Below are 63,807 nucleotides of genomic sequence, written 5' to 3'. Positions count from 1 at the left end.
CAAAATCCTTAATATTTTAAGTAAGACAATTTTCCGCGGCGCTATTGATAGAAATATGCTGCGCAGGTAAATGATACAAAAATAGCCTTATATCTGCTTAGAGAACGGTGGTTAATTTGGTTATAATATAAGATTTCTGAATTAAATTGAAACTATTCAGAAAGGCGTTTCCCAAAATAAATATGAAATAAGTAGGCCTAAATGTTGACATATTGATCATTATCCTTACATACAATACAGATACGGCGTCTCGCTGGTATTTTGTAAGATATTATATAAAAGATGTAACAATCACAAGCAGTGGAGTTGACTCAATTGATGATGAAATTAAGCCTCTTTCCAAAATCAAATAACTGTTAGAAAACAAAGTTAGAAAATGGAAATGATAGCCTATATTATATAATTGTAATCGAAAAAATATTGTAGACCTACTTGCGAATTGGGCCTAATGTTTTATTCAATTGACAATAACGTGAGAAAATCTTGACTTGGACTATACTATAAACAAACATAGCCATGCTCAAAATCATACAAAATCACATTTAATGAAAAGAAAGTTTTGTTGTATTTCCTTATAAAACATAGTAGTAATCCCAAAAATATCCAACAGACTGTAAAACCATGTAAAATATAACGTTGCAGCTCAACAAAGTGATAGTTGAAACAACATAAATCAAGGCTAACGCCACCGTGACTATAAGACAACAAATTAATGTGATTTACGATCTAAGAGACAAAATGAAAAGTTCCTCTACTACTTCTTCCTCTGAGTCAGTCTTCATCGAAATGCAACCGAAAATCCATTGCCAGTACAGACCGATTCTGTCCGTAATATTTGAAAGTCCAAATTATAAATCTGCTTTACAAATTGCATCCCAACGTCCATACCCACACAATTGCCGACCATAGAGCGACATTAATAAGGATCGCCTTCTATGAATCGAATAAATCACATTTATTTCCTTGCATTATATTACCCCATGGTTAAAGGTTGCATTTTGCCATGCAATTGCTTACCTGTGAATCAATTCATCATATACAGTGCCTCTCAGTCTCAATTCCTTTCCATGTAGTCTCCAGAATAAATCCTTCACCCTTTGTCTGTAGACAATGCTGTCCTAAACCTGATCTTGCTGTTTTTCAGACATTTCCATATACCAATGCAGACAGTATTCCCGATAGAATGGAAGGACTCGCATTCAGCTACCAATAAAAAGCGAACAAGGTATCCTTATTCCAGAAAAAAATCCCTGGCAATCAATCACCCAATGAAATATACAGGAATTCAGAAACGGATAGGCCTATACATTTGCAGCTAACATTAGGATTTTTGGTGTTTCGGAACCTTTATGATGACAAATAAAGGCACTGCCTTAAGATACAAGCATATTTGTTCACGTGATCTACTGGCAGATTGTTCCTTTCAGGCTGCTTCTTCAACCAAGCCTTACCTCACGAATCCATTTTGATAAAGGGTGGCGTTTATTTCCTCATCTGAACTGTGTGAAAATGTTCTATTGCCCATGATTCCCTTTTCCCCTCTTTCCATTGCAGGGATTGTAACTACACTTAAGACATAGCAAATGATACATGGCTGTGGAATTATGAATGGTTTATGGATTTTGATAATCTTTTAGAGGAAGAGTTTGGGTTTATTGTACACTTTATTTTCCTATATGTTATTGCGTTGCTCTTGAGTCATTGTTGCAGTCATGCTATTCACAATTCTTAATATATTTCATATATCTACATTTTAATATAATAGACAAAATTGTGTGCAGATAAGTCACGTTGCTTTAATATTTTATAATAAAAACAGATACATAGACATACACCACAAACAGTATGCCAGTGTTGAACAATTTAAGCTACTGTAGATTTATACTAATAGTTCTAGTTTCTGTGTATATAGTCACTAATCATCTTATAGGCCCAAAATATCAATTTCTAGTGATTTATGACACAATTGGTTGAAATCTGAGAGTGGGAATTGTATTCTAATAAACCACGTAACCCCCCCTTTGTCTGCTGTCTTCCTTCTACCCACTATATTGAAGCATGTGGGATGCTTTCTAGGAAATAAACACAAATAAAGAAAGTACAGTTTTTGTTCAATGAAAACGCAGAGTGGTATGGGTTTGAAGGGGGAAATGGAGTGCAAAGAATGGATGAGAAGACGGAGGATTTGGAGACACAAGGATCGGTGGGATGCTGAGAGGTAGGTTAAGTTGCACTGAGGAGGGTTTCGGGACTAGCGTCGCAGCATATGTTCGGAGGGTAATAAAAGTGAAAGATTTACAGTTTTCGCCCGGCCCCCCAACAGTCTCACACCCTTTCAGGAATTACTGCGAATGATTTACAACGAGGCGCAACTGTCAACCTGCCCAAACACAACTTCCACGACTCTCCGAAATAAAAATCAAACCATCCCGGCACTTAGAAATAAAAGCAGACTAATGTTAGAAACTGACTGTTCCCCCTCAAATATAAATATTCTGAGATATATTATAATTTGCACAGGCGCTTGTCAAACCATACGTTTTTTTGCCCGAGCACAGAGAGTTGTCGATTAATAATCCCAGCATATATTTCTCCCATTTTTCACTTTTGTCCTTTAAAATACATTTTGCTGTCTGAATGACCAATCAGGGGGCCCAGTGCAAAAGGACATAGCCGGCTATGTCACACAAAGCTGCAGCCCATATCTCCAGTACCAGTATCATTGGACCATAAAACAGTAAGAAAAGAAAAAATAGAAGAAAAAAATCGTATTCTGTGCGGCATCTGAGCTGCAAGTCAAAATCTTGTATCAGGCTACATGCATTTCACAAAAAAGCACAGCATTGGTACAACACAACCACAGACTGTTTACAGCGCGCCCATCAAAGGGTGCAATCTATCAAATATCTGACAGATATCGTCATTTACCAGCTCAGTCAGAAAGAAATGCTGAAATATTTACCTACCAAGCATCCATTGGTTCGGATGTTGTGCTATAAAGTGCCGGCTAACAGTTGCGCCGAGTATCGCACCGTTTGGATATTATTTTCTTGGGATCTGTTCAGTTTTCAAGTCTGATAGAGTCCTTGCGATTAATGACGACGCCGTGTTTCTAGGGGGACGTGCTGCATTAATTATTTAGACAATCACGTGGTCAAGAATAGAGAGCGGAGTGGTATAGTCTCCGAATTATATCTCCGAATGCAGACAGCGCAGTTTAATACATCTTAGGGGCTGTCTAGCTTGGCGAAGCTCCTGCGTACAGCTGGAAATCAAATATGGCCGTGTGAGAGCCATTGTGAGCGCGGCGACGGTGTATTCCTACATTCGGTGCAATGTCATTGAAAATGGCTCTGCCTTTGGCTCCCATTTATTGCTTTCAGACATGTAGGTCAATGTAGCTACACTGCACGTTTGAGGGTTGCTCTGACCTGATTGCATTCTCAACCTGTTATAAATAATATGTTCAATACAAGTTATGACAGGAGATGGGGGCGGGGGGTGTTATAAATGATAATTTGAATATGAAATTAGATTGACTATGTAATAGTTACATTATAAATGTGATGTAAATAGGTATGTGTTATAATATGCTACACCTCTCTCTTTTACATATAGCCTAGCTACTGTGTGTGTGTGTGTGTGTGTGTGTGTGTGTGTGTGTGTGTGTGTGTGTGTGTGTGTGTGTGTGTGTGTGTGTGTGTGTGTGTGTGTGTGTGTTTCCCTTTTTTTCTTTTCTTCCTCCACTTTATTTCTGACATCCAAATAGAGAATGAGTGTAGAATTATTGCTAAATCTGGGCTGGTAAGTATCACTTTACATATAGGCTGCTTTCTCTGAATCGTGTTTGCACGTGTGCACACAAATGGAGAGGCTTGCCTTCTCCCTTCACTCTTCTTCACATACACAAACACGAACTGCTTGTGCAATACTATCCCTATACCATTTGCAAGCCTAGGCCTGTGTTCAAAGGCCATGGAGATGGAAACAATGCTGAACAATTGCAACAGATTGCCTTTTGGTATGTGTCACATGTCCACTGACTCCAACTTTTGGAGAATGTGTATCAATTCGGATTTTAAAAAGAAAAGTCGATTATGGTGCATTTTACGTGCTGATAATGATTTAAACGTAACTTCTCAACAAAGAAGATACTTTTAAAGCTTAGCCAAAACAGCTCGTGCCCCTTATTAGTAAGCCTCATATGCTTAATCACCTCTTGCCAAATTTGGGGTAGGACTATTTAGTTTCAGTATAAGAAGGCTAGCTCTTCCAATGATGTAATGCAACAAAACCATTTCAAAAATAATTTGGATGACACTTTTAAAAATATCAGGGGCGCCGATGAGGTTAAGGCGAACACCCAAGGCTCTAACGCAGCCTGAGAGCGAGACGTGGGTTCGATTCCCAAGCCCAGCGACATTGCTGCGTGTCACTCCCCGTCTCTCTCTCCCTGTTTCTCTCCAGTATACTACAATCTAACAAATAAAGGCAGACAAGCCTAAAAAAAAATCCCAATATTAAATATATATATATATATATATATATATATATATATATATATATATATATATATATATATATATATATATATATGTGTGTGTATATGCACACACACACTTTGCTAACCTTCAAACGATGCCAAATACCAATGGTTTTATGGGGACCCAAAATATACCCACAAAAATCACCACAACCTTCAATCGCTCTTACGGAACATTTTTCTTGAAGGTTGTGAGGTTTTGCGCATGCCACGCGCTTGTGATAGCTTGTCAGTTTGAAATTGTGACAGGCTTGAGCAAAACATAATTTTTGACATAATTTTTGGAAGACACGCATAACTAGTAAATTAGTCACATATTTTCCCTTCATCTGAACTTTTGGTGCCCTTGTGCAGACAGACAGCAAAATGTATAAGTGATAGTCTGGAATAAAAATGATCTACCAAAGTTATAGATTTTTTTTTTCTTTTTTCACAGAACAAATTCTTATTTATTTATTTATTGTGCAAAAATTAGACAAATATTTGTATATATTTGTTTTGAATTGGCTTTTTTCTTTCTTTTTTTCTTTTTTGGGGGGCGGGGGGTACTCAAAAAGTATCGTGCGAAAAAAGACAGGCTATATTTACAGTCATTTAAATGCATAATTGGTAGAAATCTTTATTTTTCAATAAACTTTTTCACATCTGGATGCACAATACAAGGTAAAAAGCATGTACAAAAATAAAACCAAACAGATTGCATATTGACAAATGCATAATCAGAACCGTTTGGGGCTTCAACCTGATAGGTTATAATAAATACTGTTTAAACGAGTTTTAAAACTATGACATTTATGCGGTGAACATTCTTCACAATGTTTTTAGTTTGGTTTGAGGGGGGAAAGAATCCTTTAAAACCAAATGCGCCAGCGAGAGAAAATGCTGTAGGTCCGGGCGGGTCAGAGCAGAAGGGCTTGGAGGTCAGTCCTTGCGGCTGAAATGTGTCTAAGGCGAAAGAAGCGCGGTGTCCCCTGGATGAACCTGCCACTGCTGCTGCTTTGTCGAACTTCAACCGAAATACCTTTTCAACTGCTCGTCGTGAAGACTTCACAGAGAGAAGAAGACCCCTCTCTTCGCATTGGAAGAGCTCCTGGCCTTTTTGTGTCTTAAGACAATGATGGTATAATACAAGAATATCTGTCTTGAAAACGTGACATGAAAAGCCCCTGGTTAGTTTGGTGTAAATGAATGCCTATATTTCAACATTAACTAAGAAGAACACTGACTAAACCTTGCATAAAAGCCATGCTAATAATGCACAAGAGTTCAAACTCATTTTAGAATAATAATAAAACAAAGGTTAATTGAATATTTTAAACTCGTATGTGTGCTATACGAAAATGTACAAATTCTTGATCAAATAAATAATTACGAAAAACAATCCATATGAAGAAGGAAAAAAAAACATTTCTATTTCTAAATATTCTGGATTAGATTTTTCTGATGAGGAACATCTAACCAACATCAATTTGATGCCATGCAAGAACAATTGATCTTCCATAAGAGTTTCAAATGGCATGAGCGAGCCTCTGAAAATATACACTGTTTACAAAGATGTCAAGAGAGATTTATAACCGAATAAGGGCACTCAGAATAGCATATGCACACAGGAATGTTTTGCTTTTGAGAATAATATTTAGCAATTATTCAAAGCTTTATTGTACAAAATAAGTTAAAACATATTATGAATCACAAAGACATGTGAGAGAATATTTCGCCGGGATAATTGCAACTCGAGTAGGTTACCGAGTTGTAGGCTCACAATGCAAACAATGCTTGTTTTTTTCTTCTTTTTTTTCAAGTATATTTTGTGCATGTGATGTCTAATTAGAATTTTAACAAATAAAACAAAACTAAAATACGGTGTGGACCCATTTTAGGTGTGTAATTTGGACGAATGATTTCCCCCATTTTAAATAAAACATCTATCGAAAGCATTTACCTGCTTGAATACACATGTGAAGAACATTAGTGAATACATTCTCCATAAAATCAGCTGTGGTCATACAATGTCCTCGGTGGTTTGTTATGCAAAAATAAAAGTGTTTCGGTATATACTGTGCCTCTTTGAGGAATTAAATTACGAGAGATTCAAACGTGCCTCTCAGTTTCAGAGTTATTTTTTCTGACTCAGTTCTGAGCCAGTCAACACTTCTTGGGTCGATCGTTTGTTAAATATAAATGGATAGAAATGAGATAAAGTCCATGCAAAAGTTAGATACAACCTTTGTCTCTTTATATACAGTTTATTCGCATGGCGTGAAAGGCGCCCCTCCTTTATAAAGTTGTAATATCAGTCTGGTTATCCTTCTGAAGACTTTGCAGATGGTTCGAGCCCGGTGCCGACCTGCCCTTGGTGTTCGGCAATTTGTGGTCCTTTTTCCATTTCATCCTGCGGTTCTGAAACCAGATTTTTATTTGCCTCTCGCTGAGAACCAAGGTGTGGGCGATTTCGATGCGCCTCCGTCGAGTTAAATATCGGTTATAGTGGAATTCCTTCTCCAATTCTAAGACCTGCTGTCGAGTGTATGCTGTCCTAGAGCGCTTGGGTTCAGGTCCTGTGTAATCCGGGTTCACTGTGAGAAAACAAAACAAAAAGTGACCAAATGTTGACCATTGCAGCAGGCTAAACAAAACAAGCACAACAGAGCACCCCTCTCAACACGGGACGCTCAAACTTTTGAGACAACCCACAGGAAAAAAAAAGAAAAAAAAAAACTAGCTCGGTGAAATACGTGACTGAACGGCACACTCCGTTTTAGAATTTAGTTAAATGTTTACTCCAATATCGTCCCCAATGTAAGCACCACTATCATCAGATGATAATAAGTGTTTTTCAAGAGCTTTGAGACGTTCACCTTGCGGCCTATTTCCTGAGCAATAAAAATTTATGACTTGTGTAATTGGCGAGGCCTTCAAAGCCACCCATAAATATTACACTGAATGCTTTCGTTGAAGCTAAAATAGAAAGACTTCAGCTGATCCCAAATGAGACGTGGGGGGGAATCTTACCAGTAGTTACGTGGACTTTCTTCATCCAGGGATAAACTACTGCAGGCTGCTTGGCTTGTATCCCATTTTGGCTCTTTGTGTTTTGCTGCTGTCCACAAGTCCGAGGACCAGCCATTTGGACCGGTGGGCACTGCTCAGTCTGTGCGGTAAAAGGGCTAGGGTGGCTGGCTCTCTCGTGGACATGACCCCGTGGCTGCACCGTGGAGTCCTGCACAGTGTTGCAGCTGAAGGGCTCCGTGTAGTTTGGCCGAGGAAAGACTCCTGGATGCTGAAACTCTGGGTCCTGCTGCGATGGACCGTAGAAGTCCGAGCCCTGGTCAGGTATATAGTTATTCTGTGAATATTCCTCGCAAGGAGGAAATTTTGGATCCACATACTTAGAGTTCACCAAATACGAACTCATGGCCATTAATTTCTGAAGGTAGAAAATACTAATTTTTCTCGAGTTGTCTTTTTTTCCTCCCTCCATAAAGCCCTCCTACTTGGTGTCAACTGAATAAAGTTAGGGAACCATGTGACCGGATTGGCCAATAGAGGTGATGCTGCTCCATAAACGGGTAAACATATACCTAAAAGCAATTTAATCTAACTTCAGATACACCCAAATTAAACCCACATTTAGAAAGAAGGAAAAAAAGTTTACAACAAAGCATTACCTTGTACATTTGGAAAATAAGAAAGTTAGAAAATAAAAAGTCATTTGAAAAAAAGAAAAAAAAGGGAGCAGTATCCCAATGACTTGTGTTAATACAAATGTATCAATAAAAACTGCATACTATAAATCATCATAGCATTTTGATCCCTTTATGTAAGACATTCTAGTATACGTTTAATGTTCTACAACACCAAGCCAGAGAAACAAACAAAAGATACAAAAAGGCCTGTGGCATAAAAGAGGGGAATAAAGACTGATGACAATTGATGGGCACTGTCTTTGTCAAGAAGGGGTCATCCAAAAGTTACACGAATCTCATCACTTCATGAGCCCCTGTCCCTTTCAAAAAGTGTCTAAGAAGCCTATTGGCTAGTAGCCAGTCTGGGGATCAATAATGTATGGATAGAAACGACTCAAGTAAAGACCCTGGGAGTAAAAATGCGATATCCTGCTGTTTTATTTGCTTGTTTTTTGGTAAATGCATTTGGATATTTCATCCCCACATGCATCTATAGTCCGATATAGGCTTTATATACTTTCCACTGATATAGTTTACATGACGTCTTAAACATGTTATTAAACTCCTCCACATTTGGTGATGTTTAATCATTTGATGTGGAGGCCTAATTAAAAATAAGAATAAATAAAATACATCTTGTCAAATTCTCATTCTCATTCATTCAGTCCTGCATTATTCCATGACAAGCTAACAGCATCCCAGCATAGCGTTTGAAAGCTATGCCACATCAAACAAGACATGCATATAAAAAGAAGCAGCGTCAATAAATCGAAGTTTTTTCATCGACCATATACTCCCCTAGAATCGAATCTGTGACTGTGATTTTATCACACAAATTCGGTTCTACAGGGTATATATAGACGACGGAATACAAGTCCCAACGGAACATTAAGGGTAGCATCAGTTTCTCACAAAATCCTGCATCCATTCGCTGTCCAATACAGCAGAAAATAACAAATGCATAAACCACACTAAAGACCCTTTCTAAGATCAACATCGAATACAAGTATGAGCCGAAGTCAAATGGGATAAACTCGGGTCAATGCAAGGTTCTAGAGAATCTAGACGATTTAATCATAGTTCAAGTTCACGAGACAGATTCTCTTTTAGTCTTTCAAAGAATACAAACCATTTTGCAAGTTCTTGGCCCAAAATCAAGGATATTCCGAACTGGAAGAACATGCAGCAACAGATACCCAGCAGAATCACTATTTTACTGACTGTGTGCAATGCCTGACTATATTGCCATCATCGCAAAGGATGAGGCTAAGGGCCACTGGGGTCAAACTGAATCATTTGCAAACATATCAAAAAGTTCAATTATTTTCTGCTCCGCTGACAGCTCAAAGAGTGCAAAAGTTTACCAATTCCTCATGATTCATTGACTGACCACCTCTGCTGGTATTGTATACCCGCCAGACTCGTCAGAAAACGACTAATGTTTTAAAAGGGGTTGTATTATTCTAGGTTGTTGACTAGTATTTATTATTATTCTTTATTTCCCATGTAGATGTGACGTATTAAGAAAAAGTAACAGAGAAAGGGGTGATCAACATTTAAAATAAGGTACCGTCCTGCAAACTTTCAGAATTGAGAGTAAATATTTATTTACATTTGTTTCAAGAGCAAACCAGACAAGCCTATAACGGTACTTAACTCATAACTGTCGTTTAGAGCAAAATTACTGAGTTTATAGACCTATATTGGTTAATTTAGTTAGAATCTTATATATTATTTTATATTGTAAAGGGTCTCTCATGACACGTGACGCAATACATTTTGAACGGCGTTTAAGGTGTCAAGTTTATGCTATAGGCCTGAAGGCCACATGTCCATTCCTTCATAAATTGAATTAAATGGATAAATAAAGCCCACGTTCATTTGATATGGAGCCGTGAAATTGATTTGCCAGTTCTGCTATGGTTATAATACATTTTCAGTTTGATACATATAGTGTAACTTTCTTATCTAGCATTGTGTAGCCTATTGTCAGCCATTACGAAGAACTGTGACGTGAGGCCTATTTGTCGCAAGTGATTTTCAAAATAATTTAAACTACATATTCGATGAATAAGGTACTATACTCATGTAGATTTCATGTTTTTCATGTTGTTAATGTTGCTGTTGTTTTTGTGGGCCTCTTTGCTGGGGGCCTCAAAACATAGACATAATTTTGAATAAAATAAAACGGTTGAAAAATTCGTTATTTAGGATATCTATCAATCTATCAAGTATTAGTAAAACATAAATACAAATCTGTTATTAAGTATTTTCTCCACATCATGACATTTAAATATTTATTAGACAGCATGACCTGTGTTTCACCCTGCCCTGCATCTCGTTCAGACGGGTCAAAGCCAAGATGCGCAGGCTAGGCTACTTGAGAACAAAAGAAGGATAAAGTCAGCGTTTCCTTGTTTGTTTGTATTAACTAAGGGGATGACTTTCTTACTTTCTGTCTTCGTCAAAAACCAATTACACCAAAATGACATTGGGTTAGTCTCAATTGAATAGCCATAGATTTACACCGCTATAGCAATATTTTCCGCCCATGTTTGCATTACAGGTGCAGTGTATTTAACTAACAATTTGTTTTGTTTTTGTTCACTCCCAGCAAGGATATTTCTATCCTATTTCTGATGGAATACATTTGGCCCTATATTAAACAAAATAAGTAAATGCATCAGGCTTGAATAGGCCTATAGAGGAAATTAAAACGGTTGCACATTAAAACGGCATATAGGCCTATATTTGGCGGGCACCCTAACAGAAGATATGCTATAACATGCCCCTCTTTAGTAAATCAGCCAACTGTAAATGGGACTTGTGCTAACTTTGATTAGCGTATACTCAATAAAATATAGCATGTATCCATTTCCATCATATTACAAATAATTGTTATTCAAGGGAGTGATGATAACTGTTACAAATAGGCATTTGTAGCTACTATGAATATTAGCTGGCTACTGTAAGCCTTTGAACACAGAAAGAAATGTTACTTCCACTGGTAGCATGTTATATAATATTGTCCCATTCCAAGCAGATTATACGCATTATACCTCCGAAGTCTAAGTCGAGTGTCCCTATAGGCTACATGAGGGGAAGTTAATTCCAGCGATTCAACGAGCATCAATCAAACCAACAAAACTTGATAACATCAATAGGTGCAAACGTATCAATATCAATCAACCAATAACGCAGCCGATTGGGCATCTGGTCCAAACCTCAGCTAGAAAACTATGCTTTTAGCCTATATGTCCTCCAGTAGGCTATAGCCTGCGATGGGGTGTCACTTCTGTCCTCGTGCACTCTCTATAGCCCTGTGTTCCAAGGCAGGCGAACAATATATGCTATACTGCACGAAGCCTGATGACATCACTAGCGCATGCCTGTGGCAAATGATAAAACACAGCTTACCACCGAGACCGGCGCCACACGTATGATACTGGCGAAGAAATGGATCCATATCCAGCCTCTGTAAGTTCCTACCAAATCTGAGCTCTATTCCAAACCATCTGGACGGTCTTTCTAATACACAATGAGAATTATATTTTGGCTTGTCAAGTCCCGGGCCATAAAACAAACTTTAATGGCATCACGTGCTCCCCCACAGCCATTCACGACGCCGCAGCGGAACATAAATAACCCTCAAAGTTGCACTTATTCAATAACGCCGATTACACCGATGTCACCGAGGAAGAAAGGCAACCTATAGAAATGCAGAAACTGATAGGGGGGATTGTAACTTTGTCATGCTGCAAACAGACACGGAAGTGATTTCGCGGAGAAATAAAGCAAAAAAAAAAAAAAAAAAAAAACGTTTGTAGACTATCATAGTCGACTCCTGCATCGCGAATTCATTCCTTATGCATTGAGTGCCTTTCATCTTCCCTTTGCCAGAAACCATAAATCCTATAAAACTTTATCTTGCAATATGAAAGCCCATGCAGTGAACTTTTTATTGTGCATATAGGCTATGCATAAGGTCTGAGTCTGACTGTGTTCGATTTGCTCATTCCTGCCTGTCTATAAATAAATAAAAGAAATAAAAAAAGATCAAAACCAAACATGGCGATTGCCTCATTCAGTAGACCAGCTCAATGAGAAGTCTGGATGCTCCACCTTTCTTTCTGTAAAATTGACCTTGGTTTTCAGGCTAACAAAACATTGATAATAATAACATTAACTAAAAGTTGTTTGCTTAGGTTCTTTGAGGGCAAATAACTTGATGATGCTTACTTGACATAGAAATCACTATTTGAACACCCATCATCTTTTTTTTTCTCCTCTGCTAATCAAAGAGCCATCAATTAGCACATTGTGTGCATTTTTGTGGGTCTCGTGAGTTATAATGCCTCTTGGTTGGGTGTGGAGTGTGGTTACATGCAAGACAGTTATTACACCCCCCTCCCCCTGCCCAGCCCCAACATGCTTCCAGTGACATCAGTCCCAATGAAATTCATTCATATACTGTACAGTATCTGAGCTCTTAAACTCAAATAATAGAAGCTAATCTAGGTTAAAGACTAGTCTTGCCTCTCTGTCTGTAGTCAAAACATATAGTGTCAGTTAAAGTATTGTTTGCACCCAGAATGTTTTCGTTTGGTTTGTTATGTGGATAATGTGGCTATGGGCCCCTACCGATACAGGATGGTTCTCTGTGGTAGGTAGCTCCAGATAAATCAATTTGAGACTTTATTTTTTATCACTTATGACTGACAGCACATCCCATAATTACATGACAACCCCTTATTATTCAATTGTCGTTCAAACCTGCAGCCAGCATGGCTGCATTATTTCATCAAAAACCTATAAGGCGACCTTTAGGCTTTAGCTTGAGCATAGCTTTATTTTATTTACAGCGTGTATAAAACATAGACCCTCACGTGTAAAACATTCACTGGAACCACTTCAAAATATGTAGCTATTCTCTTGTCATGTATTTCAGCCAATCATGGTTCGAAACCCCCCAAGTTAAATGCTGCCGAAGGCAAGCCTGGAGCAGACTGTTGGGCAATAGCGCCTTCTGCTGGCATTTTCAGTAGCCTTTTATTTTAGATGTTGGTCACAGAGGTGTTTGAGCAAACCATACTTGTTGCTATGCTGACATTTAACGAAAAATCAGTCAGTGGTTGCTATTGGACGTATTTCACACTGTAAAAAAACAAGCAAACAAACACAAATTGTTGTTATGATGTAGACTCAGGGACGAAATGGGTGTTATTACTAAAAACCTTGACAAATTCCTATGTAAGATCATCCCCAATAACCGGCTGTTGGTTGTTATTAGATGTAGACTAAACAAAGCAAATAGAGACTGCAGATATAGACTACGAGTATAAAGTATAGAGTAGGCCTAAGTAAGCTAATCGTAAAAAGCAAAAGTGATGTTTAATATATTTAGATAAACTAAACACACGATAAGATAAAAAAGATAAGATAAAAAATAACTTATAGTTTTAAAGTGAACTACAAGGCTGGCACAGGCCTAGTTCCCTTTGTGATTTTCTCAGGCTCCCACTTCAGCCCCTCATCCTCTCGGTTCCATTTTGCCGCATTGCAGTAAGGCTGTAAATACTTTCGCAGCTGCCTGTCAGGCAACAGTGAAATACTGTCTTTGTTCGCTTGGCCTCGTCTCCAAGCAGCTGAAAGCTAGCTGCAGTGAACCCAGGGCTTCAAATGGAAAACTTCACATATCATTCCAAAAATAGTGAAACATTGTTATTTTTGTTTCGTTAATTTAGACTATTAATCGAATAAATGCATTCAGGGCTAGCCAGGTCTATACTGCATTGGGACTTTAAGCTGGTAGTTGTAGGCTATATGTTAGGTTTGATCTTTTATGAACTGAACGTTCTTATGTGTTAGAAATATAACAGAATACCCACATTTATGATTGTAAGCATACAGCCTATTAAATTCTGATCACTTAATGGTCATGATAAACACAATCTCAACAAACTTTGCAATGCAGAAATTGTTTGCCTGCTGACGAACTGTAAAAAGGATAATTTAATAAAACGATTGGGCTTAATTTCACAGTGAGAAGGAAACGAGTGAACACATTAATCTATGTGCCAATATGACGTCATGCAATGTACAGGTTGCAGAACACCATATACGTTAAGCTTGATGTGCTTAATGCATATAGTAGCTTAAATACATTTACACAACACAGCATCATTTCAACAGGGTTGTGACAACACACTGGTAAAGATTATTGCTAAATAACTATAGCACAATATTGTACTAACTTCTTAAGCATAATTGCTGTCAAATCAATTGTCTGTACCCCCCTCCCCCTCCGACCTTTAACATATTTGCTTAGCATGTAAACAGACAACCTCAATATATCCTGTAACAGAATTGATGCTCACTACACCTGAACGTTATTAGCCTGGTACTCATTTACATAGCTAATGAGAAGCTGTCGATCAAACTCCACAATCATATAGCCTTCTCGACACACATACTAGAACATACAAAATCTGCATACCAAATCCAAAGTTACACCGAATGCTTACCTATAAATGGTAGGTAATCCATCTTTATTCTTTTGGGTTTACCTATGGCATAGGTCCTATGCCACAACACATGTTGATTTGAGTTGTGCATAAAAGCCGGTGTTCTTTTCAGGGAGAGGCCAGATATGGAGAAAGTTGAAATGCTCCAACCGACGATCCGATTCGAGCCGAATGAGCAGCGTTCCTGTTGCAGATTTGTGCTGCTCAGACTTTCATGAAACGAATGACAGTCAATTTCTTTTTAGCTAAAGAAGGAGACAGGGGCGTATTGGTTGGAGCGCCATAGAAGCAGAATGCAGTGGGAAAAAGAATCGCCTGGGAAATCAGGAAAAGGGCCATGAAGACGTTTGCCTCTCACACATGACCAGTGGCATCCAATGACAGGCGATGGAGCCACATAAAAAGGTCTATTACCAAGTTGTAAATTGTCCCCTCACAAAAAGGAATTTAGACTGCAGCAATTCTTCTCATCTTTGCTGCATAATAGCAGAAGCCTTTCCTTGTCCCTCTGCAGAGGGAAAAACAAGAAACCCCCTTTTTTCTCCACCTTTTTGCCTTCTTCCAAAAACAGTGAGATCCTGACGAGAATCTATAGGATTTAATTTCTCACTGCGTGACCATAAGATCACAAATGTTGTTTGTTATAAATGACAAAAAAACAAAAAAAACAATAAAAATAAATGCCTTGTTGTATAGAGATTTTGTAGCTGGTCAAAACACCAAAGTAGGCTAGCTATAGCTCTTTGTAGGCCGAATCATCAAGAAAATAGGATAACATTTTGCAATTGTCTATCTTGTAGATTTTGGACTCATATTTCTGTTACATATATGTATAGGCTATATATATTTTAAATACAATCTCAATTAAACGTATATGTATTTCAGTTCAGTAAATCAATTTAACACTTTAAATTAGCCTGTCACTCAGATGCACTGTATTTTTTATGCAACATACACTGCAGGCAGTCAGAACAATATACAATTCTGAAGGAGTTTGTTAGATGTTTGTTTTTGTTTTAAGATTACCCGTGGGCCAAAAAATAAGTTGAATCATAAATGGTATAGGTCTATAGGCTAGGCCTACTTTCTCTATTCTTTAGACAAGACATGTTAGCTTAGCTACATCATCTGTTTGTATTTGTGTGCGTTGAACAGGCTATAACATCATGCATTTCTTGATACACGTGTGAAACTGAAATGTCTATATCTGCGGTGGTTACGTGGTTATGCCTCTCTCCCTTGGGCCTAATATGGTAGCACTGTTTATACAAAAACAACATGCATGAAAAACACAGCATGAATTGTCCTCGTGCCCTGTGTGATAAATAAAGAAGTTGTATTTTATCGTATCTCACCAAAAATAGGAGCATATACATACAGGATGAAAAAATGATTTTTTATTGTTACCACGCCAGCAAGTGCACTGTAGGCTATCTCATTGTTTCCCAAACACTGGGTCGGGAACCCTTTGTGGGTCACAGAAACATTTTATGGATCCCATAAGTTTTTTATTTTTTATTTTTTTAAGTTTTTTGTTTCCTATACATTTTGTCAAAACATTTTCAAAAAATATTCCCCCAAATCCCACAAAAAGATTTCCGTCAATCCAATTCCAATTTCTAATTTCTAAAATCTAATTTAATTCATAAATAAAATAAAAATCTAAGAAATTCCATAAATTAGAAAACAAAATAGCCGATCTTCAAGCTCATAATGCGGCGCGAAGCAATGCGTTTTGAGCTTGTAGATCAGCTATTTTCACTATAGTTTGGGTCCCAGGGCAAACGTCTAATTTCTCTTTCGGGTCACGGGCAAAAAGTTTGGGAACCACAGGGCTATATCACTCATTTAGGCCTAGGTAATTCATATTTATTATCACATCTGTGACACAGGCTTCTGGGAAGAAAAAAATAATAAAATCAGTACCATAAGACAATTTCTCAATATGTGTCAATGATCAATTCTCGATGTCTTTGCTTATAGCCTATTAAGCAAAGATATTGTTATCGAGAGAGACCTATATTAAAGTTATAGGTCTGATTCTCTGCAGCAAACCGCAATGAAGGGCCTGATATCGCTGCATTTGATGTCGAATAAAGGAAATTAAGTCACATAGACTGCATAGAAAACGGGAATCTAGTTGGCCTAATCCCATTGTATTGTATAGTTTTGGAACGGCACTGAACTCGATGGCGCGCCGTGGCTAAGACACTTAAGCTACCTATTAGCTATTTCCTTTGAGCACGGAAATACAAAGCGCCGATGGATGCCTTCATTTGCTAGAAGGCTATGATCCCTATAGGCAAGCTGATATTAAAATCTAGTGCCCTAGACCAAGTGTTGTAAAATGCGTTATATAGTAATGTTATATATTGTATAATTATCACTATTATGTTTTTCTTTCGAGCCCTTTCTTTCGAGCACTTTCCCATTTTAGCACATGCATTGGGAATAGGCCTGCTCGTTGAAGTCCATTTTTTTTAATTAATGATCAATTATTAAAGTAGTACTAGTTTAATACATGGGTGTTAGTGACAGTAGGAAAAAAAAACTAATGATGCAACAATGAATACAAGTGCTCGTTTTTCTTAGCTTTTATTCTGTGTAACATTACAGACATGAAACGCGCACGCGTCTGTCTGTCTGTCTGTCTGTCTGTCTGTCTGTCTGTCTGTCTGTCTGTGCGTGCGTGCGTGTGTGTGCGTGTGAGAGAGAGTGAGTGAGTGAGTGAGTGAGTGAGAGAGAGCAAGAGAGAGTGAGTGAGTGAGTGAGTGAAGTATTTATGTGTGTGTGTGTGTGTGTGTGTGTGTGTGTGTGTGTGTGTGTGTGTGTGTGTGTGAGTGTGAGTGTGAGAGAGAGAGAGAGAGAGAGAGAGAGAGAGAGAGAGAGAGAGAGATGAACATGGTGCCATGTTTAACCTTTTGAGGTTCGGAACTTTTTTTCCCCACCACAAACACATTGTACATTTAACAGCCTAGTTTAAATGATTGGGAAATGTCTGCATTTTGTGTCTATTTCTTCAATAGGCTACATTTAGGCGAATTCCTTAACCCAGAAACGCTGACAAGACGGTTGTACTTTTTTTTAAAGGAAAAGAAAGAAAAAAACAACATTGTGTCATGTGAATCATGCAGCAAGCACTGACATGTTGATTCCAAACCTTGACACAATAATCAAACGGTTTATTAACATATCTTTACAGAGAGCTTTTATAGCCATTGCAGATACGATCTGAATGATTATACTTTTCTAACGCTTCAAGGACATGGCAACATATTGATTGCAGCATGTTGAGAACGTATTATTCCCATTTGAGCTCATTATTATGACATTCCTCCGCAAATGTTTGGCCACTAATACTATAATGGTTTAATTTAACTCATTCTCAGAATATTGAGAACAATCGTCTGTGTGTGAGCGCGCATGCACACAATACATTCTGTCTATCGAGTATCGAGGTCAATGTGAGAGGTGTCAGGCAAATTCGCCTAAAACATATTCGCCTAAACGGATTTGGTCCTTTTGCCTTTTCGCTGTGGAGGAGAATCTTTTCACCTAATTGTCATTTCGCCTAACCTCAGATTCTGCTGTCAGACTGTCGATGTTTGCATATTATGCCTTTATCATTTAAAAATTATAGTGACTGTGACAGTGATGTTACCTGTCAAACGGTGACCATTACACACGTCTATCCTATGCACTCCATAGTAATCACATCAATACAGATTAGAGCTATTGGTATCAGGTGCGTCCAAATAATTAATGAATTAATGTCCCGATATTCTTTGGTGCAGCATTGAACAGTATTGTATATCGTTTTAACATTAGGCTATACAAAATATAGACCTATATGCATTTGCCTATAGGCTATAAGATACAGTATATGCTACACCAAAATAGACAAGCACTAGGAGCACTGATCCCGGTCGTGATGATGACTGGTCGTTATTTAAATTCCATTCCAAATTTAAATGACAAAGATAATATGCAAACACGGACAGTCTGACAGCAGAATAGAGGGTGGGCGAAATGGCTCAGACAGCTATAGGTGAAAAGACTCTCCTCCATGGCGAAAATGCCAGGCGAAAGGACCAAAAGCGTTTAGGCGAATATGTTTTAGACGAAAGTGTTGGTGACCGGTCTAGAGAGTATAGGCATACACATTGATTTTCATGTATATTTCCTGCAGTGACAGTGCTAAACTATTTTCATGACTGATGGGGTGGATCAACAACATTCAAACTTCCAGCAGTATAATGTTACTAAGTTATGTGCAGAACAATATTTGTCACCTGAAGAAGTGCTTGAAAAATCTTTAATGTGTTCACTCTCAAGTGCATTAAAGTTGAATTGGAACTAAAGAAATACCATGAGAGCAATATGACTGCAGTGAGTGAAATTGCTAATTTCACATATAGCCGTATATGAAGTCTGAATGCAGTAATTGCATGGAACGTGGACTGTAACAGAACATTATTCTGCATGGCAGATCATATCAACTTATAATAATCAAAGAACTAATGACACATCACATGCATTTAACAGGGGAGACATTCATAACCTCATGTCCTACTTTTCCATAAAAATAGAACGAGAAAAACATTGCTAGGATGTGGTCATCATCATCATTGATTGGTCTAGTTCTCAACCTTAAATGTATTCTCACTGTTGTCGCAGTTTGCTATATAGGCCTATAACAGCACACCCGTTATTACTATGGTGTTTTCCATTGTCCGTTGGTGCTGATTGAGCTCTGCCGTTGATCTGCCATTGAGCCGTGCATCATCGAAAACAAGAACAGTCTACTTGACGAATAAATCCATGGACCATGGCTCGACTTGGCATTAGTCTACGGGACGAGCCTTCTCTTTCACCTGGAAAGAAAATGGTTTAACGCACAGCCAACACTTGTAGAAACACAACACAAACCGAGGTTAGAAGACATCTAGCCTAAGAGTCTGTGAAAACTTGTGGCTTTTGGATTGTTTTTATTTAATTCTGAGTTGTAGGCCTACTAAAACTATTGCCGGAAAGACTTCTCAACTACTCTAAAATAAATTACACAATTTTAAATGAACAGTGACATAATATGCCCGCCATTTAAGCGCAACACAGAAGTAGAATGCCTATCTTGCTAGTTAGGCTAGTGTTATTGTTTTTCTTAATTGGCCTAGCTATGCACACACAGATAATCACATTTTGTGTTTTGTGACTTTGCAAAGAGTACACACACACACACACACACACACACACACACACACACACACACACACACACACACACACACACACACACACACACACACACACACACACACACTTTATTTAATTTAAGCCACGAATTAAGCGATGTAACTATATGATAATAATACCATGTCGAAGAACCAAACCAATATCATGCCATTTTATATAAGATTAACCCTTAAAATACAAATTAAGGGGGAGAAGTTATTTATTACATATATTTTTATTGTACAATTAAAGCTATAAATGTTTATGAGTCAGTACTTTTTTCATTTGTATGAGGCACTGACCTGATATAACGCATATGTTATGGTCATATCGATCAGTGTGCTGCAAAATGTGCAGTTGCAAACTGAGTCTTGAAGAACAATGTCGCCCCCTAGCGCCCCTATGACCCTCAATAATGACGACCGCTTTTAATAGATAGCCTGTGCTATTTACTGGTTACTTCCAGAATCCAGATACTTAAATGAATAGTTCTTGTTACATTACTTTAGTGTTTCTCTAGCCTAGGCTACTGCTAAGTGGTGACTAATTCCATCATTGATTGATTCTGCAGAAGGCCTTAAAAAAAGTTTGCAAAGGCTTTTCCTCCTTGAACGCATCATTGCATTTATGGCCAGGCCAGGGTGAAAGTATAGGTGGAGTAAGCTTTATGACATTTCAATACAATTTAAATTCATTTACTGTTTAAAAACTATAACAACTGGAACCAACCGTCAGACAACAGTCAAAGTTAAGTTGTGGGAACTGGAGTTGATGAATAAACGTGACCATTAAGGTGGGGGTGATTTCCTCTCGGTCACGAGGGCAATTTATCGACCAGACACTCTGTAGAAAAGTGTCTACATTTCTGTTTGTCAGCAAGAGACACAATCACCAAGAAAAGAGAGTTTCAAAGGAGAGTGTAATTGCTGGCCTGGCCAATAAACTAATTTAGGCCAGACGTCTAGCCATTTCTATAGCTTTATTGGACCACGTTTCTTCCTGCTTTAAAGCAATTGTACGTACAAGTTGAACAATAAATGTGAAATCCCGTGCAGCACCTCTCTCAAATCGTAAACACGTTATTAGTTCGGCTGCTAACAATGAAAATCCACAATTTTAACCCATAGGAACGATGAAATTCAAAATGTCACCTATTCCACAGAGCTTACATATTAGCCTTCTGTTATATATAAATTTTAATTGCTCTCCAAGTATCTCAGGTTGACCATGCGTCTTGCAGAACAAAGGTGTAGTCACATATGAGTTGAAAATCCCACTGGAGTTGAAGGGCTATACATTTGGCAACACTATAAGCTACTACTTTTTTTTTCTAAGCAAGGCGCGCATATATATATATACACACACACACACACACACACACACACACACACACACACACACACACACACACACACACACACACACACACACACACACACACTCATATATTGTATGGTTATTAGTGTATAGCTAAAATAAATAAAACAATAAGAAACCGTTGAAATAAACTAAATATTAATATCTTATGTATTTATTGACACTGGTAGGATAGGGACATTTCCCCCTGATCTAGGACGGTCATATGAACAACACCCCCAGACCAAAAGCGCAAATATTGACTCAATTGCATACAAACATCCTTTGGGAAGCAGTTTCTTAAGACACTGGCAAAACAGACAAATGCATAAGTTACTGATATATAGGCCAGCATATCGTTCTCATGAGATGACCAAAAACAGTCAAACTATAGCTCATGTGGACATTTTATATACATGGGTATTTTTCCCAAATCTAAACTAAGGGAGGAAAAAAGAAAAAAATATTATTGACCCCCTGTATTTGGGGTGCTGCTTAATCAACTGGCGTAAACGGGTTCACCCAACTTGGTTAAACGGGTTCCTGGAAACCGCTCAATGTAGCCTATAATTAAGAAATAGTTGTTCAGAGATAACTTCCCATCAATGCGTCATGTTTCTCCGTCTTTGTAATGTGTCCAAGGCAACAAAAGGCTGGTGTTCTGTTGTTGTAGTAGAATAATTTGATTCTATCTAAAAAATAAAATAAACTGTAGGCCTATAGTCTACTTAAACGCCTGCCTAATGTGTACTACTTATTTTCCTGGCAAACCCCGCAAATGAGACATGGCATCAAGCGGGCAGTTCATAGCTGGTCCTTGCTGATGTTCCTCTCTCGGTTCATCTTCTTCATTTTCATCCTCCTATTTTGGAACCATATCTTTACTTGTCTCTCTGTTAAACTGAGAATGCGGGCAACTTCAAAACGTCGATCCCTCGTCAAGTACATGTTGAAGAGAAATTCCTTTTCTAGCTCTAAAGTCTGATATTTTGTGTACGGGCATCGCTTCTTTCTCGTGGAACGTGCATGAATCCAGTTCGCTGCTGGGTTGTCTGAAAAGGGAAAGATACAAACATGAAGTAGAACATGAGCGTGATTGCAATATATGTTTTTGAACTAGCACGTTTGTAATCAGGGGCCAATCTGGAGTCGGTTTTTTTTCCCCGGACCGTGGTATAGCGCTAGACACTTTTATAGGTTAGTAAAACCTCCGGTTTTACACACCCAGCTCGTACAGTTCTGTGGGTTGTAAATCAGGGGGCTATTTCGTTTACTTACTTGGGTCAAGTTGTTGTTTCTCCTCTTTGGGCTCGCTGTGACTCGAAAGATCACTTCCAATGTTCTCTTTGGGCACTTTTTCGGCGCTTTCGGATACTCCACGCGCAAAATCGCTGGCGGCCGTCCGCGTTTCATCCGCTTCAAAAGTATCACACTCAGCGGTGCTCTTCGAGGGCAAACTTTCGGGCTTTGTTCCATACAGTCGATTGTTGGCGGCGTGAAAGCCGGAAAAGGAGACGTGGCTGGAAATGGGGTCTATCCAGGAGCGAACGTATCTGCTGTCTGCGGCGGACAGATGCGGCTGGTGGTGCACGTATGGATGATAGATCCCTGGCAGCGCGGCGCTGGGCTGCGGCGGGTGAACCGAGGACCACGACGACGGGAAAACGGCTGACTTGCTCGCAAAATTGCAAGAGGCGAAATCTGCTGCGCTGTTCCCCACACCTGATGGCCTCGGGGTCACCGTGTGGGGACCCTGCATAAAGCGCGCCCCGTACACATCCTCCGCTTCGTGCCCCATCATAGAGTCCACATAACAGTTACTAAGGGTGCTACTGGTAGACATTTTTGATCTCTTCCTACTCATATAAAATGTTACACTGTTACGGGAAGCGTCCCCCTGAACAATCATAGTATTTTTGCTGGCCTCTTCCACGGGGATTGGTTACATAGATCACGTGATCATATTTACCAATACAGCGAGTAAATCAGTCCGCTGATAGCGGCATGTTTCGCTTTATCTTTTCATTTTAGGAATAAAAGAAAGCTGATCACATTATGGACTTAAGTGTGGAAATCCCTTACTGGAATGCGCACTCTTTGTTACGGTCTGCAGTGGGATATATGTCATATGTGCCCGTGTGGCACGGGGAGGATGCAGGACTTGTATTATGCTTATGTTTCTTTAACAACCGATCAACATTGATGCTCTATATCTTTATGTTCGAGAAACTCTTACTGTGTTGTCATGATACCCCCTAGTGCTTGTAAAATGTTTTATAGACTTCGGAGTCCTCGTAAAATAAATGTAATAACATGCTGTAAAATAACAGACGCCATTTCCGTTCACACTGTGGTGTTTCCATTGTTAATTTCTATTCAACGAAGAAGCTTTTTTTCTGGATGTGTTCCCTTTCCATAATAATAATAATAATACACCAGGAAGCAGCGTTTTGTGAAGTGATTGTATTCATTCAGGGAGACCCCATAATGGCTTTATGTATCAATAAATGTTTTATGAGGTGCGTGTGATTAAACATATAACGTGCCCTAATAAAAACGGCACTCTCGGAGAAACAAAGTGTATCTACTGTCTGAAAGGTCGGACATAAGAGTAATAATGCAGAGCATGTTATTTTTATTAAACCGAAAACTAAATAGCTATTTTTAGTCTAGGTTAGGCCTATAGCACTTGGTGACCTTCAATAAGCTAAAATATTTTCCAGATGAACTTCATAATAACCTGTAGGCTAGGCCACGTCGGACTGATTATTGTATAGTATATTATAGCCTTATAGAAATGCCTACTCAGAACATTATATGCCATCATACAGTAGCCTAGATGAAACGAATGGGAGAAAGCCATGCGTGACCATCGTGGCTATGGCCTATTGCGCGGAATGAAGGAAAAGCTTAATTTGCGAAATGCCAATGAATTTGTGCGTGAACGTCTCGCAGATGATCAGCCATCAAGCCATCGGCTACTCATAAATAAATAGACTCATAATAGCAAGTGGCCTATATATATAGGCCTATATGTTTGGTATACTCGAAGGCCTGAAGGAGCAACCCCACGTGTATTAACGGCGGATTACTATTTCTTTCTCGGTAGACTATATTACAATACGCGCAATAGGCCACTAACAATCGCTGGCAAGTGCGTAGGCCACATAGGTGTGTAGTTTGGAAAAATCGTCGTGAACTTCTCAGTTCACCGCGGACGGTAACAAATACGTCCCATTAGCCTAAAAGATTACGGTATATTAGGCTATATTATGAAGGTTTAATGTCGTTTAATAGGAAAGGGTACTAATGATTTGATCAATTATACAATGATAATAACCTTTTCGGCTAAAACTCAGGTCCAACATTTTACAAATTGAATAGTTCTAAACTGAACCAAGGAAACACATTATTGAACATTCTTCAACGAGATTAAACGTTGAAGAATACGTGATTACGTGATTAAAGGAAACAATTATTTTTTGCAGTTACTTTGTGGAGAGTCCTTTTTGTTTCCCACACACACACACACACACACACACACACACACACACACACACACACACACACACACACACACACACACACACACACACACACACACACACGACAAAATGGTCTTTCAAAAGTAGGATATATAGCTATACCTAGGACGTGAAACTTTGAAAACAAAACGCATCAAGTATCCCAAGCCTGCTATCACCTATATGTTTATTAATGGAAAACACATTTAAAGATAGCAGACACACTTTGACAATTTTATTGCAGGATACATGCCACAAACATGCAATAGATTCACAATAGATTAACATTGCGCGCTGCCACTTAGAGGCTTAAAAACATGTTCACTATATTGAGCAACAGGCTTGCGTTCAGATACAAATGTTGCATTATTATCACACTAAGTAGGCCTAAATGTGCTTTCATGTCTGAAATCAAGCATTACTGAAAGAGATTATTTACTGAAAGAGATTATTTACAAATACCGTATAGGTCGCCATTGCAACATCTTCTTCAAACACAATGTAATTGACAGAGAAAAAACCAAACAAAAATATCAACTATCTTAATAACAATACAATAACAATAATTTAAGACCAAAGTGTTACCCTGTGATAAAACAAAAACACAATAACAAAGCAATAAATGCATACAATCACAGCTTCGTTGAAATTGATCGAGAATAGTCCAATGCTGCAGTATCATCATCAATATGTAATAGGGACGATGACATATAGACATCAAAACACCGATGCATGCAAGCTCACGAAAAGGTGAGATTTGAGGTAAGTTCCCGAATGCGATTTTCCCTGCTCATTTTCTTCAGTTTCATCCTGCGGTTCTGGAACCAGATCTTAACCTGTCTATCTGTTAAGTTGACCCCCTTGGCTATCTCTAATCGCCGCTCCCGTGTTAGATACATGTTGAATAGAAACTCTTTCTCCAATTCCAACGTCTGGTGTTTTGTGTAGGGACATCTTTTCTTTCTTCCACTTTTTGCAGTTAACCAATTGCTTGTTGGCGGGTCAGTCTTGCAGTCTGAAATGGAAACAGAAGACATGTCAGGATGCCGCAATGATGGAAGGACATAGTTTCATCAAACAGTGGTTGTAAATGTAATGTGGATTTCACTTTTACACAAAGCTTCTCCCCAATAAAAGATGTCCAGGTAGCCTAAGGTTATGTCAAGTGCAATTGGTAGGTCGTGTGCATATATATACATTTAAGTGGATTTAGGCCCCAACAAGACAAACAGCATCTTTCATCAGGGTTATTACAGGTTAACAACCTCTTTCTATATCAGAAAAACTACAATAATTGAAAGAAATGTTTTGAATTAACTGCATACTTTGTCTACTGCTGCACAAACATACAAATACCAAACACACGCATGTTCGCACACATAAACTTGTGAAATAACGGATCAATACTCAGCGTTATGCTTTGATCAAGTAGTCTATTAAGTTTAAACGAAATTAAGCATATAAAATGCATTACCGCAGTTGACTCCTCTGTAACTATAGCCTATATTAGAGATAACAAAATGTATGAGAGCCTACAACTCCAGGCATTAACTTGTAAAAAAGTATACAATTCTATATTCAAATAGCAAAACAAATATCAATATAGGCTATATTTATATTTTTAAAATTAGAGGGGGAAAACAAAACGTCATATTCACTGTTGCCATCCCTGCAACCTGAGAAAGGCTCTCATTAAACATTACGACTTTAGGGGTTGTTTGTGTTTTATACTGGGGTTTTATGATGCTGGAGTGTTCGTATTACAGCGCCACACGATCAAACCTTTTTATTATAAGCTACCCACCTTTCGCTTCCTTCTGTGGCAACTCAGGGCTGGAGGCAGAGCCTTCTGTGGAGCAATGCCTCTCCTCTGCGCTCGACTTCGGCTCCGGACTTTCTGCGGGAATGGGCGTTCTGGAGGTCTCACGGTTTTGCGGCGATTCCTCCGTTTTCTTGTCCACCTCGGCAAACGAAGACAACTGCGGTTTGGGAGTGACTCGGTTCAGTTGCATCAGTGTGGCGCTTGGGCTCGTCGTCTCGTGGCAGTAGTCCTGGTGTTTCCCACTTGCGTAAGTTTGACTCAGTCTGAAATAGCCTGGAACTGGGATCTCAGGACCATCAACTGAACACGACTCGGGAATAATGTTAGAATATGCAGGGACATCTGACGTGCTGACTTTTGCTCTCTTATCCGAATACATGCAGCAGTTACTCTCTTCCTTTATGTTGTGTGAATATGTACAATTTGTCATCTGGCTGCTGGGTTCTATTCTGCAAGATCTGTTCGGATCAGTCCAATTGTCTATTTGAGGTATGTAAGAGTGGACGTTCATGCCCAAATTGTGGTGGTTGACCTCCCCTCTTTTGCCGAAAGACGGCAGGAGTCCACAGGTTTGCATTCCGTAAGTTCCCATTTCTGAACCAGACGGCATGTACATGTTGCTGTTGGAGTAGAAGCTGTCCGCCCTGCAAGCACCTATTAAAGAATCCACTAAAAATGTGTTTGCCGCAGGAGAGCTACCGGGGAAGGACATTTTGTTATAGGTTCTATGGAGGAGGATGTCCTTTGTAAGCTGACATATCTAGGAAAACAATCTCCGTGGAACTCAGGATGCCTCTCTACCACATGACAAGCCCACCAATGAAATTTGAAAATGGCCTTGAGACGCAGCCTTCTTCCCCTCGACGCATTGACTCATGCCTCATGCAGATGCAGACGTGGTCAACAGCGACCTCTACGACACGGACTTGAAATTGATTTTTTATGTTGCTCACAAAGGACTATCACGAATGTTTAGGTTAATCGTTCTTAATAGGAAATGAAAAAAATAATGAAAACAATTCTGGAAACCAAAAACCCCATCCACGTCATCCGCAGAAGCAGCAACATTTGTGAAATACATCCGTGTGTGTGTGTGTGTGTGTGTATGTGTATGTGTATGTGTATGTGTGTGTGTGTGTGTGTGTGTGTGTGTGTGTGTGTGTGTGTGTGTGTGTGTGTGTGTGTGTGTGTGTGTGTGTGTGTTGGTGCATAACTATGATCTAAACAATGTAATGTATGTGACATTCTTTTAATTTCTTTACTATCACTGATTACAAATAGCTGTATGAGCCTACGACTATAGGCCTACGAGAAGTCTAGACCATCATTTCTATACTTGCATCATGGTGATCCACTCTCTCAAATAAATAGAAATAGACTAAGCGTCGATGTAATTGTTTGGGATGGAGGAGAATATTAATTATTACCTTTTTTACTTTTAAAAAAAAAAAGTTTTCAAGCTTTTTAATTTGCATATTCTCATGAACCACGTTTCAACGTTATATAGCCTACGTATACAAGACATAACAGGTAGGCCTACACGAAAATAGCATTTTAGCTAATTTTAATTTAGTTTCGTACATGCAGCATATTTATACAGGATTAGTTGCCATTAAAATGTTCACCTTAACGATATAGGTAATGAAAATATGAAATCCACCTTTATTAGCTTGTTGTTACATTATTTTTACACAATATGTGATGTTTTGTGATGTATTCGAACAGCCTGTACAAACGTCAAGTTGAAAGCAATGCTTTTCGAGGACACATGGTATTATTTTTACTCGGGAATCCATTGTATTTGGCTGAAAGACACACGCCTACAACTTACAATTTATATTACAATTTGGTCATTTAGTAGACGCTCTCAGCTATTAAGTGCGTGATCGGAATAAGCAGATACTAAAGCATAACGTATCTAGTCAATATACAAGGTTAACAGTCACATGTTGCAGCGAGAGAACAATGGGCCTCAACGAAACTATAGAGGTAAATAATGAACCTAAAATATAGCATCTATCTAAACAACATGCTATGATATCTAAATAACATGATTAACATCATATCATTTGTGGTTAGAAAAACATACAAATGCTGTATATTAAAATATTTGGATACCCTGGTGCCTATATGGAAATATTTGCTGCCTCAAAGAATCAAATATAATAATAGAGGGACAAACGCATACAAAGTGCACGAATATTTGGAAGCTCTGGAATAAGATAAGATAAGATAACCGAACATTATATTACATTATGGTTCTCTTGCCGCGTGTGTGTGTGTGTGTGTGTGTGTGTGTGTGTGTGTGTGTGTGTGTGTGTGTGTGTGTGTGAGTGAGTGAGTGAGTGAGTGAGTGAGTGAGTGAGTGAGTGAGTGAGTGTGTGTGTGTGTGTGTGTGTGTGTGTGTGTGTGTGTGTGTGTGTGTGTGTGTGTGTGTGTGTGTAGTTATGTGTAGTTATGCGAGTGTTTTCCCCAATATGTTTCAATAAAGGCCTTGTCCATAAACAAGCTAACAATGAAATAATGATATTTGTAGACCATCGGTGAATCCATCTCGCATGGGATAGGCTAACTATTGTTTATACGGTCCTGAGATAACATGGTTTAATTATAAATATAACCTCCAGATCTTCAGCAGTTGTTAACATTGTAAAGCTTTATAAAGACTAAAAGTTGTAGGCTACCAATTTCCTACTGTGAAATATGACATGCCTACGGTAACAGGTCAGGTGGGCACTAGGGAAATCTGGGCACCTCGATGTAAAATATTATTTTGTCCAAAATATTAAAACATATATATTTGAAAAATGGTCTTAAATAAAGTACATGATCATTACAAACATTCGACTATTAAGATACTATTTCTTCGATTGCTACAAAACCGGGCAGTATATCCGGTCATTTTGGTGCATAAACAAGAAGTTGGAGGATAAAATTAAGTCTGAGAATGATGTACCGTGCATGTTCACATCATGTACACTTTCTTACATTCATTCATTTTTCAATATATTATATATATATATTTTACATTTTGGACAAAATAGCCAATTTTACATCGAGGTGCCCAGATGTCCCCAGTGCCACATTAGCTCAATACATGAAAATAACATTATAAACTTAAGAGTGATTAGCACTTTTATTCGTGCTGTGTCAATATTTTCTTAGAATATAGCCCACCGAATATTTTTAATTGCTGCAGGGTGCATGCGGTTTAAAACAAACCCCGCATTCTATCAAGTGTATAACAATTTGCATGAACGAAAATACACAGTTCAACACATTTCATATCAGTTTATAATAGCCTTCATGGGATGATTGGTATTTTGTAAAAAATGTAAAATTAAATAAAAATAAAAACCAACATTGTTCCGTTTTCTATAGCCTATAGCTATGCGGTTCTATTAATAAAACGCAGTGCAGCGTTAATATGGTCTTCAATCAGGCCTATCATATAATCACAATTCTAATCAAGAGCATTAACCCACTGCTATGATGTGCAACCTAATCTAATATTGTCCTCCTATGAAATTCTGCAGCATATTTCGTACGGTAGAAGGCAGTTTGCAATCTAAGCTCAACTCTCGGGCCAAAGGCTGTTTGCATGTTATTCAATGGCCTCTTTAAGGATGGGGTTAAAATGGCTATGGGCCATAATGTTCTACAAAACACTACGCTGACCTAGTTGTCACAGCATTCTGTGACTGCTATAACAACCCACAGAAAGTTAATTCATATTCAGACAAATATTCGTCTGTGCGTTTTCCCAGGCGCCCTTCAGATAGGGCTATACTTTGCCAGAAAGAATGAAACGAGAAGTTGTAAAATGTAAAACGAATTCAATGATTGAGATATGACATGATATATATGATTAATGCAGATCAAAATAATCTGATTCACTGTAAAATGCTGGACTTCAGACAGAGCCAAAATAACAATGGAAACTGTTGAATCGGTGGGCTAAAATGTGGCATAACAGCATATAGGCTAATAATAATAATAATGAATACAAAATACTGCCTTTCAAATGAAATAAGTAGCGTCAAAGTGTCAAGTTATGGACAAGATACAAGTAAAATTATTTAACCTTCCTATTCCCTTATGCTCCATCTGCTTTTCAATGCAGAAATAAATGCTATATTGGCTAAGCTCTGCAGCTCACATTTCCAATTTCGGTATAGGCGGCTACTACTACAATGTCATTGTCATCAAAACCTTAAAAGAAACGGTCAGCTACATTTATGACCGAATTCCTCGTACATCCGATTATTTCCTCTTCACATAAACAAGACGTGAGCTTCTGACCTTCAAATAATATATAAAAAATTGGTTTAAATTTCACATGCACCCATATAATATAGCTTCCCGTAGTGAGAAATATTTGACATCATATTAATTTGGAGGGAAAAAAAGAATGCATTCGTAATCAATGCATTTAATATGTAGATAAATATATATGTTTATTGATCAAACACATGATTACAAAAATAAAAAGTATAGACGTATAGATACTGCCAATGGTGCAGACATAACTTTTTCGTATAGCTCAGGGTTAGTAATGTATACTCCAATTTGAAGACAAATGTATGATAGCAGTATAGGCCCATCTTTCATGGGTCATTTCAAGGGGGGGGGGAAATCCGGTTTAAACAGCCATTTTAGAAATCCTTAAATTAGAAAACTATTTTGGAGGGCCTAGGCTGCGCTTATATAACAATAGAATAACAACCGCATATAGGTCGAACAGGCGGGCCCCTGTACAAATATATTCTCCGATGTTCTCTAGCTGACTCACAGGAATACAAAGTTTTCTTACAAGAGTTCCAAACGCGATTGAATAACTCTAATTCGGGTATAGCTATAGATTTCAATACAAGTGTAGCCTCGAGTCAAACGCTTCCACACAAGAAAATGCCCTGGTTCAATCCTGGGGGTTGGGATTGGAAAACCAAAGGTCCAATTGCCCCTATTTAGACATTTACAGCTACTTTTATAATACTGTCTAGATGCTGTCTAGACGGTTCAAGGTTTAGTAAACAGGTTTAGGAATAGAAAGCCCCGACCTATTTGGGCCTACGCCAGATTTCGAACGGCATGACAAATACCCAGTTTTAATGTTGTGTAGACTCTATTTTCGTCCATGCCTTATTCCTTATTCCTAATCTTCTTTGCCCTTTTTACTATTTTGAAATACATTCTTAAATATTTCAAATAGCCGACCTACAAGCTCACAACGTGTTGATATATAGGCTATTTGAAGTATTTAAAAATGTTTTTCAAAATAGTATAAAAGGGCAAAGAGGTTTAGGGATAAGGGATAAGGCATGGACGAAAATATAGCTATATAGCTATGTCCGACTTCGGCCACATAAAATATATTTGTGCCTAATAATACAGCAGTGGTATGGTCTACTTTATTTCACAGCACAATATACACCACATGCGCATAGATGCATACACAAATAGACCCAACTTTCATAAATAATTTCAGAATATAACGTGTAAATATTTGCTTAAGCTGCAATAACGCATAAACGTATGAAAGCAAATAAATATAGACGTGTAGATGTTGTTCTCAAAAGGGCAAGTTGATTATGCGAACGTCAAAGATCACGGTAAATGAAATTGTGTTGCGGAATGACACCATTGATGTCCATCGCACTCATTAAATTGGATGCAAAAGTTCCAGGAAATGCTCAAGTTTACGTCTTTGAACTAAAACGTGAAAAGGCCCAAGCCAGAATTCGGCCAACTTGCACTCCGTGTCTTAGCCTATCTGATGATATCATATCAGAATAAGGGATTCCCGGTGAAATACTGTAAGCGATCCCGGTTCAGCTTCTTCTCTTTCATTCTCCTATTCTGAAACCAAATCTTCACCTGGCGATCAGATAATGCTAATGCTCTGGACAGCTGGAGTCGCTTCTCTTTGTTTATGTACACGTTGAAGAAGAACTCTCGTTCAAGTTCTCGTAGCTGGTATTTGGAGTATGGGCATCTCTTTTTTCTGGTCTTTGTTGAACCTATATAAAAGAAAACAGGTTATTTGGTTTGCATTTGCAATCCATAACAGTTGTTCTTATAGAACGCAAGTACAGTTAACAAGTTGGATGGACAAATAAACTGTTGTTGTCTATATGCAACATAAAGGCGTGCATAGGCCTATAACAGATGTGCACGTGTGCGTGGGAGCGCGCAACATGCACGCTTGCGCACACACACACACACACACACACACACACACACACACACACACACACACACACACACACACACACACACACACACACACACACACACACACACACACACACACACACACACACACACACACACACACACACAGCGCTTTTTAACAAGAGGCCTACTAAAATTATTAATTTGACTTTAAATTGTATTTAAAATGTGAAAAGGTAGGGGTTAACTGTATCATATTACATTTTCTGAAATGCTAGCAGGGTAACATAGGCCTATATATGCCACAATAGCATGGCCTAGGCTATATGGAATAGCCCTAATAAAATGCTATGCAATTCTCTTAAGAGGTCTGCAGCATATAGAAACAAACATCCTTTCCCGTGAATGAACAGACGCATCAATAGCCTATATTACAACACATTTAACAGCGGAAAAAATAACTTTGGGTGTGTTACTTAAATGTTTCCCATTGTAAATATCTTTACAGCCATAAAAGTAAAGCTTATTGGGATATAAAATCTTTTGCATGCTTATAAAGCCTCACATAAAACTAGACCGACACGGTATGTGAACATCTCGGTTAGGACTCGCCTATGGTGTGCATGGGCTACTATTGTCTGACTGGAAAGCTTGCTTACATACTTTGTTCGTTGTTCCCTTCCCCGCAGTTGGAGGATGAATCTTCATCGAGGTTCTCAGCAGACTCTGCTTTAGGCTTATCTGAAGTCCCCTTTTTGTTGTTGGCGTCGTCTTCGCTGACGCCGGAGTCTGTATTTTGTTTTGGTTGTTCGTGGTTGTGTTTCTCCGAGGCTGTGGTCTCAAAAAACTGATCAAAGCCTTGAGGCAGAACCCCGTTTCGGCCAGCAGTGCCGGTAAAGAAGTTGCACGGCGAGGAGCTCGTCCCTCCGTGGTGGCCGTACAATGAATCGTTCTTGAATAGCACGTCCGCCCTGCTAGATGACTGGATCAAGTCCCTGTGCATTATCTCGTCCGTTGAATAGTAAGAGGCGTAATTGCCCCTGTAGTGCCATTTGCTGGGATGGTCCAGTCCATAGTCCCTGAAAGCGACTTCCCGAACAGGTTGGTGGACTTGAGCTATGTTTGCAGAATAGGGGAAATTAATCTGACACGTAGTGGTCTGCGGTAAAAAGGAGGAGACTGATGTGAAATCAGGTGCCGAAACGTAATATGTACAACTCGGTAAATACATATTTGCGGCGCAGTTGCTGCGATCATCGTATTCCGTCATCTCTCCCCTTCCTTCTTTAGGAATAGCGAAGGCAATTGGAGGCTGGAGTGTGCTAAACTTTGTCCATCTATTGCACCATAGGCGTGTGGAAAGAACCCGCGAGGGAGAAAAAATCGGAAACGTAGGCAGACCTGCAATTCATCTTGATCGATTCTTGAGGTAATTGTGTCATGTGATCCGCCGGAGAAATTACCATACATCAATATCAGTCATTAAAAACTGTCCAGAGGAACTCATGTGGGCTCTTGCACGAGAGTTCATTGGTTGTCGGGGCGCCCAGGCAACTCCTCTCTGCCGTCTTGTCCTATAGCTCATGCGAAAAGGAAATTTGTGAACCACCACTGGAATATTTATTTCATGGAGGATTATTTTTAGGGGAACATAATCCTCATCATGCAATTATAGTCACTGCATTCTGAGGAATTAACCCATGTGCAATAATACAATGCGCCCTGACTTTCAACAGTAGGTTGGGATTTGGAACATAGAAAGTGACCTCTATATAAGGCCAGAGCGCATACGCAGTAAAAAAAATAGGATAGGATTCAAGTAACAATTATCACACATGGCAACTGCAAGTCCACGCTTGCGCTTCGCTACCGACACAAAGGCAATGCAGATTCCAAACCAGATATCATTTAACTAAACATACCTATACGTAGCATAGTCTACTTTTGACGTTATTTGAGGGAAATTAAATCCAGTGAATAAATGTAACCTCAAGAAAACTTGTATCGAGAGGCTGTTGTTGACTAACGTGCAAAAACTCAACTGAAGTTCAGATATCCTATAATCAAATAGGGCCTATATGGCCTAGGCTATATGTTACAAAAGAACCATCCAATCTACTCACGCTTTGATTAAACAGTAAAACAACTCGTGGCGATGTAGCCTATATGTTTTATTACAAAACCTGGTCAATAGTAATTTAGCTTACCTTAATATTCTTAAGTTGCAGATGGACGATGTTCTAAAATCCGAATAAAGCCGCCCATAACGTTCATCCGCGATGTTCGTCGCACAGCACATTTTCTTCATAATAAGCTAAACATCAAGGTTAAACACGTACAGAGACACTGCATTGCCAAGTACAAAACAAGTGCGCTGGCTTTGACCGTCTGCGGTGTGACGTGTTTGTGCGCCAAGCATTCACAAACCCTCAGCACTCAAATCATTTTATTGCACAGACAAAAGGAAAGCACTCTAAAGCGTATAGCAAACGGTTTAATATAGGCCTAAGCTGCTTAATATATTCAAGGCTTGGACAATATTTGGTTAGTCTATTTAGGTGTGCAGGTTTTGCTTAGTAAACATGATTTCTCTTTGCTATATGCTCCGGATAGGCTTTAGCCTATATATTTATATATAAGCTGATTAACACACACCCTTATGCGGAAGGAGGTCTATTATTACGATTTAAGTACCACATTTCCTCAACTGCTAATATAAATATCTTCCTTTTAAATCTCCACGTGTGGGTCTGCAGTTGTTGGCTCATTTTGATCAAATAAATGTCACTATTGTATGGGTTTGGCAAGTACAAGGCGGGCTAAGAAGACTATTACATTTAGCTGTGCCGAGACCTTTTACGCAAAATACGCACAGCGCAAATATATGCGCGAATCAGCCTTGATTTGAATAATCCCATTCCACTCATGAAATATGAATGTATGAATGTGTTTGTTGCATTTATATCAGTTGATATTTTCATAATATCAAAGTCCTAGCTGCACACTAATAATGTAGGCCTAATTATTATTACAAATGATAGTGAGCAATTTCCTCCTCACTTTGTTGGCACTTCTTCCGTATAGCCTAATAGGGCTGTAGGCCTAATAGGCTAAATAAAAGTATAGGCTATTGTGGACGTTGACTTAAAAGTAGGCTACAACACTGGACATTGTTGTTAAGGTCTATAGCTTTAAATAGTACATGCCACGGGTTTGGCAAAAAAAAAATGCTTATGAGTCAGAAATGGCTACAGCTTTTCTATAATAATCACTGCAGCAAAAATGTGAGTGGTTTTTCGCTACTGCTGAAAAGCCGAGAACCATTAACAGCACGTGTAATTTGACCTTGCCATATCCTATGGACTAGCTGTGTTTAGGACTACGAGTGTTTAGATTCTTAGGGTCGAGGGAGAACGTCATTCACACATTTGGCATTTAAGGCAATGGTAAAAGAATTGCTTACAAACGGGCGAGAAACTAAGAACTACATTGGAGAACGCATAGTCGACTAACTTGACCTTAACTTTGTTTTGACGCCCCAAAACCGAAAATAGCCTGTAGCTAGCCTACAATACCAGGCACTATAATGTTGCCTTGTAGAGTTTGACGGAAAGGATTCTGGCCCAAATAAATGAAAGATGTATATAGCCAGGTAATTAACACACGCACACACGTGTGTGTGTGTGTGTGTGTGTGTGTGTGTGTGTGTGTGTGTGTGTGTGTGTGTGTGTGTGTGTGTGTGTGTGCTGAAGAGGGGGGAATCCTGGCATTTGGGTTATAATGAACATTTTAAGAGTGTATAACATCACATGCGGTATTAAGGCCTAAATGTGTACACTGTTCAGGCTACCATGTAATAAAATGATTATTCAAACGTTCCATGTGCATGGGCAGATTTTCTGCAACCCACTGCTGGAATAACTTATCATAGTAGTACTATTGTATATTTTGTGAAACTATGCATGTTTTTCCCCCTTTTTTCTTTTTTCCCCCCAACAAATGTTTGTGCATGCAGCCAGCCGCTCAGTGACCCTCTTAAGCAATGTTCTTTACACATTTGTGGTTTGTTATGGTGCCTTATCGACTATTTCGAGGCCATCATGGTGGTCTATAATGTCTTTGGAACCACCATCTACAGACCTATTGAACTCGTGGTGGCTACAATTGAGTCTTGTAAATGTCTTGGACTTTTGTGTATGCGTATAACAATGGTATGCCAGAAGGTGCTGTATATAAGAGTGAATGATAGGGCCTACAGTATATTATGATATTTTATTTTGAAACAAAAGCAGCTCCCTTGCATGAAACAAATACTGAATATTACACACATAGCCTACATCTCCAAAAGAGACCAAAAAACAAGTTGAGGAGGATGTTAATCGTTTCTAAATTATATCAGGATGTTGATATAGGCCTACACATCGGTTAGACTATATGGAACCTCAAAAAGGTTGAGCCTTTTTCATCTTTTAAGTGTAAACTGCTGTAGTGCTCCAGGTAATGTCACAAATTAGGACCATACATACCACCACTGCACGGATTAGGCTATATCGGTATGTCAGTGATGGAAGGACTCCGAACATCTTATGGTTCAGTAAAAGCGACCGCCCATAGACTATTCAAATGCATATTGAAGACAATTTTAAATATTAAGTAGCCTATAAAACACGTGCACTGTATCGTGTGTCAAAGTGTTGTGAAATTCACCTCAAGTGAATCTCGGGTACAGGCTACTGTTATGAATGCTTTCTGTTTCTCACGTTTTGATACCAAAATACACGTGGTTCAATCAATTCCTGATATCTGAATGTAGCCTATAAGAGACTGAGAAACGGAGATTGTAGGTTATGAGCATTAAAGGAGTAGTTCACTCCCAAAATTGCTTTTTCTATTGATTACTCTTGCCATGGAGACTTGAGTTCAATAATACTTTTGGGTTTTTGTCGCATTCATAATTTGATTACAATACATGTACCCCAGTTGATTCCGGATGGGGACCCAAATGCATTCAATGGGAGTACATTTACTATAATCCATTGTTTGTTTTAGGAATGCGACAAATACCCAAAAAATATTATTTAAATCAAATCTCCATTGCATGAGTAATCAATAGGAAAAAAACATTTTGGGGTGAACTACTCCTTTAATATAAATGCTAGGGATCGGCATCGTCTTTTCCCGCTGCAAAGGCCATAACCGCTTGTGTTATCTCTTTTTGATGTTTAAAGAATAATTGACTTGTAATATTACAAAATGTCTATTGGCTGAGAACATTACAATAGAGCTGCTAATCCCCTATCGCTTTAGTAGGCCTACAGTTTAATTTCACAAAATAGGCTCACAGTCACAGGCTATGGAATAATACGTTAATTTAGAAAAATGTATAGAGTATTTAAGGCTGGAATTATTCTGTCATAAGCACATAAGAACCACAATTTATTTTTCAACAATTTATTGAAGAACCACAATTTAACTGATTTAGTAATTGTTAGTCCACAAAATGAAACTACACAATCCGCGCGTACAAGATCCCCTTACCAAATGTTAAGGTCTACGCCTCCCTAATTATTGTACACTACACAGCAATAACGGAACCTGCTACTAGAACGACTATGTGCCCATTCCGAGGGAAGTACTTTGCGCATTTGCAGGAACCGGACTTGAAAAGCAATGCCCAAAGCACAGCTTGGCCTAAACGTTAGATTTGATTTGATAGGTCGTTTGTAGAACAGGCACACAGCTGCTAATGGTCACATATGGTTTGAATGTAATGTCCACCCACCATTTATTGCAGTTATATCAAGTCCCATGTCAGCATTTTCACGTGTAGGAAACGGAGCATGCGGCACGGGGAATAATGTGCCACATGCTTTCAGTACAAATGTTCATAGAAACACTGGAAATAGCTTTTAAACTCTCCGACAAGCGCACGAAACTTCTACTCACACAGACCAAGGAACATTTGGAACCATGAGAACTTGTACTTAGGCCTAAGGCTATGGCGTCTGGTGGACACGGTCCTATAGGGAAAGGCTGTAATTGAGGATATAAAAGAACTTGAGAAATGCGGCAATTGACATTTTATTGGACAAGATAGACAACATGCATGAAATTAACTTTTTAAATACATAATTGTATTTTGGAGCCTATTTTTACCCATTTGCTAATTTCCCCGTCCGTCGACAAACATGAACTTGAGTTCAGACTGCGGAATCCAATCCAGACAAACAACGCAGGCCCATAAAGCCTGCCATAGTCATACAAAATACACACACCGTAGGCTACAGCCTCAGTTCCAAACGGCCCGCCATTCATGTTGATGGAAAAGAAAGCAATACACTTTTATACAGTATAACTTCCCACACAACACCACAAGGAGATTATAGCATTTTTGGACCAATCAGGACCACTATACACTAGGCCATTTAAATTAATCCAACCTTTAATTCGCTCTTCCTTTTTTGATTTTTTCGTGCATGATTGGGCGTTGGTGTAGGCCTACAGACTACAGTCTAAGTTAAGCAACATAAAAGATTTACATTTTTACATAAACAGCATATCGTTTCCATGAACAAAGTCGTGCAAGAACGTGCTTAAGTATTCAAAAGAAAGCACAAAACAGTTATGTCGTGCCAAACTTCCAAGCGCACTGTTTTGAGTTAACATTTGTTGCCTGTTATCCACAACAATGTAATCAAGCCACGAGGAGGCTATATCAGTACATGGAAAATGTCTGTTCACGCATGATTAGCCGCTTTTTCTTCATTCTTCGGTTCTGAAACCAGATTTTCACTTGCTGATCACTCAAATCCAGTCTGTCTGACAGTTCCTTCCTTTTCTGTCTGTTTATGAATTCATTCATCATGAATTCATTCTCAAGTTCAGCGAGCTGTTGCTTTGTGTATGGCTTTCTCTTCTTTCTGGTTCTCACTTGGGAAGAGCACCAAGGGACACCTGCAAGGAAAATGGAAAACCATATGAAATGAACATTTTAACTAAAACGTGGCCTATATTGCTGCACATAGCCCACTCCACTTGCTTCCCACCAACGAGAACTGATGAGAAGCTATATTCGTGTTTGCATTACTTTGCATGCATTCAAAATGTCCAAATAACAGAATATTGGTAAAGTTGCTTACCGTCTGCAAAGGTTCTACACGCACTGAGTTTGTTCGAAGATAGGTGAAGCGAATCCTGCTGCTTAGTAGCGGTCTCATTAGCTTGATCCGAGGCGTTCGGGTCGAGCTGGGCAGCAGCAGAACTGTGGGGCCGGCAGTCCAGACTTGAGTATTCATATTTGGAGCTGCGAGTGCTGGGGACTCCATGCTCCAGCGGAAAGACTTGTTTACCAGATGCCCCTGGTTTGTGATCTGTGTCCTGAAAACAGTATCTGCTCGACTCCTCCAAATGTCCCTTGGCGTGGCCGACTGGATTGTTTACAGACGCGGAGTTTGGGAGAAACGGCGGAGAGTAGCCCCCAAAGGCGCGGTTCTGTGGTGGTGATGTGCACGAACTTGAGGAAGTCCACGGGAGCGTGCACACCTCTCTCCTATTGTAGGAGAGCTGATGAAGCGCTGGCATATGGGCGCCTCCATTGCCCCGCAAGTTAGAGAAATACAGCGACTCTGGAGTAGAAAAATTCAACAGAGAACCAACATAGCCAGTATTTAAAGGATTCCGTTCACACATTTCCATGGAGCTTTCTCAAGCGCTTCTTGCTATGCTTTTAGCAACTCCTAAAGAATAAAGGGTAGGTAGCCTAATTGTTGATTTGTTAATACAGCGTCACGTGATATGCAAAGCATGTTCCTCCCACCCTTGCCCATAACACCGCAAAGCAAAAATATTCCATAAGGAAATATTATTTGTGGGGGTGGGGAGGAAGGTAAATTATGACACATTGTTGCACCATTTCTTGTTCTTAATTGATCAGAGATTGCTCTGAAATAGACCTGAATATCTCCAAAGGAGAGCCCCGTATTGGCAAAAAGTTAATTCGTTTTGCTAACACAATGATATGATACAAAAACGTACACATTCACGTATAGTAGCCCAACAAAGCTACGTTAATCCATTTAATACATAGGACACGATGTAAACAAGTTCCCAATACTTTTTTGTGTTATCTCCAATTATTTAGCCCAAATGTGTGACTGTACCTCGTGCTGTTTGCATTTATGTCTAATAAAGTATTCAATCAAAACGTTATGACGCATGTATACTAACTATTTTTCCTTTGTTATGTTATTGTGTTGTGTTGTTAAATTGTGAAATGGATCACCCTGTATTCTGAAATAAAGATTGAATTTAATTGAATTGAATAAACAAGGAATATGTATGCGATATGACCTGAAAGGAGGCAGTGTTCGGTATAGCCTACACCAAAAATATAGGAAATATCATTGATCATTGATTGATACATGACTTCGATTGCCTACATCATTGCCAAACAAATAAAGTAAATTTTTTTGCATCATCTCAATAAACGAGTTTACATATCGCACGCTCATCAGACTGCATGGGAAAATAATAATAGTTAAATAGGTAAATATAGAAACAAAACAGTTTTGCAAATTAACTTTCTCTCTCATCATCTAGGGCTATTAGCCTATACTGAAGGACGACACATTCATTATTTTGGAGAGAAACACATCCACAGGTGTACCGTGTATGGCTTTAATGTGTAATAGCCTGATGATTATTGTGAAAAAGAAGAAAGCAAATTTGCATTTGGCATTATCAATTGATATAAGGCATATACTAGTCGGTCTCAAGGTTAGATTAGCCGCATGTGCTTTTTAAAATGTACAACACGCATACGCTATCGCTATAGTTGGATTATGTCAAGAGGCCCAAGACGACCCACATATTTTGTACACGCCCAAAAGTGTATCTGTATAGGCCTACTAGCCATCATCATACCCACACCATGTATTCAACACAAAAAATATCAGAGGGAAAAACATGTGCCGTTTAATGTTTGTGGTATACCTGCAGTCATGGGGAAAAACATGATGAAACCAAACATTAAGAGTCAGGAAATGAATTCACGCATCCGAAGGTAGGTAATCTGCATCCTTTATCTTTTTGTCGCATATCCTAACTTTGTTTTTGAGATATTCCCATTTTCACCTCAAATATTTAACAGTTAGGCCTACATTTCGGCCTACATTTCAGCTTCACATAATTCACAGATAGGTCTATCCTCATTTAGCCCATTTCAATGTAGTAGCCTAGCTACTACAACAGTCCACAAATGAGACTACATCACTCGCCGCATCATGCCGTAATCCCGTAAAAGTCTCTATTGCATGAAGTAAATTCGATAGTCTTTAGACAGACATTGCCATATCCATTATGCACATAGATTGAAAAATAAAACAACAAATACACTTCCTAAAGCCTAGATGTGAAAGGCCTGTGTTGCATCTTTTAAGCCAGCATAAATGCATTGTAGTTCAAGGTCAAAAACCATGCAGGGTGAGTGACTATATTAAGTAAAACAAGTCCAAGTGCATATCGCCAGTGGTGTGATGGCTGCATTTCTCATGGATAATGGTGGCTTGCTCCTTTAAAATGAATATCCTAAACTAATGCACAGGCGTAAGCCACTTTAAATACAACACATATCAAAGACTCAGTGTCATTTAACTGAGAACAATAATCTATTCTAGACTATAGCCTATTTAAAATGACAGGGATTCATGGGGCAACATTTTGAAACCTAAAAAGAAGAAAAGAAGACATCAGATGGCCAATTGCACAGTAAAAAGGCTATAATTTAATTAAATGACACAATATTTCACGAAAACATTGGTGTACTATAATTGGAAGTGCTATGGGATTAATCCAGCAGGGGGCGATATGCGTCCATAAATAGTTGTATTTGTCCATCATTTCCACTGAGTAGCCTACAAAAATGTCTCAATATCAATGGCCATCAGTTTTAGTATAACATTTGAACTGTTTCCCTGCTATCGTTTTTATTTTTCGTATAAAGGAGCAAAACATTAAGGATGTCCATAATTACAACACCAGAGGCAGTGCCACAGATCACTTTCCACAGATCACTTTCAAGTTAACCCACTTTCAACCCAGAGTCAAAACCAACAAAGGGTCAAACTCGTTCTTCTGCTATACCCCCAAAATGTGGAAAGCCTTACCGAAGGCCATAAAGGAGCATCCTTTAAAATTGCCCTGAAAAACCACACAGGCAGCAGCCGCTCGCAACTGCAAAACAAACCCAGGCTACCCAGTCATATACCCTCCCCTGCCCCTTCTTTGTATATACTTATACTGTTTGTTTAGACTTACTGTTTTCTTTTTTTTTGTTCTTTCATTTTATTTACATTTCTACTGCATAGTACTGTGTTCTATTCGTCTGTCATTCAATGTTATATGAGATACTTAAATGGTTTCCTGTGGAAATAAGCTTAGACTTTTCTAGGATCTCCTTTTTAGTAGACCTTGTACCAGTGAACTGTACCGTCATGAAACTGTACCTTTTCCTATGCAAACTTCTAATAAAGTCTTCAATCAAAAACATTTAGGCTATTAATAAGTCAGACTCAGCATTATAGCCTATGCAGGCATACAGGCATTGCTTTTTGACCCTATACGGTAATTAGACGTGGAAACAAAAAGTAGGCTATCGCTGGCCTATAAGATTATTATTATCATTATCATGATGTTATCATTATTATCCGTTTAATCCGAAATGAATGCAGCAATGACAACAATCTTTTGGCCTTATGAGATACATAAGTGGTTCCTGTATAGATAAGCAGTTCCTGTGCAGATAAGCCGAAAAGCTTACTATGATCTCATTTAAGTTGACCTTGTACCAGTGATTTGTACTGTCATGAAACTGTACCTTTCCCTAAAACATTCTTCAATTAACCAATCAATACTTTTTGTTTTACTTTTTAACTTAAATTAACAGAGAAGATTTTGAATGTATCAGAATAATTTGAAGTTTGCTCATTTTGGTTTTAGATTTAGGCAGTCAATGTAAAGGAGAAGGCTTTTCAAAGTCTTTGCAACATAGGCCTATGTCGTATAAGTAGCATGTTACTCTATATAGGCTTCAATGTAATAGACTGAAATAGGACAAGAATAAAATGTTACTTATAAGCTTATAAGTCCAAATGACATTTGCAAATTAAATATTGTATAGCCTGCCATACACTTGCCTACGTGGTACGCACGCCCTAATTCACGTTAACCTCAGCTCATTCTTGCACGCAGATATAGGTATATATATTATGCAAATTTAGTCTTCTGAATAGTTATAGCCTATACACGCATTTTCCCAAATCCTCAAATTTGTAATCCATAAACAAAATAATTGTGAAAAACGAGCACAATTTGAAGCAAATGCCACTTTATCGTTCAAAACAAATGTATCGGTATAACTGTCCGTCGTTACTAAAATCGTGGCATGTCCTTTTTCCCCCCATTAATTCCACTTTTACAATTCTTTATAGTTAAGGGCAGGCCATGACATGATTTCCCCAAATCATGTTTAATTTCAGAATGTATTGGCCCTATATTTAAAAAAATATATATATGTATATTTTTTTAGACTTTCGGAGTTAAATTAAGTCCCAGAACTGTGCTGCTGTATACGTGAGAAAGGCTCATTTTAGTGTCATTTATGGTACTTCCTTGAGTTCCTTCCCAGACGTGGCACGACGACTTGGAGCCAAATTGTTGTCGTTAGACGGGTTGTTTTCCAGACCCTTTGAAGGAAGCTATCCGCCGTCCTTTGTCCTTGGTAATAAACTTGCTTGTGGTTTACCCTCGTTCAAGTTCTTTGGAGTGACTATTGGTGTTGTTGAGGACATTCACCAAGTGCCGAAAACCGATTGCCTTTTATTGATGTAATTCTTTTGCAGGAAGAGAATCCAAGAATTTGGCAGTAAAAGGATATTCTCAATTTCTCAAAGACTAACTTTAACTAATGAAATCTAAACGGGCACATCCGGACAAGGACTATTTAGCCAACCGTTCTGTTAATGTCCCATTTCTCTTGACTTGAGACATTATTTGTTTTCATATCATCGCTAAAGCTATAGGCCAGATCAGATAACGGTGAGCTAACTGGTAAATCGTGAGGTTATAGCCTATAGCAATTATTAGATCTTACAAAGGTGTTAGGCCTACGTGCAAAACTGTATTTGTGATATCTCACGTCACGAGACATACAAGTGCGGCCTTCATTTATCCGGATTGTGTAAGCTATCATCCCGCATGAAAACATCAAATGCGTGATTATCACATTGACTAAATGAATAATACACAGGACCCATGCCAGTGCTTTCTTAGTTTTATCCTTTTAGGATCCTTTTGTATGGAACTCTGTGCTTTTGTTGAAAACTGCAAAAAGTTCTACGTAGCAAAGTACGTTCTCTATATGCCATTATAGGCCTACAGTAGGCTATATTGTTGTCTTAATAACCCGTGAATTCTGAAAGCAGGCCTAAATATTCAGAAAAGTTCCGATTGATGCCAAATGAGATTAGTATAGGTCAAACCATTTCTTAACAGGTATAATAAATGCTACTGAATAGGCCTAGTCTGTCAGAAGCATGTTTTGTGTGGTGGTTGCACTTGCTGCTCAAAGAAATACAATTAATTACATTGATTACTCAAAAGATAGATGCTATTCTGGCCAAATACACTTTAGACTGTGGTCATGAATTAAACAAATAATGCCTATCAGTACATGAATAGGGTCATTTAGACAGACTGGGTCTAAATTATTATTTAGATCTACATAATATAGGCCTATTATAATTATGAAAATAGACAGTTGTTTACATTATTAGACTGATTGAAAGGAAATGCATTTAGCTGGTAAATGCAGGCTACAACTAAACATTTGAAACATTTCAGTGTCACCTCAACAAAAATGAATTAAAAATCACAAATGGCTTTAAATCTAATAGTTCTATATAACAACATTGTAGAAAAAATAAGGGTATATTTTGTATTCACATACAAGTGCCAGTAGATGGCTCTCTTACTCAACACAAAAGCAGAAGTCAAGGCACATATTGAGCAAGGGTCCTATCTTCTCAAGTGCAGACAGCCTACATAATGGCCAGTACTGATGTCCAGACCAACAAATATCTTAAACAGAGAGACGTGTTCACAACGTTTCCCTCTTTTGTTCACCTCTAACACAGAAGTTTGGAGAGGCCTTCATTAGCCAGTCTAAAGCACTGGACCTTCTATGCTTCTGGTACAGCAAATATCAATAAAATAAGAAATCTGTGTGTGTGTGTGTGTGTGTGTGTGTGTGTGTGTGTGTGTGTGTGTGTGTGTGTGTGTGTGTGTGTGTGTGTGTGTGTGTGTGTGTGTGTGTGTGTGATGGGTAGCTCGTTTGGGTAGGATGGGAACTAAAGAGGGTGAGGGCAAAAAAAAAAACTTAGTTTAGTCACAGGCAGAGGCTTAAAACGAACAACTACAGCATGTGCTAATGATGGTTGAGAACTCGTCATGATTTCAACCGTTGTCAACAGTTCAACTAACAAATCTTAGTATTTTGTTCTTTATTATCAGCTCTCCTATTCTTTTGAGAAACATGGCTTTCAATTGGGCTGCTATGAGGTGTTCTGGTAATCTATCTAATGCAGGATGCAAGTAAACAAGTGTAGTGGAGAGAATTATAAAGGGATGAGGCTAATCTTTATGTTATGATAGAAGAGTACCTAGCTATGCCTTTATCAAGTTTCTTCAACATCTGTCAAAGACACACCAACATGTCAAAGTATATAGTGGTTTTGAGTGGCATCAGTTGATTTGTTGAGGGCCGGTCAATTGTCATCTTCTTGCAAAAAATAATACAAAATAAAATAAATATTACATTGTGGTTGAGAGACAACATTGATAGTGGGTAGCAGTGATAAACCAATGTCAACAGTTGTTTATCTCAATCTCAAACAGAACTAAACAGATTGGTTGTTTTTAAAACATAGCATGGGCTATGATCTACTGCGCAGCAAACAATGTGACAACTGACGATCATAAATCAATTACAATCAATCTTTATTTCAGACTCTACAGGTCCATATATCAACAATCAACAATACAAGAGACAACAGAGATTAAAACAAAAACAACAACAGTGCACAACAGAAAAGGCACTAAAAAACATACAGACACTCAATCCAATGTCTCCAGAGACAAGAGGAGTATCTAATGCTGCTCTTTTTAGGCATTATTAGAGTCATTATAATTTCATTTTTTGAGTCCTTCAACCTCATCATGAAACTGTACATCAGATTCCTGATTACCGCATTCAAAGTGGCAACCCCACTGTTCACAAACAAATGGCTGGCACTTGTCCACCTCGGGACCGCAGCAGGATTCTGAGAGCATCATTGTATGCCACCCGCAACTTATTATATTTACCTTTGCTATAACTGCACCACAAGTGGGCAGTATACAGTGGTGTACAATAGGCTTTAAAAAGGGCTATCTTTACATCATCAGTACACATGTAAAATTTACGTGAGAGCATATTGGCTTGTGCATATAGTTTACAGTATTGTCTTTGTATATCATCATCACTGAGGTCGTCTCTAATGATGTGCCCCAGATATCTGACCTTGTTCACAACATTAAGCACCTTGTCGGCCAGCTGAAAAGAAGGGAAAGCTGCCTTTCGTTCCTCCTTAGTTTTCATTATCATGACAACACTCTTTTTAGGATTAAATTTAATGTCAAACATCTGACCATAATCTGAGCACACTCTAAGCAGCTGCTGTAACCCAGCAGAGCTGGGAGACATGACAACCAGGTCATCCGCATACATTATTAACAAGCCTTTCTCCCATCATACAGCCAGTCCTGCACTTTTTAAGACTGACAGAGAGTTCATCCATATACAAATTAAAAAGTACAGGTGATATTATCCCACCCTGTTTGACCCCATTAGTCACTTGAAATGGACCAGATATAGTATCACCCCATCTTACTTGCATGGTTTGATGGGAGTACCAAAAATGTAAAACTCTTATTAAGTAGGAAGGGACCCCTCGCTCTTAGTTTTGCAAAAAGTTTGCCATGGTTAATGCGGTCAAAGGCTCGAGAGGCGTCCAGGAAGCATGTAAACATGGTGGAATTATGTTTATTGTACTTACCGACTGCCTCTTTTAGAGCATATACACACATGTCAGTGCCATGTTTACTTTTGAACCCATAAAAAAGTGTGATATTGCATAACTGTTTAACAGCAACCATTGGCACTATAGTGACTCCTGCCAAGACTTCCAAATTCTCAGTGCAACGCTGGACGACCAACTGTCGTGTGAGGCGCACATTAGAGTCACAACCGGATTCTGCAGGTTTACATTTGACAACATATAAATCAGATCAGACCCTTCCTCACTAGGGACTCTGCTCAGGTCCTTGTTCAAGCTCTAGTCATTTCCTGTCTGGACCATTGCAATTCCTTCCTGCCTGGGCTGCCAAAATAATCTCTTTAACCTTTACAACTCATCCAGAATACTGGTGCCCCAGCTTGACTTTAATCTCTCTAAATTCTGTCATTTTATCTCCCATTCCAAAACACTCTCTCCTTTGCCAGCAACACCTAGCACTTTAAATATCATACAGTTTTGAATATAGCAGTGTCTTGTTAAGCCCAATGCATTCTTTGGCAAAAAAAAGTGATGTGTATCCAAAAGTTACAACAAAATAAAATTAAAACTATTCTATTGTGATTAAATTACAATTTGAAAGATCTGCAAAGACACACCAACATGTCAAAGTATATAGTGGTTTTGAGTGGCATCAGTTGATTTGTTGAGGGCCGGTCAATTTTCATCTTCTTGCAAAAAATAATAAAAAATAAAATAAATATTACATTGTGGTTGAGAGACAGCATTGATAGTGGGTAGCAGTGATAGTTTCCATGCATAAAACATGGAAACTGATTAAAAAACAGGATTGTCCATCTGAAACTTTACTACTGTTTATTTTGTGCACAGATACAAATGTTAAAATGCAATTTATAATATCAGCATACAGATATAGTGTTATTCAGGGGTCTTCAACGATTTTCAGACTAAGGACCCCCTATAGCTGAGAGAGATGAAGCAGGGACCCCCATGTATAAAATGGTGTTGCAGATTAATTGTTTTCATAGATAGCTGCATAGACTTGAACTTTGACAGTGCCATCATGTTGGATTCATGTTAATGTGTATTTTCAGACATTTTAAAACCACTTACTAACCACACTTAGTAAACTTGACCTTTCGCTCTGTACTTTTGTCTGCTCCTTTTACACCAAACCTTCGCCTTGTGAGAGGCGTTGTGAGCTTGTAGATTGGCTATTTTTGGCTTAAGTTCTCCTCGGAACAGGGATGCTAGGGTTCAAGTGGTTTATGTAAAAGAAAAAACTCCAATACCACAGAAAGATTTTGTGGACCCCCTGTAGTAACTCTGAGGACCCACTAGAGGTCCCGGACCCTCTGTTGAAGACCTCTGGTGTAACTGATTAAATCTACAGTATACTAACTACCATTCATTCTTGTCTTCTCTAAACAAAAACAGGCAGTTTTACTTAATAATAAGTGAAATGTAGGCTGCCAATTACCATTGCCTTTGACCTTGAGTTAACACACAAATGAAGCACAAACAGTCGCAGTGACAGATATTAGCCTATGGACTGCAACTATATTTCTATGAAAATAATTGTGACATATCCTTTATATGAGTCTGTACGACTTCTATTAGCTTTACAAAACACCTTTTCTATGCACTTCTGGTGATATAGATCATATTTACTTCTGCCAACAGAGGAAGTGCAGCTTAGTGAGCTTGCAGCTTCCTCTGAGTATTAGCTCAGAAAGTGTCGGTTTTGTGGCAATAAATGATATCTACTACTATGGGAGTTTGGCATTTTATTTAATTTATTGTTTAGTATAACAGGAACAGTGCACACATTAAATAGTAATTGCACCAGAGTTATATAGCAGTTAATTTGCATCTGCTGTCCCTAGGCAGGTAGACAAAAAACAACCACAAAACAGAAAAATACACCACACACAAAAACAATGAGCACATAAAATAACCAATATGACAAATGCAATAAAAACAAGGCAATCATTGGTGGTGAGTCTGGTGACACATTTGTGCTGACTTTAGCCAAAGCTTGGGGTTCTAATGGCACTGCCACTGCCACGGATAGGCCAGGCATCCTCTAACAGGATGCTTCTGAGATTATGAATAATTTAAAAAAGCATCAGAGTTATTTAGGCTATTATTTGTTTTCAGGATTTTACAGTGATAATTCCTTGGTTTAATATCTATTAGTTATAAGATTTGTTTATAATGAACAGATTGCATTAATAGATGGGTTTTTGTGACAATGTTTATGCAGTAAGACAGATGGGGGGGAAAGTCAAGAAATCATTATGCCTATATACAAAAAGCTTTGCAGCAGACAGAACTAGTGTCTGATGCTCTTAAAATTATTTACATTATTCAGATTATTATTAAAATTGTTATAATTAGTCCTATAATTATTACTAGGGCGATGCTTGTTGGGAACACATGCTGCTCCGGTTATGAGATACCCATTGTACCTGTTGTCAGAGTAATTAGTACTAGAAGACGCCTCAGTGCGACAAGTAACCGACAAGCGCCATGTCTTGGCCGTCTGGCCTGTGATGTACAGTATATCGGACCAGTTACCCATATGGAGACTCCTGGTACCCATATATGGAGATCCATGTTGTGTACACTATAGACATATGCTGTGAGACCCCAGACATGCTTACTCAGTTATTCATTATGTGAAAATCATATGACGTCTATCACATCTGACATCATACCGTGGAGATCCCTGTGTGAACCAGCCACACAGATATGGGCTGTCTTCCTCCATATATGGGCATTCCCATATGAAGTCCTGCTAGATATGGGCTTAATATTGATGACATCACAGATCTCCATATATGGGCATAAAAGGGATTCTGTTAGAGTGGTTCAAATGACATCACAACATACAATCCCTTTTATGCCCATACATGGAGATCCCTGTCTGAACCAGCCACACCACTGTGATGTCACCTGTTTATGCCCAAATATGGAGATCCCTGCTGAGTATCTGACATCACTGTGAGGTCACCTGTGATGTCACAGTGATGTGTCAGGGGAACCACAGTGTCAGGCGTTATCCCTGCTCTGAGTATCTGACATCACTTTGTTGTCACCTGTGATGTCACAGTGATGTGTCAGGGGAACCAGTGTCAGGTGTTACCCGTCCGTCCGGATGGATGGATGGACGGACGGACGGACGGATGGACGGACGGATGGACGGACAGACAGATACGGTCAAGCTGTGACGGTTTTGACTGTAAACTGCGACCTACGGTAGCAATGACATCATATTGATGACATCAGGCATCGCTACATATTGGGATAAAAGGTACACAGACAGGCAGACACACAGGTTGCGAGAAAACTCGCCTGATGGTTTATGCCTTTTGATTGATTGATTGAGGTATTTATTGCGACCGTCAGGTCGCAGTTACTATCAAAACCTCCACCACCTGTCCGTCAGTCAGTCAGTCAGTCAGTCCGTCACGTCACACTTTTGCCCTACTCATATCTCCGCCATCGTTGCCCCTATCCATGTGAAATTTTCCACACACACTCCTTGTCTGCCAATCCACAACCTCCACCCTTCCAGGGACCCCCGCAGCTCCAGGGACCCCCAGGGACCCCCGCCAAAAAGCAAAAAAACTACAAAATGACATCGTTGCCCCTATCCATGTGAAATTTTCCACATACAATCCTTGCCTGCCAATAAACAACCTCCACCCTTCCAGGGACCCCTGCAGCTCCAGGGACCCCCAGGGACCCCCGCCAAAAAGCTAAAAAACAACCAAATGACGCCCCCCAAATCGGCTGCTCACCGCGTTGCTCTGCCACAGACAAAGAGATGTCTACACACATCTCATCAACATGGATCTCCTCTTTTCTTACATGCCCCTCTTCTAGCGCCACCATGAGGCCGGTTCTTGCAAAACACATTTACGGACACAGATCCTACAATTTGTGCCCTAAAATCACGCAAATCGGTACACGGCATGGCTACACTTATCGGTCCCATATAACGCCACCATCATGCCGATTTGTTTAACACATTTTTGGACCTAAAATCACGCTGCGACCTGACGGTCGCTTATCTCCCGATTAGAAGTTTTGGATAGGAAAAGGTACAGTTTCATGACCGTACAGTTCACTGATACAATGTCAACTAAAAAGAAACTCGAGTAAGGCAAGGCTTATTTGTTATTTTCCATTGAGATCCTTAATATCCTTATATACCTCTGTAAACTATGCCAAAATGGTTCAACCTAAACTTATTCCTAACCTTAACCTCAGTTAAACAGTGCCAAAACCTAACCATATTCCTAACCTTAACCTCAGAAAGATATGCGTAATCCTAAAGTTAATAATAACAATCTCTGCGAGTTTATTTCCTGCGACTCTACCGATTACCTTCGAAAATACATGTCCATGCATTTGTGCAATGCTCCTGTACCTGATTGTACATGTTGTCTGACATGTTGGAGTTGTATACCACACACCGGCAGGTCCGGCACTAATATTGGCAAAGGGATACAAACTGATGCAATTCAATTCAATTCAAAGGAGCTTTATTGGCATGAGAAAACATACGTTTACATTGCCAAATAGTAAGGGAAACATAAGAAAATCTGCAAAGTAAATCGTTACCACCAATGTGTTTCCAAAGGCGCGCAACAATATGTACCAAAAGGTTGATATTCAAAACTCCTGGTGGAAACCTCATAAAAAACTGATTTGTGTCTGTGTCCCACCAACTTTGCTATACAGGAAAAAAACACAAAAAATAAATCTGCTCCAAGTAGCATGTGAGGGGTCAAACTAGGGGCCTTTCATGATGCTGAATCCATTGCAAAGCTGCAATGGATGCAAAGCTCAGCCACAGACAGTCAGTGAAGCAGACGGGTCGGGTTGGCCAATCAGAGAAGCCAGTGGCCACTCAGAGAAACAGATGCCCCTTTCCACCTGTCTGTCTAGAATAAGATGGGCAGATTTTCATAAAACTTGGTGGGAATGATCAGTGGACTGCACCAAAGAGATAATTTCATATTTAATTTCTTTGCTAAATAGTTACTATATCGATTTTAATCATTTAATTGAATTGTACCGTTTCACCATGAATAAACCAATATCCTCCATGTACAGTATTGTATCGTCAACCTGTATCATCAACCGTGTATCATGATGAGTATCGTATCGCTATTAAAATGTATTGTTACACCTGTAATCCCAATTGTAATGCACAAGATACACACAAGTCTGGGAAATTGCAAGTGTGGTTGCCGTGACACGAATATCGCTTGCAAATTAATTTCGTCTTACCATTTGGCATTTACCATAAAGCATGATAGGAGTTCTTATAACTATAATTATGTTAAATGTTAAAATGATAGACATGGGCTCCATAACAAGTGTTACCCAACTTGATTTTATATAGGCATGGCAGGGATATTTCGGTGCAAACACCAGAGAAATGATTAGCTTTAAGAGGATGGATGAGTTATCAGCCTTGTTGGAAATGGTCAGTGGGCTTTCCTGAATACCTTTGGGTTGAAAAGGTCAAGGTCACAATCAAGATCATTATGGTCACACCTCAGGTGGAATGGCATATCTTGATAATTGCATAGTGTTAGTTGAGGTATGCACTCCACTGACTGAAATCTTTCCTGTTCCCAATAATTATATCTGGTGAGATCATGTCGTTTTACTGATACTGGTGTTTTCCGTTGCACATAGACAAAGGAAGCTTATTTAACACACAATGAGAGGGATTAATTATACATACAATTAACAATTACAATTTAGGCATTTAGCAGACACTCTTAATCCAGAGCGATTTGCAATAAGCAAGGTAATACAGTACATACTGTATGTTACAAGACAATATCTGAGCATTCAATTTGACCCAAATAAAATACTTTTCTCCATCAAATGTCCATGGAGAACTGCCCGCATTCATAAGGGAAATGACCAATGCGGATTGAAGTGTATGTTAGCCCACTTAATAAAGAAATCTGTGAGCTTGATTAGGGCTCTAAAGATATTCTAAATCTCAAGATGTTGACTGAAACTATGAAAAATGTGTCTATGGTTTAAAAACACGCAATTAGACATTTTCTAAATTCATGGATCCAATGCAGGGTGAATCAGATTTTGGAAGCCACAGTCATTGTAGAGGAGGTGCACACATTATTTTCTAACTGTTAAATACAGTATTATGTACAGTCAGTATAGATACAAGTCATGTCTAGGCCCCCAAAGAAATTGCACCAGATGCGAACCATGAAAGGCAAGAGATTAGCATGATTATGTCAGAGCTCAAAATCTCCAGTTTGAACAATGGTTAAAAAATAAATAAAAATGTTGCCTTTAATGATGTGTGTGTAAGAGGGAGATGAGAGGAATATTGACCAAGAGGAATACACACAAAAAGGTGTTGCCAGCTACCCACACTGTTTCAAATCAAATCACAGGTTACGCTGCTACTTGCAAAACATCACAAAATATAACTAGACTGCACTCTGTTGAGGTGCCAATTTGTGTCTTGTACACTCGTGGCCAGCAGAGCACGCAAGACGCAAGAACTGCGATTGGTGCTGTTCGGTGCTGTCTGTATGTACTCTATGTGGGTGGGCATGTTGGCCCTCCGTCTACGTGTCAACTTGCGCCTTATTATTTATTACTCACTGTAGCTAACCAGGAAATGGCAAAGTAACACTTGTGAAAACAAAGTGTGAAAATTGTTTAGAAGTTGATCATATGCATGTGAAAACTTGCAAATGTCTAAGTATCACCAACATTGTTCTTGTGAAGTTGTTGTCTCCTATGTTTCCCCTCCGTCCGTCCGTGCATCCGTCTGTGTGTCCGTCTGTGTGTCCGTGCGTGCGTCCTCGCAGTTTGTTACCACCTAATCTCAGTCGCCGTTGGCCCGGTTGCTGCCAAAATGAGCACACACACTCCCTGGATAGCAATTCAGAACCCAGGGATTGACACTAACCAGAGGCGCCAGGTTTTGTCCATGCCGCGAGGTGCTGAAGCATCGAGCGCTACCCCCCCCCCCCCCCCCCCCCCGTCTTCGTCGCAAAAAAGGGCATTTTTTCTCAAATAGATACTTTATTTACAGTTTGTCAATAGTACAGTGGTACATTTTTACAATGAAAGTTCAGCATGTTTCAACAGTTAAGCACCATAGTATCAAAGTATCAAACAAAAAACTAGCTAATGCCATGGCATTGTATTGATTAGAGAAGACACTGTGCCGTCTCGCCGTTGTATTCGTGCATCATGCAGTAGTCTGCTAAATGACAGAAAATAAAATGCAAAGAAAGACAAAATAGTATTAAAACCATGGCCACGCTATTGCAACAGCCTATTAGGCCTATAAAGTGAACACCGCATACAAGTAGGCTACTTGCAGCAAAACAAAACCATTTTTTTTTATTTATTTCTTAGTGAGGAAGGTGCTACTCCTTACATATGCACGGGATATGAAGCGGTTGGCTATGACATCCATGTCAAGTTTCAGTGCCTCCCTTTCTATCGCTCCCACAGCCCCCACACCAGCCCCCCCACTGGAATGTACCTGCCCGATTAAAACAAAAGAACTATTAGGCATGTTTGCATACATGCAAATAGGCTATGGGAGCGCTCCGCCTCCAGTCCCAGCGTTAGTTTCTATCGCTCCCTCAGCCCCCACCCTCAAACAAAGCTGTACGTGTTAATTTCGGGCTTGATCTCGCGGGGTGCCGCGGCCCTTCAGCCCACACAGAGTCGGCGCCTATGACACTAACGGTTGCCCGACTGCCCGGGGCAAGTAAATAAAAAGGTCGGCAGGTGAATTGTGCTCCTGGGTTGCCCGAACGGGCAAGTGCACATTTTGAGCAACATAATAATGAGATGTGTGCCTATACTTGAACAGGGGCTACAGGGCTAGTTGTCCGTCTCTCTCTCCCTCCGAAGTCCCTCCACACGCCCCCCACACACACTCTCACACACACACACACACACACACACACACTGAACGAACGCGCGTGCAGGCAGCCGCCAGCCAGTGGCTATGTGAGCTCCGTCAAAAACAGCGAATCTACAAGGCATACACACTCACATTATGCTACAGCATGGCCAGATTAATGCACGCACTTTACGTGCTGAAGCACAGGTCACCAAACGTTGGGGAGAAAGTGAAAGAAGACAGAACTATTACCGCAAAAGTCGCTAAAACATTGACATGTCCGCGAACGGCGCGAAGCGTCTATTTTACGAGTGAAGCGTCTATTTTCCATGCTATCAATAGTGCTTTCCCGATGTTTCCCTCCCTGTATTGCGCTACATAATGTATTTAACTAGAGGTTCCCGGGCCTTCGGCCCGCTCACACGCCCGCAAAAAAAAAAAGAAAAAAAAAAAAAAATGGGGGGGGGGGGGGGAACTATTGTGGCGGAACTATTGTGCCGCAGCGCACGTTTCCGGTTGGACATATTTGACCACCGGACGCACTGGAGAGAAGTGACTGTTAAGCCTCTGCTATTTCTCTGCAGCAGGCACATAACATGCAAACACAGTGGTGTCAAATTTCACTCTCTCTCTCTCTCGCTTGCCCGCACCCCCTCCCCTGTTGCCTCCTCTCTCTCGTGCTTAGCGAATGAGCGGACGGCATAGGGTTAGGGGCGGTACTCCTTACGTCCTAGACGCGTATTTGGAAATGACACCCGGGCTCCAGGCGGAGCCGCTCGATTGTCCACGACACTGCAAGCGGCGCGCAGGCCAGCGGACCTTGGTCCTGCTCTTCGCCCCCCGAGCGCCGCAGGCGCGAGTGGCCGCGAAGAGCGGGCCAGGGCCGCGCGGCCGGCGGAGCGCCGCGCGAGTTACGAAGCCGTGGTGAATGCAATCGTGGGCAAGCCCACGATAAACGCCCTGTCCAAGCGACTACAATGGAGCGCTCCCTAGCTCCGCTTCAGCCAATCAAAAGCTTCAGTGGGCGGGGTTTCCCTGGAGCCCGGGTGTCATTTCCAATCACGCGTCCTAGACGACTACCTATGAGTTGAAGTCGATGTAAAGGGGGCGTGAAGTGGGATGCGGCTCTTAGAGGAATGTATATATAAGATCATGAGCAGCACTGCAGGGCAGCCTGCTTGTTAGCGTTCTGTGCTAACAACTAACATAAACACATCTCCGACTCTGATGGTCTGCTGTCCAGCGTTGCCAGGTTTTGTTTGTGAGAGAGAAACAAGCAAGACTATTTTATTTTCTTCTTCCTTTTTTGGTGTGTGTGTGTGTGTGTGTGTGTGTGTGTGTGTGTGTGTGTGTGTGTGTGTGTGTGTGTGTGTGTGTGTGTGTGTGTGTGTGTGTGTGTTGGGGGGGGGGGGTAGTTGTAGAAAAAAGTACACAAAGGTTTTACTTAAGTAAAAGTATCAATACTGCAATATAGAAATACTCTTTTACAAGTAAAAGTAGACTACTAAAGTAAAAGCAAAAGTGCTAAAGTGGTTTACATATGTCTTATAATATTATAATGTATATCTGCAGTAAGTAACTAGTAACTAAAGTTTTCAAATAATTGTAGTGGAGTAAAAGTACAATATTAGGATCCAAGATGTGGAGTAGAAGTAAACGTATTGTACAGTACTTAAGTAAATATAATTTCCATCGCTGCGGGGGGGCAAGTGGCCAAGACCTGAGGGCAAGTAGAATATGGCAAGTGCCTCTGAGACCTTACTGTCAACCCCTGAGAACCTCTGACCCACATTTTTCAAATGGGCCTGCTCTAGCGCCACCATGAGGCCGATGTTCGCAAAACACATTTCTGTACACTACTCTTACAGATTTTGTCCCAAATTCTACAATTCGGTAGGCAGTATCTCGACAGTCATATGATCGTCCGATTTTGCATATTCCATCCTGATTGGCTAAGATTGGCTTCCAAAGTTTGTAGGATTGAGCCGTTTTGAGGCAAAATGCCTCAAATCACAACGCAAAGTGCGATTATCATGAAATCGCACACACACATTCCCAATAGGCCAAGGAAGAAATGCCACTTAATGTTTTTAAAATCAGCCTCATGGTGGCGCTATAACAGGCCGATTTGTGGTTTTACCAACTCCACCGATCAGTGTCAAACTTTGTACACGCACTCCCTAGAGGCAAAGGAAAAACCTTTTCACTGCATTTTTCACATCAGCCAACTTTTATAGCTCCGTTTTTGAACAAAATGCCTCAAATCATTAACGCAGCTTGCGATTACCGTGAAATTTGCCACACATATTCTCACTGTCAAGGAACAAATGCTACCCTTTTCACATTGGCCTGTTATAGCGCCACCAGCAGGTAGACTTTAGCAAAACACATTTTTGAGACACAATGCCTCAAATCATACATGCATTGTCCGATTGCCATGAAAGGTCTAAGGTGAAGAACATATGTCACCCTTTTTACATTGGGCCTATTATACAGTAGCACCACCAGGACGCAAAAAATCAGCAATGGGTTCACAAGTCCAGGATCTGACAGCGTACAGCTAATCTAGAACAAAGCTGGATTGATCAGTGTCAAACTATGGCCTAAATGCACACAGTGGTCCATGGAAAAATCTCCAACACAAATGTTTTCATTTGACATTATGGTGGTGCTAGAACAGGTAGCATAATGCAAAGAAAAGTGCCAAATTCTATTAAGTACATTGGTGGACCACTGCCTACCTAGTGGTGGTGCTTGGTGACTACGTTTCCTTCAGCTAGTTGCAAGGAATGATACCAATTGATATTTAATTTAAGAAGATAGCTCAACCTCATTGGATCCACTAGAGTGGGACATTGTACACAAATCCTACAAATAGACTCCTAAGTGGGCACCGGCTCTGACGGCAAATCTCGCGCATGTCCTGTTTACTGGTGCTATAGATCCCGCGAGAGTGTGTTGTTGGGACAGATAAAGAGCAATAATAAAGTTGATTTTCTCCTTTGTTGTGTCGCTGAAAAAAGCCACTTTAGTATGACAATTTTGTTAATATTATGAGGCTTGTGATGATCGGGTCCAATATTTAGATCAGTGACCATAGCTTCTGAACTATTATTTTGCTCTGTGTTCACGTTAGCTCTCTCATTGTAAATGAATAGACTCCAAACATGCTTCCACCTCCTAAAAAGGTATCCACTATACGCCACGCAGAAACGGGAAGTACGAGTCTGTTCCGCCCTCTTGCTATCGCCCTCTTGGATGATACCTAGCTTTATACTCGAAAGGTTCACACATGTGCATTATTATGTGGGTGTATACAGTGTTGTGCAAGAACCATACATCATATGTTGACATGGCAATCAGCTGACCAATGGGGCAGGTTATTTAAGGTCACCTAAGTTTGTGTTCAGGGGCGCAGGAGGCATTTTAAAAGTGAAGGGGACACATCTGGGAGGTATGTGCGCGCGCATAGCGCACATAAAATTTTGGGGTATCCCCCCCACTTTTGGTGATATCCCCCCCACTTTTGCCCCGAGGAGGGGGGGACATATCCCTGTGTCAAACCAAAGACACATGTCGGCTGCTGTCTTTTTTTTGTTGTTGTTGTCAGAATTCGCCTGGTCATAAAGTTTCATAAATCATGAAAATTAAATCACTACAATTTGTTCTATGTTCTGTGCATGTTGACAAGTTTCAAACCGAAGACACCACATGCATGTACAGTGTTTTACTTTAGTAAAATATTCTGTGACCAGTGAGTGACACTGACAGTGATTCTTTCACTCTTTCACTGATTTATTTTCACGTGGGGCCATGAGTGATTGCCTCATTGGTGTCCATTTTTGGGTCCGACATGAAAAAGTTGGGAACCACAGTAACAAGAGGAAACGTAAAATGTGTTGACAAACGAAATTGCATTTCCATTATGCATCTGTTCAAAGGTAGGTCTACTTACATTGTTGCTTGATTTAAAGAACGACGTTATCGTTTTTTGGTTTTTTGACCGTTTCATTTTGACTGAGAATGATGTCGAGACTAGCCTACACACACCAGCAGCAGGTCCAGCACCTGCAATGACGGTCTCCTTCTGCCACTGCCTGCCTGCTTGTCACTATCGCGTTGCATTAATTAAACTCATTCAGAACAGCTGAGCTGAGCTGCCGACTGCACTGCACTGCACTGGTGGGACTGTGCCTCTAGAGGGCAGTAATACGCCTTGAAATGAGAACTACTCAGTGTGTACAGTATAATCGATCATATTTGCGGCTTTTTCTTGGACCTGAACACTGGAGGGGATATCCACCCCACCCAAAAAAAGTGGAGGTGTTAATCCCCCCCGTCCCCCCCTACCCCCTGCGCGCATGTTTGTGTTCATCCTGTGTATGCGTCCCTGGGTTATTAGTGTGGTTGCCCTGACTATAGTTCTTGTCTAGCTTTCTCATCATCTTATGTAGCCTTATGTAGTGGGGGGGTAGCCATTAAACGAAACGGGTATTTCTTACATTGATGCTCCTACATATTATCATGCAAGCACCAGTTAAAGTTACTTTCCATCCCTCATATACTGTATGCACAGTGCACATCCCATAACCCACACACTGCACATCATTTTGGAGCTCATATCTTTGAACGGGTAAGAGCTAGTTTAAGTAATTGTCCGAGTTACTCATCATCTGCTGTAACCCTTCACCCAATCAGACATCACGATACCTTTTCCCCCTAACTGATTGGCTGAACTATAGTTCATGCCATCTGATGTAACCTTGTCCGACTTTCTTCTCATCATCTGAAGTAAAGTTTTTTTTCCCTCCCCATTAGAGTAAACGGCAACCACACGCGCATTTTCAGATTTTATCTTTCTAGTTAAATATCTATCTCCCTGCTCTTAATGGTTAATGATTGTTGTCTAATTGTGCTGAGCAGGGACAAAATATGTAGCAGAGCCTGAAGATAAAATATTATATCTACACTTCATAATTCATAATATTGGTTCATTCTATTCATGAGTTATATGACTGAAAAAGTTAAAGTTACAGGATAACATATTGATCTAGTCTACTTCCAACTTCCAGTAGCTAGATTCCAGAGTAAAATCGGTGTTGTCTAATCACATACATTACACATTTCTAATTGTATAAATAAAATACTCTTATTTTGAAAGCCTCACAGTTTGAGGAGAAAATCTGATTTCTATTGAAGCAATTTGATAAAACAAGAATTTGGCAAAAGTTCATAATGACGAAATGAAAACCATGAGCTTATGACTTGTCTTACACAATGTAACCAGACGTGTGCTTGTAACCTACCTCTGTAATAACCATAAAGTAACCTACTTCATAATAAATATAGCTTGTAAAGTCACAGACAGACACTAGTTCAGAGACTCAAGCTATTGACTTGAACAAAACAAAACAGGCAGTCTCAGCTGTGGTGTGCTGATCGTGCTTGCGGTGACACGTGCACCGAACGCACATGCACGTGCATTCGCCGGTTGCACAAACTCAACCTATGTTGTGCGATTAATGAGGGGGCCCTTTGATTTGGTGAAGCTCCATGTCCCTGAGAGATGCAACAGCAACTTATTTTATGGTAGTTACAACTACCTTAAGATATTCTTTGGCTATTTTGTTGTAATCGCTTATCTTAGTGATTAACCACTTAAAGGGGAGAACCACCCTTTTTCAATATTGAACTATCATTAATATATCTTAGAGGATAAGAAATAAATAAATAAAAAATTCCCCTCCTACTGTGTTGCCTAGAACCGGAGGATTGATTTGGGGGTTTGTATTGTAAAGTACACCAAGATGACATCACACCGGTGTTCAATACAATACATAGTTCAATATTGAAAATGGGTGGTTTTCCCCTTTAAACTTTTGTTGACTGAGATCCCCAGCCAGGTGGTCATCTCTTTTGTTTATACCAAATCTCTTAACCAAAAATGTCCAACTTCACTGCCTGCAATTCCATGCTTTTTGAGCTTGTAGATCTGTTATTTTTGCCAATCCATATATATATATCCAGAACACAGGAATGCTAGGGTTCCTGTGGTTAATGTGTAATCAATGATAGGAAAAAACAAAACACTTTATCCCTGTACTCCAAAGCAATGGTTCTCAAAGTGGGGCCTGGGGACCCCAGGGGTCCTTGAAGAGGTTCCAGGGGGCCCTGAGCATAATTAGGTAGTATAGCATTATGATCAGTATAGCCACTTTAACCCCATCGGCTATTTCAAAATAGCAGATCTATTATTTATTTTCAATAAGAGCTTTATTTAGTTTTAAGGGCACAAATCATGTATAGGCACAATATTTTCAAATGGGGGTATGTGGCCAAGTGTGTATTCATTTGGGGGTCCCTGACATGAAAAGGTTTGAGAACCGCTGTTCCAATGAACACAACCAATTGTTTTCAATGACTGGTCTCTGGAGAGAGAACAGGAAGGGAGAGGTGGAGTTCATCTTCATGCAGTTTCCTACTTCACACTTACATAATTCTCACCTATTATTACTTGAACATTAACATTTTTTTTCAGTGCTGAGAAGTGCAGGCGACTATCCAATTTTTATATTGTTTGAATACTTAAAATGTAAGCTCATCTTGTGAAGCAATGACATTGTCTTCGCCAGGCCGAAGGCATGACCGAGACTATGTTTTGCACTGTCCGTCCATACGTGTGTGTCGGTCTGAACAGCTAATCTCCGCACCATTGGCTTGACCAAAAGCGAAACTGTGCACACACGCTCCCTGGATGTCAGAGCAGAACCTCTGCCCTAAATCTTTCACATGGGCTGGTTATAGCGCCACCAGGAGGCAGATTTTTGCAAAACAGTACTGGCAGGGGACCTTACCTGTTCCCCAGGTTCTATGTTCCCCAGGTTCTATGTTCCCCACTTACCACCTAAACCTAACAAACCTAACCCTAACCTCAGTAAAACTAATGCTGGTTAACCTGTGGGGAACATAGAACCTGGGGAACATAGAGTGGACCCCCCTTCAGATTCCATCCTGATTGGCTAAGATTGGCTTACAAAGTTTGCAAGAGTGCTCTGTTTTGAGCAAAATGCCTCAAATCGCACATTCCCACTAGGCCAAGAAAGAAATGCCACTTGAACATTTTCAAATTAGCCTCATGGTGGCACTATAACAGGCCGATTTGTGTTCTCTCTTCTTTTTTTTACATAACTGCACCAATCTGTGTAAAACGTGCATACACACTTCACATCTGCCTTTTATAGCGCCACCAGGATGCCGACTCATGTATAACTAATTACTCCTTCAAATTCCATGCAAATCGGTACACATGATCTCTATAGATGTGGTCAAAACAGATCCGTTTGATTTTCCATATTCCATCCTGATTGGCGAAGACTGATATCTAGCCTAAAGTTTGCAAGATGGCCCATTAAAAAAATGCTCAAATCATGAACACAGAGTTGCACATACACTCGCAATACCTTGAGGAACTTATAGCGCCACCAGGAGGCAGATTTTTGCAACATTCTTTTTTTACATTACTCCAACAAATGTAGTCCAAACTTCACGCACATTGATACACATTAATTCAAGTGATCGATGCAGATTTTTCATATTCCATCCTCCTGATTGGCGAAAATTGCTGCCCCACAATAACCTACCTGACCTGGTGGAGACCTGTGCTCCAAGAAGCACTTTTTCTATTTCTCCTCTGTATTCTGTGGCCTGCAATACTGTAGGTCTACAGCACTGGTTCATCATGTCAGTGGTTATTTTTACAGATGTAACAAATGGATCCATTTGGTTCCATCTGTAGTAGACTCAGAGTTACAGACCAGTAGTGGTTCATTTAACTCCTTCAAGGAACCCTGGGGGCCACTATTGTAGCACACAGACAAATCAGGGAA

The 63,807-nt window shown here is 39.6% G+C and overlaps 5 protein-coding genes across 5 annotated transcripts; all 5 read right to left on the bottom strand.

Moving 5' to 3' along the window:
* Positions 1-6,820: 6,820 nt before the first annotated feature.
* hoxd4a (homeobox D4a) lies at positions 6,821-8,031 on the bottom strand (the record flags this gene model as incomplete). The annotated part of the gene is made up of 2 exons (XM_080753313.1): positions 7,556-8,031; positions 6,821-7,119 (listed from the first exon to the last, which is right to left on the bottom strand). The coding sequence occupies exons 1-2, from the start codon at positions 8,022-8,024 to the stop codon at positions 6,821-6,823; spliced, it is 768 nt and encodes a 255-aa protein (XP_080609439.1). The 5' UTR covers positions 8,025-8,031.
* A 14,113-nt stretch (positions 8,032-22,144) lies between these two features.
* On the bottom strand, positions 22,145-23,249 carry hoxd9a (homeobox D9a; the record flags this gene model as incomplete). The annotated part of the gene is made up of 2 exons (XM_080753230.1): positions 22,145-22,392; positions 22,619-23,249. 2 exons carry the CDS (start codon positions 23,247-23,249, stop codon positions 22,145-22,147), a joined length of 879 nt encoding a protein of 292 aa, XP_080609356.1.
* Positions 23,250-25,604: 2,355 nt separating this feature from the next.
* hoxd10a (homeobox D10a) lies at positions 25,605-27,526 on the bottom strand (the record flags this gene model as incomplete). The annotated part of the gene is made up of 2 exons (XM_080753316.1): positions 26,669-27,526; positions 25,605-25,879 (listed from the first exon to the last, which is right to left on the bottom strand). The coding sequence occupies exons 1-2, from the start codon at positions 27,396-27,398 to the stop codon at positions 25,605-25,607; spliced, it is 1,005 nt and encodes a 334-aa protein (XP_080609442.1). The 5' UTR covers positions 27,399-27,526.
* Positions 27,527-32,473: 4,947 nt separating this feature from the next.
* On the bottom strand, positions 32,474-34,330 carry hoxd11a (homeobox D11a; the record flags this gene model as incomplete). Its single annotated transcript, XM_080753275.1, is given in 3 exon segments — positions 32,474-32,706; positions 33,524-34,135; positions 34,138-34,330. Coding segments are annotated over 3 exon segments (1,038 nt in total).
* A 5,245-nt stretch (positions 34,331-39,575) lies between these two features.
* On the bottom strand, positions 39,576-40,555 carry hoxd12a (homeobox D12a; the record flags this gene model as incomplete). Its single annotated transcript, XM_080752794.1, has 2 exons — positions 39,576-39,814; positions 40,000-40,555. 2 exons carry the CDS (start codon positions 40,553-40,555, stop codon positions 39,576-39,578), a joined length of 795 nt encoding a protein of 264 aa, XP_080608920.1.
* Between the last annotated feature and the right edge of the window lie 23,252 nt (positions 40,556-63,807).

This window comes from Nannobrachium achirus (genome assembly GCF_963921795.1).
Source record: "Nannobrachium achirus genome assembly, chromosome: 22".
In the NCBI taxonomy this organism is placed as follows: Eukaryota; Metazoa; Chordata; class Actinopteri; order Myctophiformes; family Myctophidae; genus Nannobrachium; species Nannobrachium achirus.
Note: the sequence above shows the minus strand (reverse complement) of the source record. Positions and strands in the feature narration are given on the sequence as shown.